Source organism: Dufourea novaeangliae, unplaced genomic scaffold, assembly GCF_001272555.1.
Source record: "Dufourea novaeangliae isolate 0120121106 unplaced genomic scaffold, ASM127255v1 scaffold177, whole genome shotgun sequence".
NCBI classification, from domain to species: domain Eukaryota; kingdom Metazoa; phylum Arthropoda; class Insecta; order Hymenoptera; family Halictidae; genus Dufourea; species Dufourea novaeangliae.
Window position 1 is genome coordinate 2,941,030 of NW_015374070.1, and position 72,089 is coordinate 3,013,118.

At 38.2% G+C, this 72,089-nt stretch overlaps 5 protein-coding genes across 5 annotated transcripts; all 5 read left to right on the forward strand.

The window, feature by feature from the left end:
* The first annotated feature begins 7,856 nt into the window (after positions 1-7,856).
* On the forward strand, positions 7,857-12,326 carry LOC107190399 (vitamin K-dependent gamma-carboxylase). The gene is made up of 9 exons (XM_015579194.1): positions 7,857-8,093; positions 8,238-8,559; positions 8,898-9,080; positions 9,177-9,340; positions 9,416-9,876; positions 10,161-10,361; positions 10,759-10,997; positions 11,224-11,538; positions 11,994-12,326. The coding sequence occupies exons 1-9, from the start codon at positions 7,880-7,882 to the stop codon at positions 12,151-12,153; spliced, it is 2,259 nt and encodes a 752-aa protein (XP_015434680.1). The 5' UTR covers positions 7,857-7,879; the 3' UTR covers positions 12,154-12,326.
* Positions 12,327-15,629: 3,303 nt separating this feature from the next.
* LOC107190400 (organic cation transporter protein) lies at positions 15,630-19,998 on the forward strand. Its single transcript, XM_015579195.1, has 7 exons — positions 15,630-15,872; positions 16,214-16,453; positions 17,192-17,450; positions 18,215-18,383; positions 18,678-18,979; positions 19,059-19,342; positions 19,690-19,998. The coding sequence occupies exons 1-7, from the start codon at positions 15,699-15,701 to the stop codon at positions 19,948-19,950; spliced, it is 1,689 nt and encodes a 562-aa protein (XP_015434681.1). The 5' UTR covers positions 15,630-15,698; the 3' UTR covers positions 19,951-19,998.
* Positions 19,999-22,207: 2,209 nt separating this feature from the next.
* LOC107190330 (leucine-rich repeat transmembrane protein FLRT1-like) lies at positions 22,208-24,452 on the forward strand. The gene is made up of 3 exons (XM_015579121.1): positions 22,208-22,232; positions 22,312-22,499; positions 22,635-24,452. Exons 1-3 carry the CDS (start codon positions 22,208-22,210, stop codon positions 24,450-24,452), a joined length of 2,031 nt encoding a protein of 676 aa, XP_015434607.1.
* Positions 24,453-26,976: 2,524 nt separating this feature from the next.
* On the forward strand, positions 26,977-29,389 carry LOC107190402. Its single transcript, XM_015579197.1, has 5 exons — positions 26,977-26,985; positions 27,370-27,403; positions 27,499-27,642; positions 28,292-28,546; positions 28,642-29,389. The coding sequence occupies exons 1-5, from the start codon at positions 26,983-26,985 to the stop codon at positions 28,665-28,667; spliced, it is 462 nt and encodes a 153-aa protein (XP_015434683.1). The 5' UTR covers positions 26,977-26,982; the 3' UTR covers positions 28,668-29,389.
* A 1,449-nt stretch (positions 29,390-30,838) lies between these two features.
* LOC107190401 lies at positions 30,839-33,105 on the forward strand. Its single transcript, XM_015579196.1, has 5 exons — positions 30,839-30,948; positions 31,164-31,191; positions 31,272-31,415; positions 31,926-32,177; positions 32,827-33,105. The coding sequence occupies exons 1-5, from the start codon at positions 30,946-30,948 to the stop codon at positions 32,859-32,861; spliced, it is 462 nt and encodes a 153-aa protein (XP_015434682.1). The 5' UTR covers positions 30,839-30,945; the 3' UTR covers positions 32,862-33,105.
* The last annotated feature ends 38,984 nt before the right edge of the window (positions 33,106-72,089 follow it).

The window sequence follows — 72,089 nt, forward strand, 5'->3', positions numbered from 1 at the left end:
GTGCTCCATTATCTCCGGGCTGTCACGGCTTTAGAGGATTACACGTCGATTACCAGGCTCAATTTTAAACTGTCCGTTCCCCCCCTCTCTTTTTCGGGGGCAGGCACAACCCTTTGCGGGTTACTCCATGGTTTTACAATCAGTCACCCGTGCTGTGACACGAACGACGGCTCGTCGAAGGGGTTGCCTCTTTCCAAAAAGCGGATTACGTTTCTCGTTTCTGCATCCTTTCACTTTTCTTTCGCACTCCAGATAACAAATCGACGTCCTGGGATCGTTTTCGATCGATGATTGATCGATGATTCTCGTTTTTGAATAGATCATCGCTGGGTTACCTACCATTCTTTCGAACCATCCTTATGCTACTGAGAATATTCGAGGGATGTTATTATTTATTAGAGTGGACATTCAGCTCCGAAAAATAAATAAAACGTAAAACAATGGATACACTCTAGTTCGTAAGTATTCGAACACATTGTAGGTGTGACGAAGATATAATATAAAATGATTGAATACTTTGCAATACTCAATTGTCTGATTCTGGTGCTAATATAATCTATAGACTGTCTACAGTCCATAGACAATATTCATGCAAAATGTTTAACAAGTGTGCAATATGTTCTATTGAAATATTTCTTAATATTCATGAATGGAAGAGAGTTTCATGCATTAGTAGATGAAAGGGGCTTCTGATAATTAATAAGTTATATAATGTACAAAGTCAAGAATAATATTTGCTATCAGGTTTTATCCTCTGTAAAACAACAAAGCTATTTTCCAGGTAGGAAAACGGAACCGCAAACAGCGAAACGGTTTTTACGCGTTTCTTCAACTCTTCGTTTTTTTTTCTCTTACCCTTCGCTGCAATTTCGCACGTCACTGTTTACTAACGGTACAACCCCTTTCGGGTTTTCGGGGCGTGGTGGTTTTTTAAAGGGTGCCAGCCTGTTTTTGAAAAAGGACGACCGCAGGAACTTCACGGTTTTATTCGGAAACCTATGTTAAACACACTTTTTTTCTTCTTCCCCTAAGTTTGTTCAATACGATATATTAAAATATTGCATCACAAAAAATGTCGATTACCCTAATTTAATATTAAACAGCAGGCTTTTCGAATTACAGGTCTTATACTTAAAATTTTTCTTGTCCTTACAGTTAAGCAATCATTTACTAATAAACTGTGTACACTAATCGCGTACATTTTTTTAGTACACCTAAAATATCAAAAGTCTATATAACATTATCGATGAAACTCTAAAAATATACTCCAACTTCTTCAGCAAAATGAAATATAATCTATTAATAACATAACTTACTAAGTTCTATAAAGTAATATTTTTGAATATACTTCCTATAAACCGATTTACGTTAAGAGGGGAGCCTGGTGTAACTACCTAAAAATGAATGAATATTTGGGAATTTCTTGCGAAGAAAATATTAAACCAATCTCTTCGAAACCTTGAGAATACTTTACTGTACAATTAAACTCAATACAAAAAATATTATTTTCACGACAAGTTCATAAATATTATTGTTATAAGGGCTTATGTGCAGCCCGTGAGAAAAAAAAGTATTTCACGCCGGGGTATGTAACTAAAAGAATATTTAACCAACTGTCCCAGCCTTGCATTTACATATTCTTTAACATTTTCTTCACAGCATGAACCTACTTTGAAGATAAAAGATTCAAAATTGAAAAAATGATCAATTTTAAGAAAAAAGGTTACTTTTTTTAAGTAATACTGAACACACTTTTTCAAATGCTAAAAAATATGATATATTGAAACAATAAAATTATGAATGTAGGTTCATGCTGTGAAGAAGATGTTAAAGAATATGTACACGCAATACCAGGTCAGTTGGTTGAATATTGTTTGAGTTACATTCCCCGGCGCCGACCACCTTTTTTGCACACGGGATGCACATAAATTCTTATAACTACAATATTTATGGATTTGTTGCGAAAATAAAACTTTTTGCATTGAGTTTAATTGTACAATACAGTATTGTCGAAGTTTCAAAGGGATTGGTTTTATAATTTCTTCTCAAGAAATTCCCAAAAGTTCATTCATTTTAGCCCGTTTACACCAGACTCGCCCCCCCCCCCAATTGACGGTACGTAGAACAATAATCCTATAACTTGCAAGTATCGGAGGTGGAAGGTTAGGACTTCGTGTATACCGAACGAACACGAGAATCCAGCGTGGCATTAGAAAGTACTTGATGCGTACTCGGTACTTTGAAATTTCGAAGACCCCTCCGGGCGACGTAGACTGCCATAGGTGCCCCCAGGTTTTTTTTCCCCGTATGAATGATGATGTATGGATGTTGGCTGGGCGCTAGGGGCTGGGTAAAGGGTTCCATTGTTGCACACCCCCCTTCGAGAACGGAACCCCTCTCTCTTCGGCCTTCGCGGGAGAGGCCATCGTGAAATATTGCCGGGCGAGCAACAAACTGCATTCTGCAAGCTGTATACTGTTAATTTTATGCCGGATTTTTTTCTCTCTCTCTTTCGGCCCACTCCATCGATCCCGCCACCCCTTTCACTATTTGGACTTGGTGGCGCGACGGTCGTTACTGGTGGAATGCTTTACGGGGTGGAAAAACGTCCACCTTTAAATCCCGTTCTGTGTACTTTACGACTCGACTTGAATTATCAGCAAATGTTTATAATATGAATATTGATGAGATACGGGGGAAGTGTTCAAAGTTACGGAAGAATATTTACTTTTAACCCTTAGGCTGTGGCCCATTTTTCGAATGTTGAAGCGTGACGCTGGAACCCGATTAGTTTTGAAATTCCTTTGCAGGGACACCCTGTATATTATGAATTGTATCAATATCGAGAAATAATAAATTTCTTATAGTTGAGAAAATTTATTAGGCGCGTGTATATGTATAAGCCTATTGTAACTACTGATTGACACACGACGGTGTATATTTACGTACATCTTCAATAACTGAAGGGGTAAATGTGTTGTGTTTAATATTGAAATGCGTACTGCAATGTTTATTGATTTATTGTTTAAGTAGCGAATAGTAACCATTTCTTTGACTTTATAATTTTAAGGATGTAAAGCAATTGTATTCTCTTGAGTATGGTAAATGTAGATTAGAATATATGAGGCACGTGTTATTTCTACCCCATTCTCTCATGTACACTATAGCATGCGCAGCTTTCCGCAACATCTTTTAATTCTTCTCCTTCTCAGATAAATATGCATCCGCCTAATGCAGCTTGGGTTACACATTTCCTCGTGATTTCCTGAATAATAAATTTCATCTTTTTCTCTTTGCTATATTGATTTCTGGACGATCATATATCCTACAAATGCATAAAATTCGAAGTTTAGATATAAGGTTAATGTTAAAAATGAAACTAGGAAATTGCATCAACCGTGAACTGGAGTTCACAAGTTTTGCGATCAGTAACGTCGCCAGAGCCACGGGTCCTTACCCTATTCAATCTACAACCCCGCAATTCGCAAGTGGAGCCTGGAAAAGTGAATCAACCCGAGCACAAGGAGAGGGAAAGCTAGAACTTAGTATCGTGCCCCCGTTATCGGGGAGAACAATGCGGAACCGCAATTAATAGGGCCTGTAATCGGACGCCCGACACGCGCGCGCGCGGTACAGGGATTGAAATATGCAAATTCGATCGGACACGGTTTTAGAAATTCGCCTCGGCCCTCCTCGTCCGCCAACAATGCGTGACTCCATCGACAATAGGAAATAATAAACCGTGATAAATAGCCGGGCAAATACATACGACAATCGCGGATCTCCTTTCGGTACGCGTCGCTCTCTTGTTTCCTTTCTCTCTTTTTCTCTCTTATTCGAACTCTCTCTCCTTGGTCGTTTCCAGGTGGACTGATTCATATTCCCGAACAAATACGCTGGGCAAATAGCGCGCGGGGGTTGATGGGGTTTCTATGCGCGCGTAGGCAAATATCGGCGTTAATTTCCGAGCTCACGTGTCCCCGTACGATTTTCCGATGGCGTACCGAAGAAAATTGTGGACGATGAAAAAATGTTTGTTATCGTAATGAATTTTTTGAAATCTTCCAATTTTTTCAGGGTAGATCGTTTTAATATTTGAACACTGCGATGTATCGGAGAATTTAATATTTGTATTAGAAATGATGCGCTGTTTCTCTCTGTTTAATTTCATTATTTTGTTCTGTCGATGAACTGTTCCTCTTCGACTTTTAAAGTTTTGATACCTCATGGTAATTCTGTAGTTTTTATATATTTTATGAATGGAAATTTCATATGTGCAAGCATTTACTTTGAGACAGTAAAGGTTTTATCATTATGAACAAAGAAGTATGTACAGTTATGTATTATTTAATATTCAAATGTTAATGTCTAGTATACTGTGTGGCATCACTATAAAAGCACCCTAAGAATCTTAATCCTATTGTATCATGGTTAAAATAAAAACAAATCACTTTTTTTCTAGAGAAAATAATCTACCCTTCTCTGGAGAAACATTATTTCTCAACACGATTTCAGACATGGCATACTTGATTCGTTTTTATTTTAATCACAATACATAAGAGTTGAAACTTTTAGGATGGTTTTATAGTTATGCCCGGCAATATATAATTTGTCATTGCTTCGAGAAGATGATAGAGGGACAAATAAAACAAAGTTCCATTGGGTGGTGGTAGTTCCATAGGTCTGAACCTTGAAGAGGCAGCACTAATCAAAAGTGGACCGCGGAGACAGATTGAGGGGCGTGCAGAAATAAATCAGCCCTTTGTTTTACGGCTCTAAAACGGCCGTTGGGGATTTAGAACGCAAAGTTATGTCCATTCATCCGAACACCCCAGCTGCGAGACAAAAAAGGCACGGTGCTTTGTTAAAAAACTACGTAATCGTTGTTCTCGAATACGCATTATACCGTTAAAGTAATATCCCTGTGCACGAAATGAAATCATCACTTACGTGTACCAGAAAGGGAGAGAAGTAATATGAACGTCTAAAATGGTAGTAGCTGAAAATAGGCAAATTAATAGACTATACATAATTGGAAGGTTGCGTAGAACCAATCAATAGTTACCAAGGACCAAGGAAGGAATTTAGAATTACCCTTTGAGTAAGTTCATTTTATAGAGCGTACAAGAGAAACAAGAACCTCATCACCCTAAGACATAGACACAGGAATCATATCAACTCTGGAACGACAGACTGAAGTATGCGTAACCAGGACTGAAAAACTTAGGTTGGAAAAATTCCAGATAGAGAAAGTCGACCTGGCACAACCCAGGGCTCAAAGGCCTGAAGTAGGTCAACCCAAGACGAGGAGATCCGAATAAGATGAACCCAAAATCTAGACAATTAAACCGGAAAACGTAGGAGACTCAAATTAGAATACAGTGGACTCTTACGATATTGCCATGGTCGGGGCTGTAGGGGAATAAAGTGGCAATGAGTCGAGAGCCCTCTCCATGCAAATTTTGTCACAGCCCCGGTCAGAATAGTCAAAGGCCAAAGGATCCAAGCCGAAGGACCTCCGAATTCTGGGACCAAAGCTTAAAACTCTTCGTTTGAAGGCCCCTGTTTGTGGCTCCTGAGTCCGACGATCGTCTGTCTTGAGTCCGTAGCTCCGGGACTTTTCTGGACTGGATCTTTAAGTCTGGAGCTCCTTTCACTTGAGTCTGTGGGTCCTGGGATCCTTTTGCTTGGGTTTCTTGGTCTAGGACTACTCTGTTTTGGATTCCAGGATCTGTGACTTATCATCTTGATTGGCTCCCCGGTCCTCTCAGATTGGTCTGATTCAATCAATTAAACACTAGTTATTTTTACACTAGTACATTAAACATGATCTATTCAATTCTTTAATAATAATAAATGAATGTTGCTTTGCTACTATTAGACTAATATCCGACTTTGTTTCTAGAAATTCCGCGAAAGTAGACAGAAGTAATGGCAAAAATAATCGTGCTGACGGTTCATCAGCTTGTTGATGAGAAGGGGTTAAGCTGTTCGCTCCAGTGGAATTGATTCGAATTAATGCCTTTACTCGTCGTGTTAAATCTCTCGGGACATTCTTGATGAAAATTTCCGATTTTCTCGGTGGTGGGTTGTTGTCCGAGACACTGATTATTATCCAATGCCCCTGTTGACTATAGATCATTATTTTATGTTACAAACATTCATGCCATAAGTTGTCATTCCTTTTAATTTAATTCAGAAATTAACTTTATACATCCACAATTATCGTGACTTACTGTACACGTTCTAAATTGAATACAATTCCAAAGGTGTGTCCATATTCTTTATTTTTCCATTGAAAGATACGCAATCGTATAAAGACTCTAGTCTGTCACCCCTCCGACAGAAATGTCAATAAACCACTTGGACACTGTTATATAATTATATATTGTACGGTTACTAACCGAGATAGCAGCACATCGATAACTTATTTTTAAACGGAATCGCACGACATGTAGCCGTTTAATTATTATTAATCAACGCTTCGTTCCGTCAAATACAAAGTATCTCCAATATTTCCAAATAGTTGAAGGTCAATCTATCAAATGACTTGACCAAAAACAATAAGACATTTAAACCTTGCAAAAATCTACTTAAAGATTTCTAAATTAATTGAAAACGACCTATCGAAGAATATTTATCTATTTATAAAACACATACATATATAGTTCTCTGTATAGGTGTCGGAAATAAAACTAACGCAAAATTTTGAGTATCAACTGATAAAGTGCATCGATGAACTTAAGCGCATCGCTGAAGAATGCTCGATAATATATTATTATTGCGCGGGCGCGGGTCAATAATCGAGCATGTTGCCTGGCGACGGTGCTCCTGCTCTCACTCAGCATCCGGAATTTCTTCGTCTGCGACTACTCCTGCAGCTGTAACGCGCAGAAGTCGAGCAACCTTCGATACATCCTCATCGGACCGGTTTCATCTCTTCTGGCTTTGGCACGCTCCATTCGGCCGCCTAGGTGAGAGCCTTACTGTATCCATTCGCTTCATTTACAATGCAATCATCCAGTCGAATCGACTCTGTCTGCGCTGGCCTCTTATCAGGTAGACGACCTGTGCTTGGACTCCGAGTTCGGTGTCAAAATTCAACGAACTTGTTCGTGTACCGGTTGGTGTCGATCGTTCCTTGAGCAGTCGATTAAACGATCTGAATGTTTCAGAGTGGTTTTCGTGCCCTTATTGTCATGTGTATAATCTTCAGGTAGCTCTTGCGTCTGATTTTTAATTATTTTGATTATTATTAATTATTGTTCTAGTGATATTTGGAATATTCGTTTAACAATAGCTAAAATTACAATACATAGTATTTTAACAGCTTTAGTTCCCACTTGTTATATCGGTCGATATCAATAATTTTTATAACTTCAATTGGAATTTAGAGTCTCGATCTAACCCAGTCAATATGCTGCAACGGAAACTTAACAGACGATCTGTTGCAAGCCCGACCTGAGGCAGACTTTACATTGTAACTAGGTATTTTCTATATTTCACGGATTACATATTCACGGATTTGATATATTTCTAGCATGAATTATTGCCTTAGAGTTAGTATAGCTAAAAAGTTCAATATAGTTTAACAAATTTTTCAATTTAGTTAGAACTCGATAAATCATTAATAGAATAAATCAATTTTTATCTGATCCTAATTTCTATACATTAGTGTACAAATATCTACGCTCGTATAAATATTAGTAGTATACTTATAATACGTGCTCTATTATATTCATCGCATTATCTATTTTAGTTACACTGTCGATACGATAATATATTGAATATAAATAATAAACTATATATCTATTACAAGTGCTATTATTATCCTTGTTTCCAGATTATTTTTAAAGTTCATCTGAATGGTTAACCAGTGATGAGAAAGGAAAGTATAAAGTCAGCCAGCACTCGAACCTGTGCGCCTGAAAGAGAAAACTGTGCCAAATACGATGAACAGAGTTCGATCACAAGGAAATTCGAACGTTTCTGCGGATTCCGACTGGATGATGTGTCGTCCTTCGACAAATTCACGAATCTTTTGTACCAACCAACTGACGCAGCCAGTTTAGGAGTTGTCAGAGCACTTTTCGGTAAGTGTTTCCTCGTAATTTCAGAAATAACAGACAACCACAAGTGGAATAATTCTGAAACAACGTAATACCGTTTCATTTATATAGTGAAACTTTTTGAACAGTGTAGTAGTTCATAATGTCGCTTCAGTAAACAATTTATAGGTCTCTGTATGGTGCTGGACGTCGTCGAAGAGAGAGGTCTAGCAGACGTCGATATAAAATGGGGAGATCCATCAGAGTGCCGTTTCCCATTGATCCACGGAATGAAACCACCGTCGTTACCATGGATCATAGTGATTTACGGGATAATGTGGATGAGCGCGTTTGGAATTATGCTCGGATGGCGCTTCAAGCTCGCTTGTTCCTGTTTCGTGGCCGCTTATTGGTATATATTCCTACTGGATAAAACCTACTGGAACAATCACACGTACCTGTACGGGATCGTTGGGACTCTCCTCTGGGGTACGGAGGCTAATAAGTACTTGTGAGTTTGAAAGGAAATGTCTCGTCTGAATGGGAAAACCGGTCCGTAATCGGAGACGTGAGTTAGGATCTTGTAAATATTAATTAAACGATTTCGAAAACCACGGACATGAGTTTAAAAAGTTCACGAACGTACTGAAAAAAGTTCTGTTCAAAGGTCGTTTTACTTTGACAATCATCTTGGAATTTTCGGAAATTTTAAGTCAGCTTCACTTTTATACGGTTGTAATCGTAATTTTATACGATAATTATCGTCGTTGTATCGACTTGGAAATGATGAGAAAGGTATTAATAGATTTGCTCATAAGTCAAATGCTAAAGACTGGTGACTTTTTACAGTGCTTTGGATGCGAACAAACAGAAGGGAACCACGAGTACAGTGCCGTTATGGAATTATTTTATCTTAAAATTCCAATTCTTCGTGCTGTACTTTCTAGCTGGTTTAAAAAAATCTGGTGCAGAATGGCTGTCTGGGTACGCCATGACGAATTTATCGGCACATTGGGTTTTCAGTCCATTCAAGTGAGTGTACGGAGCAACTATTTCATCTATTTGTTATAACTTAATTGTTTTCCTAAATAATATTAACGCAATCCTTTAATTATTCTGATGTTTCAGGTTGATCTTGACCACTGAGCAAACTGATTTCTTCATAGTTCACTGGTTCGGTTGTATCTTTGATTTGACGGTGGGATTTTGGATGTTATTCCAGAGAACCCGTGTTCCTGCCATGATCTTTTGTACTGTTTTCCATTTAATGAATTCTAGATTATTCAGCATAGGTAAGAATGAATTCTTCTGGTAATTTTGAGTTATCGTTAAAACAGTTAATTTAAATTAATCTTCTGTTTTCCCAGGAATGTTTCCGTACGTGTGTCTTGCGACCATGCCCCTCTTCTGCAACACGGACTGGCCACGAAAGTTCATTTCCTGTTGCAAACGCAATTGCATTTCAGCTTTTATACAAAATCAGAATTTTCAAGACAGCGAGGAATCTTCTTTAAATCAATTTACGAACATATACGATAAAAAATCTTCTAAGGAAACAATTAAAGATGCATCGAATCTACAGGGAATGCTCACTTCGCGAGATGAAGTCGAAACAGATACGAAATCATCGTGCGTAATTAAAAGTGAAGACTCTAAAATGGAAACTTCAGAACGTGAAGTCAGCGGGATCAAAACTGTTTGCAAACGTATAAAGGAAGGAAATCTCAAATCGAAAAGCGTGACAAGGAGGCAAAGATTTGTCGTTTCTCTTTTACTTCTTCATATTGGTCTACAATTCTTCCTTCCGTACTCTCATTTTATTACAAAGGTACAGTACATATATCGTGAATTTTTGCAAGATTTATAGTTCTTATGGAATAGAAATTAGACAGTTCTGAAAAATAACGAGAAAACCCAAAAATTTGTTGGCTTCTTTAAATTTACACAATTACATTGTGATGTATAAAATATTTTATTTAAGAAAAGTCAGTTGTTATTACTTAAAGTGTTTGTGTGGAAAAACTATCTTTATGAATATTCTCAAACTCGTTGATCTGTATATTCTAAAAAATATCGTCCAGTGTTCATTAAGATGAATATTGTTATCTTCAGGGTTACAATAATTGGGTACCAGGTTTGTACGGCTACTCCTGGGACATGATGGTCCACGTATGGGACACCATACTCGTCGTGATTAAAGTTCACGATAACGTGAGTAACGAGGATCGTTTCTTGGATCCGAAAGCCTGGGTGCAAACCGATCGATGGGAGAAACACGGCGACATGGCCAGACAATACGCCTTCTGTCTACGGGTACCTGTTATCTTGATCAATAAACTCCTATCACGAATTCATGTAATTGCTGTGTATGTTTGCACGAGAGTTTCGGGTAATTAGTCGCGCGGATGATATTAGCACGATAGCGCATATAATCTGGTGCACATTTAAGATCGTATACTTGGTAGTCGAAAAGTAAATTTAAAGTAAACGAAAGTTTTTAAGTAAACTAAAGTGAACCTGAATTTTTGGATAAACTTGAGTAACGTTTTCGATCACTCGTGCAGACATTTTAACTCTATTGCATGTATCATTTATATTTGTTATAAGTTAGTCGAATTTGAATCTATATTAATAATTCACTAATTTAGCAGATTAACTGAACTATTGATAGACTTAGATTGACTAAATATTGTTTGATAATTGATTGCAGGAAAATTTGATCGAGCAAAAGAAGTATATGTTGCAAAATGGTCATCAGTATAAAAGGAATCCAAAATGGACGAGTTTGTCTTCGAACTTGAGCATCTACATCGACGTGTGGTGTTCTCTGAACGGAAGATTCCAGCAAAGGATGTTTGATCCCAATGTTGACTTGCTAACGGTGGATTGGCATCCGTTCAGGCCTATTTCGTTTCTAATGCCACTTCTGTCGCAATATAGTTCGTACAGGTAGGTACGAATACTTTGCTAAACATAGTAAATCTTACTAACATTTAATTGGTCCATGTTAACTCTCTATATAAATATTTGCTAGTCATTTTTTATTCTGCTTTATTCGATTTTCCAGAAATTCACAATGAAAAACAATCTATTATATAACATAAGTTTGAATTAAGTGAAAGAACTCTGAATAATAATTTTCCATGGAAATTTGTAATTGTTATTTCATAATTAGATATAAGATAGAAGAAATTCAGCAACACGTCTACACATGGTCAAATGACACGGACGTTCTCTTTGTCGCTGACTTTCCTGGCATGCATCTGGACAATTATATCGCTAAAAATTTCACTAACGTCAGTTTGACGGTGCTCGAAGGTGAAGTAACGTACAGTGACGAGAACCAAACGGAAGGTGTCATTCTTTCGAAAGAATCGTCGATTCCAATAAAAACTGAACAATTTCATCGAGTCAAGACGACGAGCGCTTATCCGGCTTGCTACATGTACACTTACAACAACCGAAACAAACAACAATCGGATACAAATGGGTATATACAATAGATAACTGATTATTTTAAAATTCAATTTCAAATGTAGTTATAACTGTTTATATAGTTTTTATTAGTTTATTTCTGGTAGAAGTATTTACAAGTGAAGAATTCTTTAATAGTCGGCCTCGTTTCACTTTGCACGATCATATACATATACATATGTAGCTAATGTCAAATATTTGCTTGTTCCTGAAGCAACACAAAATATCTGTGACGGTAATTCAATAACGTATCATAATAATTGCATATTATCTAACAAATATCTACTTCTTATTTCTATATCTTCATTTTAAGTAACGAATAAATGATTATCTAACGAAGCAAGTATTATTTTTATGTGAATCTATTAAATCATGTGGACTTTAAAATACGAAATATAGAATTAATAACTGAAATATTTCTGTTATTAGCGAATTATACAGAGGAAATCACTTATGCTTGTTACTTTTCAGACCACTCGAACCGGAAACACAGAAGGAAGTATTCTCAATTTCAAAGGAACTTAATTACAAGATCGAAGCCTGGTCGCGAGCCTTGAATCACATAGTGAATGCGTTTTTTTATTTAGTTTACGATGTTCCTATGGTGCGACGAGTACATATCAATAAATAGTAGGAACTGTAATTCGTACACCGCAAACCGATCTCTTATTTTTAAGATTAGCCAAAGATTACAGACAATTTATTTTCATACCTAGCAATGTTAAATATACTAAGCTCAATGGAAAACTCGTTTCAATTGTCTCAATAAGATGAATAAACCAACAGAATTTAGCAAAACAAACTAGGAGCAAAACAGGAATCAGGAATAACAGATAATAATTGATAATGTTATATAATTGATAAATTAAATACTTTTTGATATATACATTTTTTTTTCAAGAAAATATAATATTGAAGTATGCAAGACTTTGAGACTGACTTTTGTCTAATGACGTATTGTTATAACTTACCAATGACTTTTAATAGCAAATACGGAACAAAACGACAATTTTACAAACGAAGTACCTCAAAGAAACTGTAGTTTCATTTTTGTGTCGCATGGAAAAGAACCAAAGATTGCAAATTAATCTCGAGGTGTCGAACATTCAAAAATATGACAATTAAATCGCTTCGAGTCGACAGGCTCTGTTTGGTTAAATCGTGAAGATAAATGGTCAACGACCTTCCTCGATCTCGCTCATTATTAATGTATAACATTTTGTAAAAATTAACGAAACCTTGATAAGGATGCATTTTCGTTAATTTAATGATATGGAATAATGTTTGTAAAAATAAAAAAGATCCCCTGTGTCACTTAGGGAAAAAATATATTGTAGTCGGAATTTTAAACAAAACACTGAATAAGAGTTGGATAGTGCATTTTCATTAACCTGTTAATCAAAGAAGATGATGACTCTGTCCAGCCATATTTTCCGTAAATTACTTGTTTCAACTATAACATAATTAATAATAATTTTATTAATGTAAGCGACTTCTTACCGTACGTTTTTTAAATCAAAATACCTCAGATGATTCGGTATCCATTTTTCGTATAAGAACTTCCAATATCAATGCTCAAATTTTCACAATTTTACTAAGGATAACACATCTTTTTCAAAAATAGAAGCTATGAGATCGATAACAGATCAATAGCAGTTTAAAGAAGCTAAAGTTATTATTGTTTCAGCCACAACTGAAAAATATAAAATGGTCCTTCAAATCCTTTCATAACGTCATGAAAATTGGATTGTAATTAACATTTTCATCTATACTTTCAACCGACCTACAAAGAGAATAATTAATTAGTTGATTTAAATATTGCAACAGATGTCACCCAAGATCTCAGAAAATGCACTGTCATTTTAAGTAATAATTATTTAAGGTTGTGAACATGTCATTGCAACTGTTCCGACAGTTCCAGTATGAAATGTACGAATCGTATCTGTATAGACCTTTCCCACAGGAAAATGACTTTGTTGACAGGTTAAAATTCAGAAAAAAATCAGTGTTCAGCTTGTTTAGATAACCGGTTGTTTCGCAATCGTCGTTTCTGCTGATCAGGTTTTTGGCACTCGAAGCATTTCGCAGTCGTCACTCTTTGGTGCGATATCGTATAGGTACACGTGCTTTCGACACGATAAAAGACACCGAATACAATCGGATTCGAATCTACTATGCATTTACAACTTTTAATGGGTTGCAATTAAACGTTTGTTTGCCTAGAACACAACTCATTAGACGGCAGAAAATAGTCGAGCGAATTTCAAAATAGTCGAGCGAATTTCATAACAGTCGTACCACGCCGGTAAGCCGTTTTCGTGTGATAAGCTGTAAGTAAATGTACTTAATGGACCTGATAATCGCGCCAGTAACGTACTAATGGCTCGAGTAACCTTGCGTATTTATGATCGCGTTGAAACAATCGCAATTAACGCGATTGTTGAACAATGAGTTGCCACCTGCGATCTAAGCAACTCTATTCTCGTGTCATATTTCATCGAACGCGTTCGATAGTTAGGAATTACATTTCTAATCGCACGTTGTTGCATTATCATAAGAATTATTTAAATCAATAATTCTAGAATTTCTTCAACGAGAATTTGGTTAAGATTAATACATGGAACGATTTATACAATTTAAATGCAAAAAAAATATGCTATTTACTTCTCCTTCACTTAACATTGATACGTCTTTAACGAGTCACGATAAATTTTGCAGTTCCACGTTTCTGACCGTAATGTTTATGAGCTGGCGAGGATAAACAGAACTCACTAGAACGTACGGAGTCGACAGTTGCTGAAACAGTGAAATTTTTCACGGAAAGAAATTAAGAACAAATTGAAAATTTTGTGAACTGTCATTTGTGGAAATATATGTTCGATTGGAAGGTAATAAATTGTACATATACATCGAGTCTAAGACTGGTTAGCGTCGTTCAATTTGTAGTTCGATAACCAGTAAAATTTCTCGCGGAAAGGAATTAAATTGAAACGAAAACTCGGTGAACTGTCACTTGTGTAAATGTATGTTCGAAGGCAAGTTAATGAACTGTATATGTAGTCTGGTCGGTGTTATTCAAGTGTCAGAATGCATCCTTATGGATAGACGTCGAGTATGCGAATCAATTGCGAATTATCACATGATGGCCATCGGATTCGTTTGATGTAACGTCGGTACAGTCGTACCTGATCAGAAACTTGCTTAATCGAGATACGTGGCAAAGGAAACGTGCGATCATCAGCCAGTCAGTTGTACACGATCGTGCGGAAGGTCTCGTCGAGGAAACGAACGGAAAATGTAGCGGAATCGCGTTCGTGTTACCGACCAATCGATCGAAAGATTGGTGAACGTGAAAGACCGATAAGAAGAGAAAGAATAAACCTTGAACAAGCGAAAGCTGTTTTGTTTTAAAGTGTCACGATGTGTTTACGAAATTGTGGGTACGTCTAGACGAAATATAATGTGACAACGTGTATAAGAGAATGTTGTTGAGAGAAAACGGATTCATGAAAATTTAGATCACTATGTACAAGAGTGCAGACACGTGAGACCACGAATGACTGTTGATTGTTTCAGAGACTTTGGAAATGATTGATTTCGACTGACCGTTTTTTTGTAATCGATTTTGGAGCTGATAATAGTAATCAGTTGGTAAGTACACGTGTTTCTCGGGTACTGTAACACTTTGTAGATGCTTCTCAAGGTGCTAGTAGAGTGTTCACGAAAGTTTTGAGATTGTGGAGTCGTTTCGGTAAAACATGTTTCGGTCGTGTTAATAGACCGATAAGTATTCAATTGCTTTTTAAAAATAATACTGATTGCAAAATTTTTAGTGTCGTATCTATCGTGTTACTAAAATGAATATACTTTTAAGGATATATTCCAGATGATTGTATTTATCGAAATTTAATTACTGGTGCTGAAATTAACTCTTTATGATCCTATGTCTCGAAGATTTTGACACAATTTTGGACCCCATTTCATTTTATATTACGTTTTTTTAAGCTGTAAAATGGAAGTAAACTAAATTTTTATTATTTTGTCGTTGATTTGGAAAAAGACTAGACATAATTTGCCCTGCAATGGCTCAAAGTATAAATATTTCTTTACAAAAAAAAATAATATTGTAAGAAGAAACATTATTACGTGAACGTTTTTCAATGCTCAGAAACAAATATGATCGACGATAAAGAAGACGACACAGTAAAGGCAAAAACCACAGATCCTCTATTAGAGGCGCTCGACAAACTCGGCTGTGGTTCCATTTTCCTGTGGATAATATTCATTTTCACGCTCACGCCGACGATATTCAATGGAATGCATTCGATGTCCTATATCTTTATTGCCGAGGTAAATGTAACATACTATTATTAGTTGATAAACTGCAAACTGCTTCTTACTCGAACAATTCTTTAATACCTAACACCAGTTCGAAAAAATCATTGAACAGTGATGTTTCATATATCAAGATAAAAGTATGATAAAAAAATTTATCTTCTAATCTATTACCAAAATTTGTTATGGTACTCCAAGTGTCAAACATTTCATTGGTTTTAATCTGTAAACAAACTGATATTGAAGTAAAATGTATATCTAACAGGAGAGACCATATTCCTCACATGTGACTCTAAACGGTGGTATGAAACGTGTAATAATTTGCAGTAATAATTAACAGATTTCATGTTATGTAGGTTCCCATTCACTGGTGCGCGGTACCGAGTTTAACCGCCGCGAACTGGACAGACGAGGAAATAAGAAATATTTCTTCAGCCACCTCGTGCACTATGTACAATTATGACTACGAACATTTCGTAAAAATTGGATACGATCGAGCTTTGGAGTACAAGAGTAACAATAGCTTGCCACAGGCAATACCTTGCGCAGTCAGGAGCTTCGCGCATGATTTCGATAGAACATCATTTGTCCAAGATGTAAGCAAAAAGTCATATATTGAGCCCTCTATTATCGGAATTAATAAAAGCAGCTTTTTTAATATATGAATAGCACAAGATTCAACTACTTCGAAGTGAGAATAAAAATATGAGATAAAATTAATAAAACGAAAAAGTTTTTTCGTTTATTTCGTTAAAAGTTTTTTTAATTAAACTATTTAAGTTCTTTTTTCTTATCATATGTTCAATCGATGTCTAAAAAAGACATTTCGAATATCTGTATCATAACTTTTAAGCATAAAATTGTATCTTGAATCGTCTATTATCTGAACAAATGAAAGCAGCTTTGTTACTACACGGATAGCAGAATATTCAGCAACTTATAAATGAGAATGAAAATTCGACGTGAAATTAGTAGAAGAAACAATAAAGATGTTTACTTCTCCCCATTAAACTGTATACTTGAGCCCTTTACCATTATCTCATGGCCATAAGATTCCCGATAAAGATATTTCCAATACCAATTTTTATATTTCGTTCGTTATTATTAGCTCAATATTGAAACTCAAAAAGTGTAAAGATTACGTGTGATTAATATATGAATATTTGTGCAAAATATAGACTGATTTAAAATTGTAATTATCACGTTAAGTGTACAGTAAATTGTAATAAAAACAAGAATGTTTGGTGATAATTATAATAAGATGGAGGTTCCACAATACTTATAAATTAAATTCAGAGCAATAGGGATAATTTAGTTTTCTTTTTAAATTTCAGTGGGACTTGGTGTGCGACAATACCGCGGCTCGTTCAAGTACTCACATGGCTCTGTCCCTCGGAAAATTATTGGGCAGCGCCTTCTTTGGGATTTTCGCTGATAAATACGGTCGCAAGATCAGTTACGTGATCGGTATAATATTGTTGATCACATCCGGTCCAGCCGGAGCCGTTCTACCATGGTATTGGGGTTTCATGATCTCACGGTTATTTAATGGCGTCAGCCACGCCGCGATACAGTATTCGTCGTTCACGACACGTAAGTTTATGATCTATGTTTACCTAGTAATACAAAAATTATTTTCTGTATAATAGTTTCCGTTCAATATAATGCACTGCAATGAGTATTAAACACTATATAGTAGTAGGTGCAGATTATGATACGGATTTATAATGTTAGAGGACTAAATAACGATTCCTTCGTTGCATCATAATGTCACTTGGTTATCGATAAAACGGTATTTTTACGCGTAATGCATTGAAAGTCTCCTTTCACGTCGTAATTACACGAATTTCTGCCCCCACTTCTTGCGTTCGTTGCGTAGTGAATGGTTACGCCTCTATTAAATAGTTAATATTCAGGTTGTTTAGAAATTCCAAGCAAGAATTCAACTTTCTGATACAGATTATAGCAAAGACTAAAGGAGTATTGTTAATATACGTACGTTTTGAAGAGATTTATATTTATTATTTTACAAATAAATGAAATCATTTTTGATCGATAAGGAGTATTGTTAATAGGTCGAGGATTATGTATATCGAAATAAACAGCGGACAATTCGGATGTATTTTTGCAATAACACTAGAATAAGTCTTACTTGCGGAAATTTTATTGAAAAAGAATGTAGTGTGTGTACATAGGTATAGTGAATTAGAAGTTCGCAGCGTTATTCATAGAATTACTTACACTTGTAGTTTCTTTAAAAGATTTTGGGCATACACCTGATATCAACAGTTCTCGAATTGACGTTTATCGACAGAGATTGTTTTTTTTTCGCGATCGTCAATATTTTTTTCGTACAGTTACAGAGGTTGCAAACGAGAAACACAGACAGTGGATGGGGATTGCTTATAACACAGGCTACGCCACTGGTACTGTAATCGTACCAGGCATAGCTTATTTGTTGCACGAATGGAGGCACGTTCAACTAGCAATATCATTACCGGCTCTGATTTTATTGATACACTTGTGGTAAGCGTTTAAATTATTCGAATGATGGCTAATATTCTCCGACTTCTCCTACTATTCAATTTACGTAAAACAACCAATTGAAGATACTAGAAGATATTAGAAGGAGATGATGTAAATTGGACAGAAACTTACAACTAGACAATTTTCTTTTCTATTATTAGGAGTCTGGGTTGGGTCTTAATATGTTAATAAAAAGACTTTCTTGACTCTATAAATGCATTAACATCCGTAGTCAACTTATAACACACTTGAATAACATATCTATACTTAAAGAAATTGCTCCAATTCGAACAGGTTCATGCCAGAATCACCAAGATGGCTGATAGCGCACAATCGTCGCAAAGAGGCGAAATATTTAATCGAGAAAGCGTGCAAAAAATCGTCCCATTTGACAGCGACGACAGAGTTGTCAGTGCAGTGTCAAGATTTTAAAGGTTCAGACGACTCGATTGCAAACATTCAGAATTCTATCGAAGCACGATTACGTAAAGACGTCAAAGGATTTCAGGTTCTTCTTACGAACAGTGAATTAAGAAACAGAATCCTTATCACGAATTTCAACTGGATGACCGCGTCACTCTCTTATTATGCATTGGGTAATGAATACTAAATTAAATATTTCTTACACGTTACTATTTACATTTATTCTCTTCTAATAAAATTCTATTGTTTCAGCGTTAAATGTGAACAATTTCTCGGCGAATCGATATATTTACGTTATGGTCATGGGACTGACTGAAATACCGGCATATTTGATACCGACGCCGATTCTGATGGTAATGGGACGACGGCATGGAAGCGGATCTCTGTACATTATAGCATCGATTTGTTTATTAAGTATTTTGACAATACCAGTAGCACAAAGTGACACGATTATGATTGTTTCCCTTATTGGGAGATTCAGCGCGTCAGCTGCCTATGGTATCGCCATTCTGTACAGTTCAGAGCTCTTTCCTACGGTGAGAATAAGTACAATCGTCATGAACATTTTTTTTCTTCGCCCAGACCTATCTAATTGTTTACCTTAATCGCTAAATAAAATCATTCCTGAAACGATTCCTCCAAAATATCGAATTCACAAATAAACTTATTCTGTAAGTAACCGAAAATTGATATGACTTTAGAATTTTTTTTTCTGTAAATTTTGAATTAAGCCAAAACTTTTGGACGTTCTATTGTGGAATTTTAATGTAAGGGGCTGAATATCACTCCCACAAGAATTGCTGGTGTTACACACACATCTTCACCATTCTAAACTCTATTTAACCAAGTTTCTAACGACTGTTTACAATTATCTTGGAAATAGGTGTGCAGAAATTCCGCGGTTGGGACAAATTCGGCGATGTCGCACGTGGGAAGTATAGCGGCGCCTTATGTGGTTGATCTATTGGGCGCCACGGTATGGTGGGGACCAACCACCCTCTGCGGTATTTTCACCCTAATGGCGGGTCTTTTATGCCTGATACTGCCGGAAACTCGTGGTCGACCTCTAGCAAACACGGTCGACGAGGAGGTCACTAAGGACCGAGAAAATGTCTCGTTATACAATTGCTGCAAATGTGCATGAAGAGCTCAGTATTTTCTATCGACGGGTTTTTCTATTATAAACATATCATTCGTAATATTTACACTGGTATCATAACTTTCGTACTACATTTCTGAAGGCATTTGATAAGACACTACGATGTTTTATACATAGAACTTGTTTTAATAGTAATTTATGTGCAGAATAGGTATTTAGAATATCAAATACTCAATGAATTAATTGTAAAGTCTATTAGAATTATAATAAATCTATCGATTTTTAGTTAGGAGACTAATTCTTTCAATTCCTTTGTCCTTTTAACTGTATGTATACAAGGTGCGCAATAAGGGGTGCTAGAAAATTTAAGGAATGATTCTACGTGCCAAAACAAGACGAAAATTAAGAATAATAGAGTTGCGATTGAGACTTCGTTTTTTAGTTATAAGCAGTAGGCTGCGAACTGCCTGAAAGTAGGCAAACGGCAGACAACCAGCGAGCACAGGTCAACTAAACAGAGGGGCCTGCAGTGCTGTGAAAATTCAATGGAGAGCAATAACTTACCTCGCAAAAACTGTAGTGCATTTGATGTTATTCGTCTGTGTTACAAGAATCACTGTCACTTTGAAAAATGAAAAAAATTACACGTACACAACGAGTGTTTACCGAAAAGTACACGAATACACAGCGAATATCAGAAAATTGTCAATAAGAAAGTTGAATAGGAAAGGTGTCCTCGAACCGTGCAGCTTTTCGTTATTGCTGTGTAACTGAAAAAATTACACATACACAACGAGTGTTTACCGAAAAGTACACGAATACACAGCGAGTATCCGTCGGAAAGTATGCACGTATAGAACAAATACCCACTAACAAATTTGCAAATAAACCGCGAATGTCTACTGTGTAATGTTTGCGAGAATATGACAGCAAGGCAAATTAAATGAATAACATAATATGATGGAGGACCTACCTTTAACACAAAGAATTTTCTTGTTAGTTTGTGTTACGTACGTTGTTATTCGGCATTTTTTTGTTTAATTTATGCTCGGATAACATTCTTTACAATCTCGATTACCTAAAACTCGTTCGGATAAATTGTATATTAAGTTTGGTTTTGAACAAAATGTTTGCGAGAATATAACAGCAAGGCAAATTAAATAAGTAACATAATATGATGGAGGACCTACCTTTAACACAAAGAATTTTCTTGTTAGTTTGTGTTACGTAAAGGCATTAATTATTATAATTACTTGACTACATTCACACAGCCCACGGGGTTAATATTTACTCCAAATACCTGCGTGAAATGAGACTCGACAATGCATTGTTAAACAATTTACGTGCAATTACATTTCTAATGCAAATCTGCAACAGCTGCTGCTGCCATTACTTCCTTACTCCATACTGTTAAGTTTAAATGATTCAAAATATGGCATAAATTGGATCATCAGGCACACTGTACAGACTTAGTTCTATTTTGCGGGAAGAACAGTATCCAAAAGTAGAAACATGAAGTATTTGTTACTTCTTATCTGTCTTGTCGTTTATCACGTCAGAAATTGTTAACATTATAGTAACTTACAACGAGTTGGATAAATAGAAGTAATAATAAGAGTAACAAAAAGTAACAGCAGAGTAATAATAAAGTAATAATAACAGTAACAAATGTCACACAATAATATCAACAATATTTCATAACTAAGCGCGATAAAATTAATCAGTGAGAAACGTAGATACGATAGGCAAGAGTTCCAGCACAATTAGTTTGTGTGTCCGTGTTCGCCAGATGGTTGTAACTATCCTTTCTCTGTGGAGTGGTAATAGAACGTGCAGATGTTTACTAGGAGAAGAAAAATTTTCATGACCTCCGATACAACGTCTGAGAAACTGCCAAGGTAATCCATACAATTTTATTGTTAATTTCAACATATCACTAGAGAAGGAATTCTTTAATACTATACCCAAGAATAAACAGAATGAACTTTTATTCTATTAGAATCCACTGCATGAAAATATAAATAATAAATGAACTGAATATAAAATGTTGATAAATATTTGTGTTGAAAAATTAAGAAATATTAGCAGTAACCTCTTACTTTTGAATATTACAAGTCTTCCCTCTGTTGATAAATTATAGACATCGATTTTGTATCTTAAAAATAATCAAAAATTAGCGTTTTACCATCCTTACTTGCATTCCAAAATAGTTTAACGAATTCGTAAACGTTTAACTTGGCACTTAAATACAAATCGGTTAAATTGACCGTGCTTAATGCATTAACGACTGCAGTTTTGTTGCATGGCAGAAGCTTCTGGTGGCAGCTGTAGCACTCGGTACGACAGGGTTGCTAATTTGGCCACGCTATGGACGATTGCAAATAACAAATGTAAAAAATGACACAGCGAATCATGTATCCACGATCTCAAATACTAATACAGAATTTGATCGAAATTTTGAATCTGTCCTCGATCAAAGGATAAACTCGAACTACTGTCGAATCAAGTCATGCTCTACCATAATCTGCTCGTCCAACCCAGAAAGTTCCGACGCAGGAGCTGTTGCATCAGACTACATAGAAACCATCTTCAAGGTACACAGATCAACAGTTAATTATTCATATTGTTCTATTACGAAAGTTTAAAACTTAGAAATAATAAAGATTATTTTTTTGGCAACTAACCGCAAACTGGTAGCACAATTTTCTACCAAGAAATATTTTCTGTAGGCTGAATGCAAGAATACCAAGTCCGTCAAACTGTCATTCGACAGTTGCACATTCACGGAGAACGCACTTCGAAAGAATTGGCTGCGCACCAACCTGTCGATCGAGGAGTTAACGCTCGACAGCTGTTCTCTCCGCGAAATAGAGGACGACGTTTTCGCCCTGTCCATTTTCGAGGCGACCAAGAGGATCGTACTGACGAACAATAAATTCACGTCTTTGCGTAAAGCCGTCTTTCGTCACCTGACAACGTTGGAGGAGCTAAGTATTCGCGACAATATCGTCAGTCAGGCTGAATTTAATTTACTGGAGACAGTGGCGAATTCTCTGGTCATCCTCGAGCTAAATCGAGCGATCAACGATACAGAGGTGCTTCGAAACATATTGGGTGGTGGAACGCTTTCAAAAGTTCAAATACTGTCACTAAGAAGGAACACCATACCTGTGATCAGTCATGAATTGTTTGTAGGAGTACCAGCTGTCGTGTCCCTCTATCTTGAAGATTCGAGAATCAAGACCGTGTCGCGTAGGGCATTTGACCCAATAGCTTATTCTATAGAACAATTATTTATAACAGGCAATATGATTACCTCGTTACCAACTGGATTGTTCGATTCAATTCTCCGGGCCAAGAGGAATTTCAGAATGGCGATACACAACAATCCCTGGAACTGCGAATGTAACCTGAAATGGTTGCAAGATCTTAAGACTAATAGTCCTAGTATATTTAACGAAGACCTATATTGTAGCACGCCGGAAATGAACGCTGGAAAGTCGTTCAATAGAGCAGAGTTCTGTCCATCAGATTCTACTATTCCCACCACTCTGGTGGAAAACAGTAGCACAGCATCCACGAATCACAATCCAGAACATCCGACTACGACTGAGATTTCAGCAACCACAGGAACAGTCGCATCACCTGTTATCGCTATAAACTGTAGCTTCGCCAAATCTTACATCCAAAAATCTTTATTATCCACAACGTCACGTAAACTTCTCTCTACCGATGTTCAACTTCCATCGCGTCTCACCGATTTCTTCGTCCTAAAGACCACGGACAGGTACATCCTGATCAATCTCCCGAACCTAGACAAAGCAGCGAAGTTGTTCTGGTTCAACAACGATGACGTCGAGGGCTCGGTCAGCTGCGCAAAAAACATCAGGCACGCTTATCTGGTGCAAAATATCGATCAGCAGACCACGTACACGATCTGTTTGCTCAGAGATAACGAGGACACCGTGTCCCCGCTGAATTGCTTGGCCGTGACTACGGGATCCGCATACGAGTCCAGGACTTGGCTGACGAACTCGGATAAGGCCGAGGCCATCTCCCTATTGGCTGTATCGTTCGCTCTATTGTTTCTCGTTGGTGTCGTTGTCACCTACCTGGTGATCATGAAATATCCGTCGTTGCTTCGATGCAGCAAACGTGTGATGCTCGTGAAGAAGAATAACGTGGACGCGATCGTCCTTCCAAAAGGGGTCCACGTTGACAGGAAGGAGCGGAGATTCGGAACTGTGACCCCGGCGAATAATAAATTCGAGGATGGATATATTACTCCCCTACCACCTGTGCCCGTGCCACTTCCTAGAGTATCGAGGATCTCGAGAGTAAGCCTCCAAAGCGATTTGAATAGTTACGTCTCGGAGCTCGAGGCGACGGAGACCCAGTTGGCTTCTTGGAGACTGACGAGGTTGAACAGCGAACTAGAGAAACAGAAGTCTGATGCTCCACCTTTACCACCGCACCCTTCGAATGAGATACAGTCCCTGTCTCTGGCGGTGGAGTCGAAAGACGAGAATTTAGAGTATGACATCTAACAGCTTGATCGTTATTATTTCGAACTTCAGAAATTTAATGGCAAAGAAATAATTCTTTAGTAAGATTGAAGTTAATAATCTTGAACTATTAAATGAACAATAGTTTTAGGCGTCTTTAGTATGACAATATCTGGATATTGAATATTGAGTAGATGATAAGTTGTAACGAATGATTTAAATATTATTCTTTCACTGTCACCACCTAACCGAGAATATTTGAAATTCTAGGTGTTAGAGTACCTTCAACTGACAGTGGCACAGTATTTTTGAAACGATAACGAGTAATAAATATTCAGTTGATTATTAAAAGTGTTAGAAAGTAGTTGTCGGATTATTCATCTCTGAAACGAGTTATCTGTAGTTAAGGGTTAACTAAAATATACTATGTACATCGTCCACATACGTGCTTGTAACAGCTGTTTTCAAAATGTGTTCAGAGTCACGAAAATGATCAATGTCGTCATGATCCAAATTAGCTTCCTACACAACCCCACTGAAAAAATTCTTACGTCGTACTGTTGCGACGCGAATAACAAAGGAAATCTAACCGATTTCGGAAGAGAAACAATTATATAGAATTTTTCGATACGACTTGTTTGACCTTAAGTCGCTGACTGAAAAGCAAATTCTTTTTAATAACGATGTCTAGCGCCGTCGAGAAGTTGACACCTCTGATCGAAACGTTTGATTACTATCAGCGGCTAGCCCTGCGGCTGGCGTTTATTTTTAACGATTAGGTCAGTAGGTTCGTCTCTAACGTCGAAGCTCGATCTGATTGGCTAAGGAGGTCACTCAGCGCGGCCGTCCCCGTCCTCCGTGGTGGCTGCCAGGTGAGCTTTTTTACGCGTTCCCGCTAGCCGTCTGGCAAACCACTGCAATTCTCTAAAAGGACGCAATGCCAATATCAAACCGCTGTACGTTCGAACCCCCGCCGGCGCAATCAGTATAACCGTTTTCACGCTCGACGGTGGTGGGCCGCGTGCTAGTGGAAATGACCGGCTATACGCGGAGACGCGTCACTGGCTTTCTACAGACACGCTGCCAATCGAAGTTCCGGATTTGCGTGAGCTTGACATTGCCTGGGATGATGTAACCGCGACGTAACGGGCGCTGCAGCACGCCTTTCCCACTTTGTAGCAGCTATCGCCACGCACGGTCGCGTTGCAACAGACGAACCGATTTGTAAACAATATGGAACGAAACGATTTTACAGGCGACCTTGGAGATTTTTGTTCGCACTATATTTTCATCGAAATTATTATAGAATTGGTATGATGGAACGGTATATGTAGAAATGAAAAATGGAATGACTTTAAAATAGTATGAGAATAATTTTTTTTTTAAGTTTGAATGTAATTAATGTAATGGAATATATAGTGTTGTATGAGAATGTGATGGTGTCAGCTGCCCATCTGACGGGGATAAGTCGTGAATCTTTGCAAACATGACACTGTACAGGGTGTCAATGAAAATGTGGGACATTCTCATACAGAGTGGATTTTACATGAAATACTGAGTCGAAAGTCACGAATTGCGAGCATTGCGTTTGAGGCTTCGTTTACTAAGTTATTAATTGCTGAAAATATAGGAAAAATGAACGTAAAATAAGGTTTGGCGTGGTTATACTATTTGAACTGTCGATTCTTAGCTGATACAGCGAAACGATCGATGACCTAGTTAAATTTAACGAAAGAAATAAAATAGAATGAATGATACCAACTCGTGAAACAGTTGAAGAACGCGCCTCTCAAGTAGAATAACCCGTCGCGTCAAACGTTTTTTTGCCAGTATTTCGCCCGTATATACAACAATTAATAACTCGGTAACGGAGTCTCGAACGCAAATTCATCATCCTTGATCAAGAATGAACGTCTTAGTTTCGTAAGTAGAATCCACCCTGTGAACGTATCCCACATTTAACACCCTGCAAATCTTCAAAACTGTTTTTCGGTAATTCTGAATCTTACTTTGCGTCGTAAAGATTATCATTGTTATTCTCTATTGAAACATAAAAGTGACATAGATTACAAATAAAATTTATTCTTTTGACGTAATATACAATACCTTACTATTTATTATCCTGACCAATGTAACGAATGATGCTATTATAGTAAAGAAAGTGCGTTATTAGGTTGATACTTTAGAGAAAAGTTTATCCGATCCCTGATTCGTGAACGCGTAAGGAGACGTATAATAAAAGACAATGGTCGATTGATACATCGACGCGGTATCAGTCATTCAGTTGTTGCGTCAACGGAATGTTTCGCAAAGTGTGTACCATGAAAGGATCCAGATTAAGAATCTTTTTATAGTGCCTTCAAGTCGAGAGATGATTGGTGATTACCTATCGACGCTAATAAGAATGCAGTGTTGCGTCTATGCAGCTCTACTAATTAGTTTACTAAGGCTCAGTGTGACATTTTCATCGGTACAGTAAGTTGTTCACACGCGATTGCTCCGAAGGGAACTGTTAATCATTTACTTCTGTGATACCGTGATTAATTCGAACGGAACCTTTCGTTAATACACCATGGTAATTATCACTTTCATTCGTTATTCGAAGTGCACAAAAGGTTTTACGTTCCACGCATCGAGAAGTTTCCAAATTAACGTTGAAACTTTACTCCGCGTTTATTGTAAATATGTGACCGATGTCACGTTGCTAACGTTGTACCCGTGTGCAATAATATTCGTGATTGTATACTGTTTCTTTTATATCGTAGAAACAAAATTCTTGCCATTTGTAACTCAAATGGCCCTAAATTTTATAACGTTTATGGCTTCAATGCCAAGCATTATTGGAACACAGCGTACTATATTCCTTCGGCGCCTCTATTCACTTTATTCTTTTTGTATTAGAAGTAGTGTAATTAAATTGTGAAAAAATGCTTAGACAATTCTTTATATTCATTCATAGGAGGATATTCAACTGAGCAAGGACCAAATTGCCCGTAAGTTCTTACGATACAGTAACTAATTTATTCAATAGGGAGTATGATGTGACAGTAACAATGTATCAACTTTTCAATCATCTATTCGATTACAGAATTGAAAATGGGTTTCGACGCTTTCGATCCTGACAAGAAGGAAATCATTAACACTGATATGGTCGGTACGATTCTAGCAATGATGGGTATGAAAATCCCAACGCAACAGATGCAGGCGGTCATCGCCGAATTTGATCCCTTCGGTATGTAAAACAGAATCTTATACAATCCATCCTATATCCTACGACTTATCCTAGGAATGTAAAAACCTAAGATCCATAACAACAACAATCGTCCCTATTGCAGAACACAAAATAAAAAAATTGACCAAACTTCCACTAAAGAAAGGAAGTGTAAAAGTGGTCATTGAACGAAAGCATTCTTTTCATATCCAAAATAACATGGACAAATGTGTCATATGCATCCTAGAATCTGGCGAGTTGAACTTCCAAGAATTCTCTAGTAGAATATATAATATAGAATCCTAAGGCCTATAACAATAACAGCCATTCTTATTACGGAAGACAGCATAACAAAGTACACATAATACTTATTAAAGGAAGGAAGTGTAAAAGTGATTATTCAACGGGAGCATTCTTTTCATATCCAAAATAACATGGACATATGTGTCATATAGATCCTAGGATCTGGCGAGTTGAACTTCCAAGAATTCTCTAGTAGAATATATAATATAGAATCCTAAGGCCTATAACAACAATAATTGTTCTTATTACTAAACACAACATAACAAGGTACACAGAATAGTCACTAAATGAAAGAAGTGAAAAAGTGATTATTCAACGGGAGCATTCATTTCATATCCAAAATAACATGGACATATATGCATCCTAGGATCTGGCGAGTTGAACTTCCAAGAATTCTGCAGCCTGGCTTCCCGATTCATGGAGGAGGACACAGACACCGAGGCGATGCAGCAAGAGCTCAGGGAAGCGTTCCGTCTCTACGACAAGGAAGGGAACGGTTACATCACCACCGATGTGTTCCGTGACATTCTTCACGAACTGGACGACGCGTTGTCCCCCGAGGAACTCGACATGATCATCGAGGAGGTGGACACTGATGGATCTGGCACACTTGATTTCGAAGGTACGCATGACACTGTACATATACTACGGTTTAGCCGTGATTTCCGCTCGGGCATCGATTATGTGTACCGTAACGGACGTTTCGCGGTTTTGCAGAATTCATGGAGGTCATGACAGGCTAAATTATCAGCTTTGGCACGGAGAACCGTGGTCCCCTCGTGTCGGCCACGTCCACGAGCAAAACGGAGCCGCCTGTTTTACACGTGGTGACTGCAATTTATTGGAGGCTGTGCACGTAGCCGTTGGCAAATGTACGAAGTTAAAGGTTCGTAGGTGATGCCTGCTACGGTGGCGTACACGCAACGTGAATATAGCTGGGAAAGTATTTCTGCCGGGGTACCCGTCGCTTTTGGAGTCACAATCGGCTAAAATGTATTTCTAACTAGGCCGGAATTAACCCGGGTGCGAGCCGACTCGGTGTCGGGAAACAGGTTTATATTGACGGATATAAATCGATGTTTCTTGTTGCGTTTACACGCTTCTCTCATCGGGGGGATAATAATACATTCATGTTCCACGTTGGACGGACACGGAAGCTCGTTTTGAATTCGACAACACGGCGAATCATAGCTGAGTTCAGAGGTTTGGATCGCTGTAGGAAGTGAATCTTGGCGGAATTGGCTTTATCAGACTGCGTAGACTTTGTACTTTGCCTGCGAAACGTGCGCTCGCTCAAAAGTGATAATATTTATAAGTAATTCTAATTCAACCGTGACTAAAATGAAATGAGAGTGAATTGTGATTAAGGAAAAATATAATAAAGCGATAAAAAAAATAGCAAAAGTTATGTGTGTATGTTACTTTCCCTTTTATTATCTTTTATCGATTAATCACTGTGGTAGTACGATCGATACGCGAATGAAGACGATTGTCATATAAATCTATTTTATATATTTGCAAGTATGAATTGTAACGCGAAAGAACATTATGAAAGAATAAAAGGCCTAAATTGAATGCAATGTCCTTTGTACTATTTATTTATATAATCGGAATCTCCTGTTCCCTAATCCTTAATGACTACAGTATATTAATTTTTTGAACATAATACTCAAGTCGAACAAGACCAATTAGTGTCTTATACACGCACTAATGTGAAATTGGCAATTACGTGTTGAACACACACTGGTACATAATTACAGGAATCATATGTAACGAGTTTAATGTTAACTGAAATACGATCGCTGTACTCCGAGCGTTATTGTCGTCTCAGCGGCAGCAGTTGTTTAGTATAAAGCTAGTAGTACGTTATTACAACTGGCAACGAGCAATATGCCGGAATCGGTGTTAATACCTCCTAAATATAACAGCTGATGCTAGGCATTATCAAGCTTATAATTAGCTACCCAAGAATACAACGAATGCGGTTATTACGCCGAATTGTCTCGAGACTCGGTTTTACGTCCGGCTGCCAGCCAATTTCACCCATTGTCGTGCCATTTTTCTCCGCCATATTGACTGCGAATCATTTCAATGCGTCGCGGCAACTTCAGCAGCCGTCAGGCTAGCGATCCTTAAGAAATGATGCTTTTGCACAATGGAATCTGAATGATAATTACATATACACAAACTTCAACGACGGTTTTCTGAAAAATTAAGAAATATTAGGAAACACAAAGAAAATTCCATTGATCGAAGAATATTGTTGGTTTCACTGAATAGAAACTGTTTATTATAATTATATAGGAGAAATTAATTATCTATTATCATAAGATTCGTATTTACTTTAGAAAAATATAAAACTTGTATCACTAAAATAATTTAATTCTGTGGTGGTTAGTTGTCACGAAACGTCTATTTCATTGCACTTTCTTTATTACGTGCTTGTCATTTCATTACCTTACGAAGAAACAAAAATTTCATTGGACGAAATATCAAGATACGCGTGAAGTAATGTAATACAGTAGAGTACACTGAAATAAATATATTACGAATTTAAGTGAAATAAATATATTGTTTTCTTTCTTTTCGGTGTTCGTTGAACGAATTTTGGCATGTGGTGTATTAACGATTACCAAACAAATGAAATCTAAACACCTAAAACGTGACTTCCAATTTGTAAACAGTTGGCTCGATCGGAATGAATTAACACGGGTGAGACTAGACAAGGATGCCAGCAGGAAGAGTTTCAAAATCGAGTACGTTGCCTCGGAATTCACACAATTGAAGCTCCCGTTTTACGGAAACAGAGTGGGGAGTGTCCTCGATGAATTTGAAAACCGCTAGAGATCCTACGTAGATACTACCCCGGTCAATCACGTGCCAGAAGATCATCGTTATGTCTACATAAAACCGAAGTTCACAGCCAGAATCTGGTGCATACCCGGATAAGACGTCGAAGTTGTCGTGTTGTTACACCTGAACATTCAGTGAACACCTAACCAACCTAGACACCTAACAACAATGGTGCGTTACCAATCAGATCTACCGTGAAACATCTTTATTCATCAGTTTCTACCAAAATATATTTGTGCTACCTGGAACTAGATTATTATTTAAAATTATTTTCAAATATTTTAAAATAAACAAGTCTTTGTTTTTGATTATTTGTTTCTTGAATTTTGTATGTGAAACAGGAGTTCCGTAGGAGAGTGTAATGCTTTTGTATTTCATTGTTCCAGGATGATCTGACCAAGGACCAAATTGCCCGTAAGTAATCGGTTTCTTCTATAGATGGAGGTGGTTTTCAATACTCGTCATCGGTCGCGATTAACCTTGTCATATTCCAGTTCTCAAGAAGGCGTTCGATGCCTTCGACCACGATAAGAAAGGCAGCATCGGCACAGACATGGTGGGCACGATATTGACCATGTTGGGTTACGAGCTTAGCGAGAAGACTCTGAAGGAAATCATTCAGGAAGTTGACGAAGATGGTGAGCCAACCGGTTTTAATCTAACATTAAACACGACTTACAATTCCAATGAAATGATCAAAATTATCTGCTAATTCTCAAATCAAATGAAAGGTGAATCTTAATTCATCGGAATATTAAACTTAGAAAACACTTCTTTCATATCCTAAGTAATTCAACTGCTTGTTAGAGTATAAAATTAAATTCTAGTGAGTGTTCAATTACTACTCATTTTCAAAACTATTCTCACAGTTTACCTTCACATCTGCTTCCCATATTTCGCGTATATTTCAGATTCTATTTCACGGTCTTAGATCTTTCGATCAGAACACATTAGATACAACTTTAACTCAAAGACTGTACTCAGATTCACTCTATCTACTTCCCAGCTAATCTTCACAGAAAATTCAGCAAACAGAATTTACGCGAATACCTGACAATTAGACAGGACGAATCAAAGCAACTACGAACAATACTATCTCGAATGCCTCTCGAAATTGAATTCCTGAACCGTTTCCGTGATCTCGACAGGCTCCGGTCTACTGGAGTTCGAGGAGTTCTGCACGCTGGCTGCCAGATTCTTGGTGGAGGAGGACGCGGAGGCGATGCAACAGGAGTTGCGCGAAGCATTCCGATTGTACGACAAAGAAGGAAACGGGTACATCACCACCGCCGTTTTCCGTGACATTCTTCACGAGTTGGACGATAAACTGACGCCCGCCGAGCTCGACATGATGATCGAGGAAATCGACGCGGACGGCTCCGGCACCCTCGACTTCGACGGTGAGCTGGAACCAAGAATTTTCCGTGGCACGGTGCACAAATTAATTGCAAGCGGGACGGAATTGTCGAACGCCAACAACAACTAACGCCAGATCCCGTGCGAGCATTCCACGTTCGAAAATCACAGGGAACACGTAAACGTCTGGTTTGCCAAGAATCTATCAGTTTCTTAATTAATTAACGCTTGTCGCGCACGCAGCTCGAGTCCACCATCTTCTGGTCACCTCGGGCTTCCGGCAGCCCGCGGCACAACCTTGTGGCCATTATTCATACCATAAGCTGACTATTTATAATCGACATCAATTCTTTATTCCTAATAACGATTTCATTTGTCTTGAGACTCAAGAGTCTTGTTTACCTTTGATGCTTATGAAAGTATTATTGCAATGAAATCTATTCTTGTATGGAAACTATGGAAACTGAAAGATATTATGGCAGATATAATTTTAATATTATCGAAGTTTGCTAAATTTTACCGATCCTGAGGGAAATGTATTACGTACAATAATTATACATATCATTTTTGAAAACCTAAAATTAAGTATGAAGACATTAAGAATTATAGTGGGAAGTAGTATACTTTTTTCGAATATTTTTAAATGTAGATTAATGCTTCTGTCGTATCATAGTTTTCATTTAATTGTTGCAGAGTTCATGGAAGTCATGACTGGCGGCGACGATTAGACTGCAAATGAGAGATCAAGATGGACAACGGCAACTATTAAGCTCGACAAAGTTTTCACGCGAGTGTTTTTCGCATCTTTCCTCGAGATGAAGGATAAATAATATTTGACTTTGGTTGATGTTCAACAATCGCGTACCCCTTACTGGGCACACAACGAGCGTTTCCGTTTTAATAAACGTCTCGTTGGAAAACTTATGCTACAGAAGACAAAAATTAAGTTCAATAAAGACTCTCAACACGAAAGAAACCTTTGCTTAATTGAATCAAGTTGTGCGCATGATTCTGCGCCGATTAAATGAAATGTTCTTTTCATTAACCCTAATATTGCTACTCTCACACGTGAATATCTTGAAAGTCTGAAGAAACCATGCTCTGTGAGCGCTGTTTGTCTGTATCGATCCGACCCCTGGGCGACTGCAATCACGTGTGCGACCAAGTAAGCAACGTTAAGTAACCACGGGGCAATGAAAAGAAACACGTGTACCTAAAATGACCAATTACTTTTTTTTTATTAACTCTAAAAAATTTAAAACTGTTAGACAATTCGAATCGTTTGGTTATTGTCAGAGATTGTGATATGAGTACAAATAACAATATAGGAAATTGATTTGTTGTCGATGATAGAATCGTTAAAGATTATCTGGATATAGAAATAATAAACTTATCTGATTTTTTAAATAAGAAGCTAGTTTTTAATGAAAATAGCTACATTATTTTTGTTATTCTGACCTGTGGCCATTTTAATGGATCGCTAAGATTTAATGGTCCGTTTACAAGCAAACTGAAAATAATAATAACTGTAGCAATAAATAATAATTAAGAAAATGTTTTCTGACCACGAGTAGAGATTAATGAATATCTACATTCTTGGCAGCCGGTCATTTACGTCTTGTATACAAGTGCAAGTATAATTTTCCGTTCACTCTTACGAAAAGTGCACCTGTATGCTAATTTGATAAATTCCCGTTCGTGTTCGCGTCAATCTGTGTTCTGTTGTTCGGTTTCGTTTATGTACTCCTTAGTTACATCGAATTTGAATAATTCATTCGACTGCTGTGACGACGAACATATATATTTAATTTCCATGTTACGTTTCTTTGAACTTTGATCCTTACAGTACGACGAAAAGCATACCGCGTTGCTCTGGTACTACCACAAACGATAACGACTAAATATCGATCGAAGAATTTCCAGTCCCATTAATACTATAAACTTTTTCAAATTTTTCACACAAATATCTATTGAAGCCCACATGCATAAAACAACTAATATTTATGATATCTTATGAACATCAATAGATTGTCGTTCTTTAATCATATAAATAAAGTAATTATTATTTAACATTTCCAATTAATATTAAGATACAGTTGACGTTTAATCACTTCTGATAAAGTAAATATGGTTCATTTGCAAAAATTCATGAAAATAAACACATCTTACATGTCACTCTGTACTTCGATTTCTGCTGGTTATAATTAATAACAATTTGCATTATAAAACAGATGACAGAATTTTTAACAGGTTACACACAGCAACACCTTGTCTGTTGTGCTACTACTGAGAAGGTAGAGACATAAGACAGGTGCAGAAGCGATATTCAATTGCAGCTCGATCTGTCATCGGACGATTCTAACCCAAAGTTAATGCTCTGTGTATCCGATACTCTAGCCAAATTTCTGAATTATAATGTGCCAAGCAGAAATAACCGTGTAAATCTTTGAGCTGCTATTTTATGCCTGATATTTCGGCTGGTGTGACAAGAGTGTCCAGCTTCAAAAAAAGATTCAAAGATTATATATAATTCTAGCTCACTTGGGCCAAAATTACTGATGCGTCTTCTTGCGACTCTTGAGCACCGAAGTTACGTTTTCAGGGATTCCAAATGGTCGTTCGAGCCTTTGGCTCGGAATTTCCTGTCGGAGATTGAAGGGAGCAATCACGAGCAGCACGGCGAACGGAATTGGGTCGACAGAAATCATACCAAAAGCGGGATATCTGAAATGTCCAGAGATGTCATTATCCCTGGTTACTCCCACGTTGTCAGGTAATCAACTTCCAGAGAAAATGGTTAGCCTGAGCCCAATAATGTTCGCTCTATATTCCGTGTACTTACTTAACCGAGCTACCGTTGAGCCACCTTTCGAGGGAGAATTATCATACCGACCAAACCTTGGAATTTCGAAACTGTAACGTTGCTCTAGGTGCCGTGGTCTGTCCTGGAATCAGGTTTTTCACATAAACCTGACATTTAAGTTTATATTCTGATCAATGTGTATCCGGTTTTCTATAATTCTCGGCTGGTCGAACCGCCCAACTTCGTTCGTGGATTTAATAAACCGCAATCTTACAACCAGTAAATTGAATTTAGCCATTTCGTATCGCGTGGCTCGCGATATTAAACGGTTAAACAGATAAAACACCTTGTTTTCGAAAACTCGTCCGATCGAAAACGGGCCAATATAAACGAGTGAAGAAATAATTTTAATTGATTCCCTGTTAATATCAATTTCCTCGTAGTAAAATCAGACACGCGATAGCTTTGCCGCAAATAACAGCCCGTGAATTTCACGGCAAGTGTAAATTGGATTAATCTAAAACAGGAATTTAACCGAAGAGTTCTTCGCACGAAAATCGCCACTCGCCGCGGTGTAGACCGTTGAAAGCAGCATTAACTCCCCTAGTTTACGGTCGTTCCTATCGGTGAACTCGTTTATCGGATAATTTCGATATCGTATATATACATATATGCGATTCGTGATATTTGCAACGAAAGAAATTCGCCTTTCACTGGTCAAGCTCCGACGGACTGGGCCGCGCGCGCTGGCTGGTCGCCGCTGCCGCTGGGCAACCCCGTTCGAAAATCTACATTGTAGAACGTGGCACGGCGGAGAACTAGTGACATTAATTACACGGCGAAATGTGGACTTCGTTAATATTTCGCGATGTAGATAAGCACCGGAAGCCGACCTTTTAAAAGTTGTCTCTGGCGAGGAATGCGAAGAACAAGGAAGAATGTTAAATTGTCTTTTTTTTTCTTTTTCGAGGAAAATAGAGAGAGTCGTGGTAATTTTTAATCGTCCAATTGGAATATTATGCCCGAAGCCACGCGGGATATCGAGAAAAGCGACGAATTAGATACATTTCAATTACATTTTCCAACCGCTTCGTTGCGTTTTATAGTTCAGGGAAGCGGTTGGAAAATCAAACGGTGTTCGTGCTGTTTAATTAAAAGCAAGCCGCTCGGAGAAGAAACGTGCGTTCGCGGTTAATTGTTAACCAGCACGCAATTGTTCCGCGGATTATTTTGTTGTCGTCGTGCAACGACGCGCGTACGTACGTATGGCATAGATGTATTCGAGATAGCGTTTCGAGATAGCCGCATCACCAGGTGAAACTCTAATTAAATGGAATTTACCATTTTAAATGAATTGGCGGTTCACCGTTTAAATCGAACACTCTGACGTAAATCAATTTCACCTGGATGGAGGTTGCTGCGTGGTGGTGTGTTGTTGAAATCGAGGATCACACAACTGGAAATGATCGAACAGTGTTAGGGGTTGGAAGGTGTCTGCAGAAATATCGATAGCTGAATTTAATGTCTGAAGATTCCCTGATCCTACCACGACGAATTTATTAGTTTAATTTTCGTTGTTCTTTAATGCTCGAATGGTAGTATCCATGTACTACCATCCGTATCTGCCATATCCAATACTCCTCATCCCTGAACATCTCAAGAATGAGTGGTATAACAAATTCCTGCAGCAGATCCAAGAAATAAAAAATTAGGGTTCGATTAAATCCCTTGCAAATAATTCATAGCATACTCTAACTTTTGGTTCATTAACTTTAACTGAGGTGCCCAGTAGCTGCAATTGTGGCGATCAATTCAGCCGTTTAACCTAAACTTATAAAACAGTGCGTCACGAATATTCAGTTTATTACCAGTTTTCGGATGATTTTTCTTACAAAAAATGAACCGGGAATCTCAAAATCCAATTACAGCCGATGTACGTGATAGAATACTAGATGAGATGGCAAAAATTATAGAATAACTGCTAATGAATTATGCGATCGGATGTTGTAATGGCGTTACCTAGAATACGCAAAAAAAAACTTTCCGTTCAACCCAATAATAAGGTAACACCGAACCTTTTGTATATTTATCTAAAATTTTGAACATTTGAATGCGCGTGACTGTGGCTGTAATTGTTGAAATCGTATTAGTCATCGATATTCCCGCTCGGTGAAAGTCCCACAATCGTTTCTGCGTAATCACATGCGACGGTATTCTTGTTTGTTCGTGTAAACCGCTTGTGTGAAACGCTCAATGTGCCGCATTAACTTCTTTGCGTGCATTAAACCTGCGGAACAGACGAGAAAGTCTTTGGCGAGGATAATGTTGCGTTTATGGGAAGCGTGAAAACCGTGGGTGCAATGATTCCGGTAAAAATCTTAATTACCATTCGCAATAAAAAAAGAAAAATAGAAAGAAAAAGTAAGTATAGAAATCACGCTGATTATCAGACTACCGATCAACTGATAAATCTATCAGATAATGCGAGATTCACAGCCGGTTAGAGACCGTCTACAGCAGATAAACGTTCTTTCACTCGAGATCCTGTTTCCGATAGATCATTACGAGGCATCCACATCGTACTGTAATTACACGTTCCGTGCGGACTGTTCAGAAGCCCGTAAACGAATTAAAATTCACGATTTCCGCTCCGAGCGATTTAATTCCGTGGTTATTCGGGATACAGCGTCGAGATTTCCACTTTTCCGCCAATCGATTAACTAATTTATTCGTTGCGAATCAATTCCGAATGTACTCGAGCCGTTATACCACGGCGCTACTGAACAGAATCCTCTTTCACATTCGTACAAACATTATTTGCTGAATTAGAAATCGTGTGATGTCACATAAATCGTTGGAATCGTTTGATGTCTATGTGGAAGTTGCCTGAAACGGTAAATGTTACAGCAACGCGAGAATTAACGTTACCGTCAATATTATCGTTTAATACGATATATTTATTTCTCCGTTTAATCGGCAACCAACGCAAAATGCTTAGACAGGATTAAACGTTCAATTAATTATAAACGCGTAATGCGTATGAACTTTCTCTATAGATTACGTACCGGGGTCGGAGCGTGGTAACTTTGAAAAAATGTCGAATTAACTACAGACAAGATATATGTCTATGGGTCACTGTTACTGTCAAATTCAGGGTTTCGTAAGCTCCAGTTACGCGAAGACGGCTTCCTGATCGTAACGGTGATGAATGGCGACGAACGAAGGCGAGACGCAATGGGACGTAAACGAGCATCTTGATTAAAATCGAGCAATAAATATTAAAGAGATCAGCCGTGTGTTTGCTTCGTGAGTAACATTTCCGCGAATCGTGTGTTATATAATCGAGACACGGTCCTTAACACTGAAGTATAGACTAGGTACTGCAATTATCTACGTTATAGTAGAAATTTACACTGATTTTATCGGTGCGTGTGGTATGAATTAAAAATTCCGAATAACTCGTAATATTCGTCATTAAAGGAATGATGAATTCTCCGAGAATCTATCTTCAAATATACGAAAGCTGGAAAGTTAATTTGTATTCTCTCTTTTTGGCATAAAAAGGATACAGGTCCAGATCCAGTCGAGTAAGTGGTTCAAACCTTTCCGAACGAAACTATAAGCGTCAGGTAACAATCTGGAGCACCCACATTAAATTTAATTGTGTCTCTGTTTCGGAGAGAAAAAAAAGGTACGTACATCTGTAACCGCACATGTTCATTTATCATCCAGTTAACGACCCAGAGTCACTCTATTTCAACGGGGCACACTCAGCGTATCAGGAGACTTTCACTGTCTATTATGAATTTACACAGAAACGTAACCGCTCGGGTAATTTACTTGGTCGTATCACACGCCCTTTCAGGGTGGTAGCCCGACTCAACGCTTTCTAACATTTCAATCTTGAAACAACGCTGTCTACCATAATCCACGAGACTTTTCGTCAATCTTTGTTAACGTCTTCACTCTGAAATGAATAATAACACAGGGGAACAGTCAATCTGTTGCCAGGGATTTAAAAGTTGATTTTGGGTAATTTAGTGCTCCTGATTCTGAATTAATTTTATTTATAAAATACTATAAGAAGAGACAGGATGTAAGATTTTTTTCCGTACAATTCACCCCTGAAACAAAATAAGATTGCTTATTTTATTCTTTACTTTGGAAATCACTAATCTGATAGTAAACAAATTTCACAAGACGGTCTGGAGAAGAGGATAGGTAACAAAAAAGCAAAAGTAGTAAGTAGGTACTTCAAATCGACACTAATGTTAAATTTCAACAGTTACGATCATTTTGAAAATCGCAGCCAATTCAGTTAAAACGAAGATGTAATGCGAAATCAGGATCCTCTAGTACTCTGACACAGTCTTTAAATACTTGTCAACACAAGAAAATTGTTTTGTTCCCCCGTGCAATTAGTGTATAGACCCCAATTTTTCACAATGTCTTAGGATCGATATCTTCTTTCTTTACGCACTTCAATTCTTTCAAGTCTCAGATCATGTGGAGGATTCAATACGGATCTCTAGATTCTAGGAACATATGCGATTTTTGTCAAGTACAAGGATTGAAAATTTGCTCGCCTTAAAACTATTTAGCCACCTTTTTAAGAAAACAGTCAATTACTCATTGATACACGTAACATTCGGGTAATTTCCTATGAAATTAATTCTACTTATTTAGTCTCAATAAATGTTTTTAAATTAGGTATTCAAGCAGAGAGGCTGGCATGAGTCGTACCAGTTCTTTAAAATTTTGTTACACGCTTGAACATTATTAGGTATAATACGTTGCAGAACATTAAGTTTCCGCACGCGTAATCCTGATACAATGAACTGAACCCAAGACACGGTTCTGCAGTATCGTGTTATTAACCTGCTGGTATATAGGTGCACGGTTAACGACGGTTTTGTCTGTTACTAGAATTCGTTCGTTCGACACATCTACGGCCGATTGTTGACTTAAACACGCTCTATGAAGGAGAAAGTGGGTGAAGGCTAGAACGAACGATTTGCTACAATTACTCGCAATCTTCCGAGTGTTACACTTTAACTAACGAAGCAAGTCCCGCACCGAGAAAGCGCCGACGTCCGAGCTGCTGGCTCGGTCGATTTGGAATTAGGGATATTGATGTTAACTCAGCAATCATAGTCACTTCCTCGGTTGCGAAGTCGAATGAGAAATATAACTTCTCTTTTACGGCTAAAGTTCTCTGAAGGAATTTCCTTTGCAATTTAACATCAAAATAGATTCTTTCATAAACTTACGAAATTTTTGGTACCTGGTGTTTTAAATATGCTATTTAAATAATAATAAATAAATCTTGATTGCTACTACATACTTTTCATTATTAATACTGTTATTTATTTCCAGTAGCAATTACGATGCTGACGATTATGAAAATAAATATGCAAATATGTCTTATACAATTCGCAGTAAGTTCCATCGTTATTTATATTGGATTTTACTGTCTGTCTCTTAAAATAGGGTTTCACAAGGATCCACCGTTTTTCACTAAATTCACTATCTCGTTCCAAGAAAATAAGAGAAGCATGGTGCTCCTGTTATGCTACTCGTCATTGCTCCCTAACATACTAGGTCAATTATATCAAGCCGAATGTTTGAATGATGTTATGACATTAAACTTTATCGCTCAACTTAATCGCTCTTCACCTTGATCCTAGATTAGTGTGCACAGGTAATCATATTTCATCCAAAAATCAGGGGTAAAATTCGTCAATTATTGAACAAACGCCAATATTAAACGCTTTGTATGTGATCGCTATAGCTGCGTGACGGCATCCACACACGCCTGTCACACATTAGCCCTGTACAGCGAAAATCAGACAACCTGCTGGAATGCAGTCGACGTCGATGGGTAAATATGTACACGCTTAAGATATGGTTTCGTGACATCATACGGCACGTATTTGCATAGTGTTGCATCCACTCGCGGGAACAGGTAGTTACTATTGAATTACACAATATACATATCGATAATAGATGTGCCTGCTATAAACTTGGCTGCATTCCGGTCGTGTATGTAACGGCCTTGATCGCATTTCATTCTCGAATCGAATTTGTTCGAAACGCGGACGGATCTCGTGGTTGTGATCCGATGGAATATAGACTGTCTAACAACCTTCAATCAGAAATACGCTAATTACGTCTTATCCACCAACAAGACGGTTTTTCCGTTCTTTGAACGTGTACCACGGTACGACGGGGGAATTATCCGATGTCGAACAGTGATTAATCGGTAATAAACTATACTGTCGTTAAGATCTAGACCGTGATTAATATTATGGTTATCCTGGAAAAATCGAGTGTTACACAGCACACTTCCTCGAGCAGTGAAAAATTGTACAAGGTAAGTGAATGAAAGTCTGTAATTTTGGAATTACATGGCGAACACGAATGAATGATGAACAATTTAAGGTAAAATAATTTAGTGATTACTATTACGCGATCATTTACCATATTTTTGTACACGGGAATGAAGTGACTGCCGTTTCTTAGGTGTAATGACTACATAATTAAGAATTAGCGAAATCGTTACATCGATAAATGGTCTAAATAGACCTTCATTTCTTCGTCTTCGTTTTTGGAGTTAAGATAACGATACGATTCGTGTGTTCTTCTACGATTGTCTAAGGAGAGCAAGCCAGATTACTTTTTAGGAGAACCTTGAGTTAAGGGCGAAATGGATGGCAATTAAAGCTGTTACTTCAATCACGTTTCTATGAGTGCTTATTGAACCAATTAAACGGTACGTGGCTGACAGTGATTGGCACATGTAATTGCTACTTGTAATCGAAGAAACGAACGACTTGGAACTTGGAGGTGTAATGAGATTACTGTACGCCTCGTGTTTCTCTCCTTAATTGCAGTGTTAAAATGAAATTTAATGAAATTCCACAAAACAAATCTGTTTACTCAATTCCTTACACTTTTAGATGAACTTTTGTTACGAGGAGGTCTATCGTGTACAATTATAACAAGTTTCCTATTAGACGAAAATTTCAGATAAGAATTAATCCATCCTGCAACGTATCCAATGTATTTAATGGCTTTCGCCTTGAGTGTTAATCAGTTTTTTCCATTCATTTGATCGTGCAACTGAAATATTTAAATCTACCTCATTTGCTTCTCTCAACTGACATTTGGCAAGCGAGCTAATTACATGGAAATCACCGACACGAGAACGCTCGATATTTCGATAAAGAACCACGCGAGCATTTTTCATGGATTACGAAACCGCGAACGATCTATCTTTTTCCGTCGTACTTCCACCATTTCCAGCGGGATAAGATCGAAACGGCGCATGATTACGACGGCACATTTATATACTCTTGTTCTTTTTATTTAAGGTCGTTGAATGACGTGAGAATTAGCGTGCAACGACAAACGTTCGCCGTTCGCGAAAGTAAAAGTAATCGCCGATTGGATCTCGTTATACATAAGCAAGCGGAGCATAAATAATTCCGAACTTGGCTCCGATCGAGCTAGAAGAACTTTAAGGTAGAAACACATTAAGATGGAAACACATCAATATCATATCACGTGCTATCAGGTTGCATACATATTTACATATACAGCGAAAGTCAAAAGTGAGTATACACTTTGAAAGTATAGAATTCATTCATATTTATTTCTTACAATTTAGAGTCTAACATTTCGCATAAATGCTCTATTACATTGAGATCGGGTGACTATGCAGGACTTAACTGATTGAAAATGTTTCCCAGCTAATAATTTTTAACCATCTGTGCTGTATATTCTGGGTCACGATCTCACTAAAATGCTTATACATCCAGTTGCAACTGAATGTGATTTTAAAATATTTAAACATCCAAATTTGTCCGCAGTACTATGATCAAAAACAAATTGCCATACACCAGAGGTTGCCTTGCAGCCCTAAACCATAAAAGAAGATTCACCATGTTTAACGATATTTACTAAATTTTTGGTTATAGTTTCGAATTTCTGATACTCGAATTTTTTAGCAGCCTATTCGTCCCGTAACTTTTAAGAAAATCATATCCAACTGTATTACTCATAATATTGCAATAGTAGGATGCTACTAAATATTGACAACTATTTAACAATGTGTACATCGTTGCTAATAATGGGTCGTGAAACCACAAGCAGTACTTATTCCGATTTGGGGGAGGATATTGAAAATCTTACAATATTTCTGATTCAGAATGAAGTGCGTAAATCAGCTTGGATCTAATCAACATTTTCTTAAGAATATTTTTCGTAGTACATTTTCTCTAGAACATTTAGGAAAAAATAGTCATTTAGTAAAAGAATCACAAGAACATCCTACAAGATACTTTATTTTATATACGAATCGATAATACCAAGGATCGATGGAAGACGGAGATTCCCCGTCGTGTCAGAGATCCCCAGACTGACCACGTGAAACACGCCACGAAGGTTTATCTGCGATTTTTCTTTCTCGATCGTCTCGCTTAACAGCCGTAAAATTTGCCGGAGTAAATTACCGTACCCGTGAGCATTTCTTAATCGAGCCGAACTATCCCCGATCGGATCGATCATTTCGATTGCGGGAAGAAGAGATTCAGCCCGCTGAAATGGACGGTTCGGTAATTCTTTCTCCGACCAAAAAACGAAAGAAAAAAAAGAAACTGCCCGCAGAGTGAGGGAGAAAGAAACGGAAATCACGAACGGATGATCATGTTCGACGTTACCGGTCGATTTGCCTTTCTACATAATCGTCGATACGGCTGTTTTTTTCTCTCCCTCGAAACAAAAACGAACAGTTCGACGCGTGGAAGGCTTGAGGAATCATTAGCGGACCTGTTGTAATTGATTAACTAGCAAACTAGCTCGCTCCAAAAAACTCCGTAATTTCTCTTTCTCGCTTCGTAATTATGTACATCAGTGGGGGGGGGGGGTTACAGTATAATTCCGGCGTAATTATATAGCTGTCGCGAAAATTCGTGGGCACGCACAGGATCGACCGCGGCGTGTGATTTGAAACCGAGCGTTCGCCAGAAAGGTTGGTTTCGAGAAACGTGAAACCTCATTATAGGTGGCTCGTGCACCGACGCACGGATTCAATTTCATACTAATTCATAAGGCACAGCAACGACGGCTGGTCGATCTGGTTCGACTCGTGAATCACATTTGTGAACGGTCGGTACGACCGGTTAGATGCATCGATCTCGGTTCGCTTGTAGCATGCTCCGTTCTTCGACCACACGGTGAAAGGTGCCGCGCCGGGTTTCAGCTTTTTAAACGCCCTCGCCGCCGCGTGTGCACCGCGCGCGCAGCTCTGGCATTCGCGAATAACATTCGAAACGAATGTTTGTCACTCGGTTTCGACTGAACGCTCGCTGGTAAACGCGCCGTGACATTTATCGGATAGAATTTTCTGGGCTGCTTGGCTCAATTGTCGTAATTAATATTGGGTGTACAAATTAATTCGTGGCCTCCGTAACACGGACCTGTTGTTTATTTATAAAAGAAAACAAAATACAGGGTAGTCTTGAGAATGGTTGTTATCGCTTTCTGCAGATTTATACCATTTTTCGGGCAGTTGGCGAATCTCTTCTTGAACATATGATGACGGTTTTGAGTCAATAATTAATTATAGGGGATACAAATTAAGTTGTACATCTAATAATTGCAAGCATCCGAGAAATGTGAAGTTTTAGAATTTTCTTTCTAGCGTCCTTGTTCTTCATCATAGGACATTTTGATATAGAAAACGATTTGAATTTTTTACACTTGCAAATACCTTATAAGGTTTTTTTTTCAAGTTACATTGATCAATTGTGGAAAAGAACGTTCTTATTTTCTTAATAATAGTGAAACTGGTATGTGACTTCAAAGTTAAAAGGTTTAATTGTGGATGTAATATTATGGTATTTGAATTAATAATCTTTTCATTTCGAATCATGCGTGTACTGTGGATTACGAAGAATAATGAGTCCTATTGAAAATGCTGAAAATGACGGACCTAGACGCGTTCAATTCTTAGCGCATCGGCCAATAGACTAGCTTGTGTAATACTGAAGGCCGTCGACCTTTTAATTGAAACTATTAAGAATGTTTCAATTTGAGACACATTAGTTTATAATTCGAGTTCATAAAACCACAGATAACTGTTGTGTATAGACTTCATCTGATTCGTATCTTTATGGGCATTAATGATAGTATTATCGTTTTTGTAAATCAGAAATTGCAAAATATTAATCTCTTTTCGTGATAAAACACGAACAATTTTATATGGATTACTGTACATGCTCTTAAGAAAGTTCTTCCGCTCTTGTTTATATCATTTTACCTCCTCTGCGGTGTGGTTGCTCATTAAAAACTATCGAAGGTTTTGAAAGCTATGATCACGTATCAATGATTCATTAGCAAATAGCAGCGATTTGGTGAAACTCTTTTAAGATCCTAGATAATTTGCCTCCAAGTGATTTCTAGGAAATTCTGTTGTATCTTTTGTACATCCTGGATAATATTGGTTACAGTTCGTGTGCCACCTTATTTTTCTGTGTCATAATATAAACTGTTTTCAATTACATTTACCCATGTAAGTTTCGCATTAGGTTCGCAATGAATTATACATGACTTCCATTCATTTTAATTGTATATTCGTTTAATAATCTATTTCTTGATTTCCATGATTCACACATTTAACAATTATCATTCATTTTACATAACAACATACAATCCCAACAATTTCCATATCATCGTATCATCATATCACCTAACGTTTACCTACTCCTATTGATTTGGAAGAAGTCTACGAAAGCTAACAACCATTCCCAAACATTCTCCTAAAATTCCATGTATTAAATCTACATATTCCATGTACTACAAAAGACTCATATAATATAGATATCAAGAAGCCTTAATAAAACACACATTATATTTCTTCATCACCTAAAGCCCTTGACAAAGCCAAGTAAGTTCCTATTTAAACTCCAATCGTATAATTTGTAAAACGGTAAATATGCGCAACCATTGACGGTTTATGAATACCTTGCTATACAAACCACCTTAGAACAACGTCTTTTCAAGCGTCGAAGCCTTCTGTGCCAGGCGTTACGGTTACCAGAGAGACATGAAAGGGTTGAGCGGTGCCCCGTTGGTATCCACCTTCGTCGGCGATAGGCGAGCGGCGTTCCCTCCGAAGGACACTCGCCAGTGTATCCGCGGCACTTCGCGCCAAGAAGCCTACGGTTTGTCCGTTATCCCTAAACGTCACGGTTTGACGAGTCATCGAGCTCGAAAGTATTCCGTGAGCGCTTGGTGATCGCTCCCTGTGATTCCTTGACGGAATCGTGCGAACAAGGCTACGCCAAGCGGCTCCCCCTTGTCTGTCTGCACTTTCACGTGGACGTTAGCCGTCTGGCCGGCTGCCGGATGAATACGCGAATTTCCTTTCTAATTCGGCACCTTGAGAGCTGCGTGTGGCGGGGAACTAGGTTCCCAACGAAAGAAAAAGAGAAAGAACCCGTGGAATCGTTCGACTCCTTTCCGGAGGGAGGATCCAAACCAGTGGACGGGCAGATCGTAGTCGATGATACAACGAACGTTCCGATCGAGGATAATTTGTGGTTCCGTTATAGAAACGTTACCTGATAGAAAAACGCGCGATTCGCCTGTGAGACGATTTTATTAGCTACGCCCATACATCGTCGAGTGTTCGAAATGAACCAGCCAGGATTCTGCTGTCATTCATACGCGAAGGGTGGAGAAAAGCTTTAATTGGCACATGTTCGACTTGATTAATTAATAATAATTGGCTGCTCTTTTGCGATCTACTAACGGCCTTTCACCCTCCTTGGCGATTCAACCTCTGGATTATCTTAACATTGTGATGTCGGATGACGGAGTATGTCTTCTCAGAAACTAAGGCGTACTGTCCACTAAGGGCGTTTCGTCATAGACACGTCAGCGTAACGTACAACATGACGATTACGCTACGCTTGAGTTTCTGTCCACTTGAGCGTACAGAAAGCTTTATTTTACTTATTTGTAAAGATGTCGAACGACGAAGAGGACGTTATCGCCTTATATAATTATATTCGACGGCGTAAAAGTCGGAAAAGATATTAGTTACATCCTTAGATAGAATAGAACATAAATGATCATGTATTTCATTATTTCTATAGAATGAATAAAAATATGTGCAAGAATTTAGTGCGTCTGGTAGCTTCGCGAATCAAAAAACAAGACACAAAAATGCGATGTTGTGTTAGCCATGTACAAACATAGGTATTTTTTCTATTTTATTTTATATTTCACGGGTAACTTTTCAATAATCTGTACGAATTTCACAGCCAACGTATTTCACTCTCAAAGACAAATGAAAATTTTACGTCCTTCTATACACCCAGCTGCAGACATCGTTGATGACCCGTTTCATGCCGAACGCATGCAGCGACGAAAACGCAACACTGAAGGATATCTGGACACACGTCCATTGTTTTACATTGGTCGCTACATGGAAGCGTCCTGCAAGCGTCAAATGTCTATGAAGCGTCAATGACGAGACGCCATTTATTCTATTTCTATTATTTCTATTTCTCAAATTTTTTTTTTTTATTTCATTCTTAGACATGAACTAAAATAGTAAAATCGTAGGGAACAATCGCTTTTCCTATATGCAGACTTAATGACGAGACGCCTTAGTGGACAGTAGGCCTAAAGTTGATAGCGGTTGACATAGTAGTACGTATTTCTTAGACATGAACTAAAATAGTAAAATCGTAGGGAACAATCGCTTTTCCTATATGCAGACTTTGACAAATAAAAGTTAAGTAGTAGGTTCTAAATATTTTTTGTTTTGTGAATGCTCTAAATACAGCCCGCTCTAAGCGTACTCATCCGCCAGCGAAGTTTTAAGGCTATTCTTTGGTTTACGGTCGCGACGCAATGCAACGGATATTACGAAACGGTCTTTACCAGCTTGCGCTCTGATGCAGGAAACTGACAAAAGCGGGAGTGTCAGTTTTGTGAAGAATTTTCGTAGGCTTCCTGTTTTTCCTGTTCGTTCGCCACGTTTTTCCGGGGCAGTCGAACGAAGAAAAGTTTTCGTCGGGCTATGGGGGGCGCTACGTCGAAACGCAACGTGCTTGCGATTGCGACCGGATCGTTTCACAATCGAAACTGGACCCGTTTCTTAAAACGTGTACTTAGAGCCTGTCTTTAGGCGTCGCTGCCCCACCTCGATTAGCTCGTTGATTGGAAGCGCGATATCGCTTCGTGACAAGGTTTGCCCAACTGAACGATTAGCTGAAATGCACTTTCGTGCCGAATGGTTAAATGCCTTCTGTGAACGTTTTTTCTGTTTTCCATTCAGATTTCATCGGAGCATTGAGCACCTTTTAAAATGGTATGGAGTAAATGTGCGACATTTACTCTGAATTTCATTATAGTGGTTGGAAATTTGCTACGATGGAGGGGAAATAGAGAAAAGGTTAGAAATGTTTTCCTCTTGATAAAATACGTCTCGAGGGAGAATTGCAGATATCAGTTCCATATGGCACTTCTACGGGGATCATGTTAAAAATTGTTAATTTTTATTTTATTGCGTGAAATAACTTCCAATTTGTAGATCCATCACCCAGGAAAATGTTACAAGTTGAAGGCCAATACTTCGAATTTTCTTTTGTCTCCGAAAAATGAAATGTTTTCGACCTGTGATTTGTTTGCAACGATGTGATATGGAGTGTGATTGAAACAGACTAAATTTGAATAGAAAAGTACACAATTTGACAACAAATGACAATAAATTAATTTATGAAATGTGTGGTTAGAATTACAGTTATGAGAAAAATTGGATTTAACAACGACTTAGGCATTTATTGCTAGACTGAATATCTCGTAACTTTTCACTCAGTATTATTTGAATTGTGATGCTGTGATTTGTTCTTAAACCTAATCGGAATTTACAAATTATTTCGTTTTTGTACAATCTATATGAAACCGGTATCTCGTAAAATAAGAACTTCTAGATCTTAACACGATGGTTAATGTATCGATAGATTATTGAAATGAATATACGCTACGCAAGGACGATCGTAAAGACGTCGGTATCCTATATTACCGTTCCCAGCGATTAAAAATATTCCAATCGATTAAAGTAAATAACCAGGTCTTCTGTTAGGTAGATACCATTTATCCTTCCATGACATTGCTTGTAAATGGTGAGTTGTAGGTTACGGAGTGAAACCTTGATCCGAGCGATTTTCTTGAGTTTCATCTATTTGTAAATCGAAGGGAAATGAGTTTAGCGAACGGATCGGTATTTATGGCTTCGTGGGACGTGGGTATAAACGAAAAAGATTTTATCGCCACATCGATCTACGATAGTCGAATACGTTATGCTTCGTCGGTTATTCGCTTTCAAGGCAATATTCTTCTCTGTTTTTTCTTTTAATACTCACGCAAATATTTGTTGCTCTTTTCGAATCAATACCTTGACCACGGGGTACATGTTTGCGTCTTAATAAAGCGTTTGACAGTCGAGCTTTATCGACGATGCAATTTCCAATTTCCGACAACGTAATTTATTCCTGATGTTACATCATGCAATCAGTATGCTAGTGATTTCCATTAGGTATTTATGAATAGTTATTGATACATTGCCCCATTTTAAGCTTTGAAATTTCTAATTTCAAGTTTGAATTTTTCACACTGTTTCTTATTCCTTTTGTAAATACTGGGTTGAATAACTTACAAAAGAATCGTTAAATATAGGTACCTATAAACATTTCATACTATTATTATATACTTCTTCACCATAACTGCATTCCTAACGTTCTCCAGAAATTGTTCTCGACAATTTAAGGGGAGTATTAATCAATAAAAAAGACATCCTTACTTCCTTTAAATCGTCGTAATTATTTTTACACTTCGACGGATCTCTGCTGTGCCATTGATTATATCGTCAAGATAGGAAGATAGGAAATACTCTTCAAGTTAATCCACTATTAGTCTGCCAGAGAGCCGCAATATCTTTATAAAAAAATTTCGCGATTCCGACGTGGATTTATGGCGCGATCGTCATCACGAGCACGCGATACTTGCTCGGTTCGCGTTTGTATCATCGAAAATGTTTACAACTTTCCAAATACACAGCCGTGGTTTAGATGACTCCCTCGGTTCAACGGCTACTTTCTTCGTTGGGTAACCCATCGAAAGCTTCTGTTCGATCAACAAGAAAAAAATCTAGCCGGAAATCGGTTTTAGGAGCCAGACGACTCGATTTGTTCAAGACGTGTTTCGCTGCCGTGCGACAGACTTGATTATTTCCTCCTGACTCAACGTTTGCACACGATTAATCGATGCGACACATTGAGTTGCATGGCGGCGCGACGCTTATCTCGTTGTTAGACCTCCCTATTACGAACGAGCATCTTTCAAGAACGGTATTAATGTAATCTCGATATTAAGATTGCTGTATCAAGGCTGTCGTTCATTTAATTTGAATCTTATAAGATCGTGCGATCAATCAGTACTGTGATTTAGATACTTGTTCACACATATAATTCAAAGTGGTTTATAATGCATATTGCATTTGTTATCTTCAATGTTGAATATCAGGAATTATTTTGTTCTCACTAAGTTGTAGATTATTTGAGGCTGGTTTACATGGTAGATCAATGCAAAGAAGCACAGAATGCAAAAGGAATTTAATTAGACACTGGTTCCACAGTAGATTTGCTACATTTGCTATCAAACCTTACTTCCTTTTACGATGACTTGATATAATCGTATATGTATATTTTCAATAATTGAATTTACTGTATGGATTATAGAAATTATGTGACACAATATTACTGTGTACGAACAATGAATCTCAATATTGGATAAGAGGATAATGCTTAAGGATCCTTTGAGATTTCCTGTAATGACTCTAAAACTAGATTGACAGTCTCCAAAGGGACCTCAGGTACTCTGTGAAGGACCTCAAAGTAGCCTCTGAAAATTAGACTGAAAATTTTCAATAATTTGAGAAGCTTTTGAACCTATTCTGGAGATTCTATAAATTTCTCTCGAAGGAATTCAATTCTACAGAAATTTTTAGACGGACCTCAAAGTTCTCTGATCCTTATCTGCACTTAAGAATCCTTTATGTCTTCACACCTATGTATACCCTAACGATCTAATATACTCCGATCCCTGCTCCATAAAGAGGAATTTGTATAGTGTCGTGTACAGAATCCACCTTATCTCTACCATCTCCAAGTAACCAACTCCACTTCTAACCACCTCTGTTTGTCCTAACTAATGCCACAGTTCGAAAATTTAATAAGCAGTCCACGATTCCCCGTGAAATAGTACGTTCCGTAGCGCCGACAGCATCGTTAATGTTATCGATAACACGATCATCGGTTCCCCGCGCATTAAACCAAGGAAAGCCGTGCAGCTTAAAAAAATCACTGTGTGTGTCGGTCCACGCTGCGTGCCACTCCTTCGATTTCTAAGATCACCGTAGGTAACCACCTGTCAGGATCCTGCAGATCGTGCAGATCGATAGATCGACCAAGAGATCGACGTTCGGACGCCAAATGGATCATTAGTCCCCTCTCCCCTCCTGTCCGTGGATAATTAACCGTGGTCCGGGGGTAAGCAAAAGTGAAAGCGTCTGTAATTTCTTTTTTCCGTGGCTGTACACCACGATCGAAATGAAAAGAGAGCGAAATTCGAAATAATTAAAGGGAAACGAAACTCCCCGTTCAGACAACGCGTAGCGATCCGATGTCCAGGAAGGGAACGATACGCCGTTCGTAGAACGAGTAGCGAGTAACGGCCAGTTAATTGATGGACGAGCTAAAGCGCCTGTAACCGATACACACGCCACGGTCTGCTTAATACTCACGAGGGAGCCGTTACCCACGAGGATAGAACCGAATGGTTTCACGAAGACATTCCAGACCCGCGACTTCTCCCTCCGGCAAGAAAGTCTAATTAATTGTGCAATTAGGAGTCACGTTAATTGGGAAAAATTTACGGACAATGGGTGTTACGACCCCTATAAACTTCGCGTTACCAGGATACTGATTTTTAAATTATGATGGAGAGCCTTCACGCGTTGCGTTAACGTACAGGATGTATCGCATTATATGATTGTGAATTCAGACAGAGGTGAAAGGTAAAAAAAGTTCTTGTCAGAGTTACAGACGTTTCTGTTTTATAAATTCTTGTAACTGTTATACAATTACAACCGTATAGAAACTTTTACTCAAATAAAGTGTTGATGAAATAATGAAATAGTTATAGTAATCGTAACATAAATCGTTGATAATCAAATGAAATAATATTAGCTAAATTACCACCTCAAATGACTGAAATAGAAAAACCTTTATATTTGAGTGATTTTGTATGGTTAAATCAATCATCTGCTCTTTTTTTATTCTTCTCTAATTCAGCCGTGTCCAAGCTTTCTCCTCTTTCGGAAGGTCCTCTATGAATTACGACTGTATCGCCGAGCTATTTTTCACCGTTGCTTCCCTGAATCGCTTCCTCAATCCTCCACCGTCACGATTTATAGACTCCTCTCTAAAATTGTATCATTCGACACTATGTTCGATCTGGACCCCCGCCAACTGTCAGCATCCGCTATTCCAACGGGTGCGCGTCGAAACTAAATCAAACGCGACGCCTCGACGAAGTCCGATTTCTATCATGAAATAAATTAGGGAACGCCTTCTGGTGATTTCACCTACATTCGAACAGTTGCCGATGTTATCTTCGGCTCGATAAATAGGCGAATAGGAGAAAAAAAGAGGCACTCTCGCTCCCATAGTTAGATCAGTGAAATTCTCTCTCGATATCTTTCTCCTTCCTCTACCAGCGACACGCTCGCTTCTAGTCTGGTGAGTCTGGTAATCGCTACCGATTTAGGTACCCAGAAGATTGAAATGTATACGAGGTGAACACTTCTATGAGTGACAGTGGTGATCTTGGATTTTAAATGAGAAGAGTTAGACGAAGTTTGATGGAGTTAAACGATGATTGAAATGTCATATTTACACACAGAGTAGAAACCTATTACTGAAGAAAGTATTGGAATGACGTGATCTGTGAGTAATTATTTTCAAAATAACTGTTGGTAACGAAAGTGTCGAATCATTAGCGATACATCTGTCTAATTTGGTCGAAATATTTGGGACATGTTTTGAGACCAAGAGAAACGTCTGTTCTACTTGTCAGAATATGTCAATACTTTTTTTAACTCGTTCGTTAAGTATTAATCATTACTTGTAGGTGCAATATAAGTAGTATGTCATCCCCATAGCGATACAATTCGGGGTTCGGAACGTAATTAGAGAAGAATCGTATCGTTTAGTATACTGTCGTCGTTATGTCTGTTCCGTACTCCCTGCAAGACAGAAGTAGGTTCCCTCTAACATCCAACCCCACAATATAATGGCGATAGTGACGCGATCAAAACGAGCTCGACGAAATGGTCTGACAGGCCGTGAACACCGTCTCATAACATTACACCAAAGAACGAATACAGGACGCTAAATCACATTAACCCAGTTTCGAAAGATGAATTCACTGGTATTCTACAGGACACGCGAGAACGTAGAAACGCAGTGACAATATGAAAAGTCTCGGTGGCGTGTAAAACAGGGTTGACTTTTACAGAAACTAACGGTACACAGCGACAACGACCTTTTTTTTATTAAAATTTAAGTCGTATCCACTGCTCTGGTTATTAGCTACTATCGACAGTTTTACACAATTTTAGTAAATAGTTTGGTTATTGGGGAGAACATGATGAGGTTTTTGATTCTCTCTTTGCTCACGTTGCCTATCAGCGGTGTTGATATAATAACATTCGCGATGTGTTCTAAATTTTGTTCAGTGATATAACAGATCGTCCATTGCAATTGTCGCGTTGCACTCGGAGGAGATTGATGCCGAGGTTTTGGCTACTATATGGGAGTGAATAATTTTTATGTGGCCGATTTTAATTCAAGATATTGCAACTCGTTGAATCCTTGGTAGTTTATACTACTTATTTGATGGTGAGTATGAGCTGTCCGATGAGTTTTTGTGATGATTTTTCCCTTTGTTTCCTATTTTGATAACAGTTCCTTGTTGATACGGTTTCGTAAGTCTGCAAAGTGAAGGTTTGTAACTGTAATAGGCGTTGGTTCGAGGATAGCCTCCTTTGCTGCCATATTTTCTTTTTCATTTGGTTTCCAATGTGTGATGGGATCTTGTTACCATTTCCACAGCCTACAGACGGCACCGATCGACGCTCGTACGATTGCGTTTCTTGCCTGGTAAGTTCGACGAATCGGCCAGCATGAATGGTACGCGAACACCACACAAAGATCGAGGCCAGGTGCTTTACGATGACTTAATACAAGAACAACGCGATTACACCGTTCGATTACCGTTTTAATGGAACACCCTATCGTGTACGCGTTTATTACGCAAAATGTGCGACAGAGACTGACGTAATGGGCAGAACCCCGGCGCTCTATCACCCTTCATTACCAACCGTATGTAATATAGTACCTGTTTGCTAGCTAGCGTATAGGTACGTACGTATGGTCTGCGTTGCGTGCGCCGCTGGTGCCATTACCATATTCCGTGACACACGAAGCTCAAGGAAATAAGACTTCGGAACGGCGCGCGGCGGCCCTGCGCGCGGAACGCTTGCATAAGCGAGCGGGGTAAATCAGATAGCACGTAACGGGAAAGCAAACCGATTTATTACTATGGTAAAACGTTCAATAATCGCTAGGATTTTGTTTCTTCTTGTGGGAATCGACGCCTACCGGGGATAAATCTTCGTCGTACTCCGCAATAATCGGGATTCCTGCTACTTGTCTTTCATGCCAATTTGTTTCACGATTTCGAGGTCGAACGGCGCAGCTCGGAATCGACCGACGAGGGCGTTCTGGTGCCGGTTTTGCGGTGATTTAATACGCACGAGGGAAGTGCGCTTGTGGTTGTATCGATTCGAACAATCCTGGAGAATAGTTCGAGTTGCGAGGGACGTGGATCGTTGCTTCATCTATGTATAGCTTGTTCTAGACCCTAGACATCCCTACGTATCCGTAGGGATATGGATTACTTAGCAATTGCTGCAATCTTCACTGTTACATAATTAGCGATAGGGTTATTGTACTGATTAGTTATGTTTGTGACCACTGAATTATGAATAGATATGAACTAAACTAGGTGTTTCGCAAAAAAATGCATATTTTTTACCTTGACGTAGTGTTTGTGACAAATCCTGTGCTCTAATTATTGATGTATTACTATTTTCATTGTTACTTAAAACATAGTAAGGATTATTTGATTAATTGTATTCATTGTTAACAATCGAATATCTCATAAACATATGTTAAACTAGGTAGTCCACGAAAAGTGCACTTTTTGACCTCAATTTGCAGGAGAACTTGGTTACCCCGAAAATTTGAATTTTTTAAAAACTCTAGAGATTTGTAGAAGACCTGATTAAAAGCTTCGAGTAATTTTTCGTTTCTGCTGATATTCGGTTCTTCAGCGTGAAATCACACCTTCGAAGTTAACGTGTGTCTTACTATTTTCTTGTATATCTTGAAAATCATACTAGATATCAAAAAACTGTAATCTAAGTAATGTTACTTTTTAAAATTTGTTAATTTATTTATTTATTTAAGCAACAAGTGTTTAACAATCTTATGGCGCAGATTTATGAAGTATAAGAAGTCATTGAATTTTTATTGTATCACTTTTTCGATATCTGCTACAGCTTTCACAATATACAGAAAAATAGGAAAACACACAATAACCTTTAAGGGGTAATTTCATTCTAAATAACTGATTTTCAGCAAAAACGATAAATTGCCGTTGTTTCTATTGAAGTTCCCTACAAACTTGTGGAGTTTAAAATATGTCGGCATTTTCGAGGTACCGATGTTCCCTTGTTAGAAGCTATGAGCGATCCTGTGCTCTAATTATATTTATAAATTTCATTAGTGGAAACATACATACTTTCGTGAGATTTAACTTACAGGTGAAAATCTGATTTCTCCTAATTAAATGTCTACCGATATTAAACATTGTGTCACGTTTCATTTTTACGTGTGTTCATAAAAATTCATAGAAGAACGCTCCGTAATCAACCGGACATCTTCATCAGGACTTTTATCCGCGAAGTATTTGCTTAGAACAATGATATCATTGTTCATTGTACGAAGCCCGGGAGTAACAAGTGCTTTGACACGGGTAATGAGGAACACGTTACCCCTCCCTAGCCGGTCTTCCATATATGTATCGCATTCGAATCTCGTATTCCGTCCAATTATTGTGGAACGCAGCCATTGTTACACCATTCGAGCTTTCAACGATATAATGATGCTCGTAAATCGTCCCCCGTTGCGTCTTGCTGATAGTTAAAAGGCGGAACGCCGAAGAAATGCTCGATTGAACGAATGTGACAAATCAAGGCAAGACCTGTTATTTTTCTTGACGCGAACTTCGCGTGTCCCGATGACTGAAGCAACGTCTGGAATAAAATACAGATCAACCAATTAAGAAAAACTTGAATGCAAGATGAATATACGATTCAACTGCACTGTGTGCAATGACCACCCCAGTCTAACGTTTTCATACTTGGAAGGAAATTAATTTCGTTTGTATAATTCATTACCACATATACAATGAGTAATCTACTATTTTTCTACATTTAATAATTATTGTCAGGAAAGTAAAAAGTAACATGATCCCTTAAGGATATTTGTCACCGGTCTGCATCATTCTACGCCATTTTTATCAAGTACAAGGACGGGTTAGTAGGTTTCGTATTGAATTTCAACTACATTGGAATCTCATTAGTCCTTAATTGATCATTTGGATTCAGAGGAACCTCATGAATATTCTTAAAATGTTTCAGTTTGGTTCAATGGTTACTGCAAGAGATGCTTGTTTATTTCCATGTTTCCTTATATGATAATGCAAAAAATTTGTCCAACTAGGAAACCAGCCGTGTACAAATCACCTACCTAATAAGATTTATCTACAGTCAAATGTGGATGATAATTAATAAATAATATGATTTAAACCTGTTCAGTTAACGGGTTAAAAAACTATTGGATCATTAGTTGATATACTTAATACTTTTTCATTATTATATTCAGTTTTAAATATTTCAAAAAATTCGTGGGATATCCGAAGGGGCCAGCGAGACGGAATAGATCGTTTACATATGAATGAGACCACTGCCTCGGCGTTCGAACAGGTGAGAAAATGAATGAATCACGAACGTCTGTTGAATCACTCGGATTGATAGAACGACACGAGACCGAAGAGATATATCGCAGTTTGGACAGTGCGTTGACACGGTCGCGGTTAGCGCACGTGGTATACACGCGTTCGAAAAACCAGTCGACACAGTTTTTTTCTCCATCGAACGGATTCCTCGAATGAAACGTGCCATTGTTTCGGATTGCCGCCGGTATTAAAGTGACCGTCCGAACACGTCGTTACTTTTCCGACACGATCCAATTTCGTCGGCTCAATTACCGTGCCCCTTTACTTTTAGCTACCGCGAAGAAAGCGGCCCTTACATTGATCGAAGTCGCCATAATTTTTGATACCGCAACAGGGAATGGAATAAATGAATCCTTCATTATCGTAAATTACTTTTCCCCTGTATTACAAGGCAGACAACTTATTCGTAAGAGTATGTTGTTGCACTGCTTGTAATCAGTGAATAGCCATCATTTCAGAATTCAACGGTCAGTTCAAAGCAATCATCAGATACGTGAAATTTTATTTTCGACTGATGCTTAAATGCAATTCTTCCTATTCCTATCGTTAAATCTTACAATCTCACGAACAACATCTCGAAACACCTATAACACGTTTTGCTATTTATGTGTTATTATTGACGTAGTAAAGGCTTTAGTGCACAATTCAATATTCTGCTCAATTGTAATTTGTGGAAGTTACTATCTGAAATTGTGAATTTTCATAAACTTCCGCAGTTTACATATTAACGTGAAAATAACTACATTACTACAAAATGGAACGTATTGCTCTTTACATCGATTCAGGAAACTTTATTTTTGACTAATTACTTAAATGCAAGTCTTCCTATATCAATCGTAAAATTTTACAATCTCACAAACAACATCTCGAAACACCTATAACAAGTTTCCTATTTATGTGTTATTATTGACGCAGTAAAGCCTTTAGTGCACAATTCAATATTTTGCTCAATTTTAATTTGTGGAAATTACTATCTGAAATTGTGAATTTTCATAAACTTCCGCAGTTTACATATTAACGTGAAGGTAACTGCATTACTACAAAATGGAACGTATTGCTCTTTACATCGATTCAGGAAACTTTATTTTTGACTAATTACTTAAATGCAATTCTTCCTATTCCAATCGTAAAATCCCATAAACCTCTCGGGCAACGTCCTGTCACGCCTTTAACAAGTTTCCTTTACGCTCATACGCATATCCACCGATAAATATTACATTAACGTCATGATAACTACATTGTTATAAAATGAATCCCCTTTACGGCGAATACGTTACGTTCCAGCATAACATATAGTTCTAATCCGATTCGAGATCGTATAGCTGCGAGCGTGTGTTAATTAGTCCTGCTAGGATATCCGTGTTCGTGCAAAAACCAGAAAAACGCGTGAGCGCGCGCGGTTCGCGTGGTTCTGGCGCGAAATATTTTACAAAATCGCCTTTCGCCGAATAATTAAAGGCGTTCCCGTCGTCGTAGTGACGAAAGCAAAGCGCGATAAATACCTTTAAACCTGGCAACAGGTGGAGTCGCCGGCTAAGCGTTTTCGTGCGGCTAGCAATTACCCGCGCGCGCTCGCGCTCGTCTGGACGTAATTTACAACGATTCCGAGGCTACAGACGAGAACACGCGAATTTCCATGCTTATCCGTTTACATCCGATCTCGTTGCCGTGAAAGTAACGCATTATCAGATCGGGTCCACTAGGCTCCGTCGAGCAAATTTTCACCGTTAATTCCAAAAGTCTCGGAGCATGTGATGATGACCGCGGTGCAGAACGCCGTAAAGATGACGGACCAGACCAGACGCTTGGAGATGCGTATGGAACTAGCTCCTGGTTTTAATATTGCCTACGATTAAAACCTCGCTGATTGTTATCGGAATGTTCCTTTAAACGTTATATGCTCGATGAATATTCAATGAGTTTCTTAATACGCAACGGACACGCGAAAGAATGTTTTCTCCGGAGGAAAAGAACAATTGGTGTTGGTGATGGGCGATACATGTCAATTGTATCGATATTTCGTACCGGTACATATCGGTGGTTAAAATATCAACACGACTATAATATTAGGAGTGAAGTATCGATACCGTCAGTATTGATTATCGATACTTTTAACTCCTTACCTGTAATCTATACTAAAAAAAAGGCTTAAATGAATGGCTATAAAATGGTGTCGAATGTCGATGGCCTCAGTGGGGCGTCAATTGTTATTTGCCATTATCGCAACCTGATATAGAATTGTTTTAACTTGAGAAAATGTTGTACACTCAAATGAATGAAAACAATTTTGTACAGTTGTTACGAAATTCCGATATTCATGGGTCAAGTACCCTTGCAACGATACATCTGGATTCAAAAGTACCGATATTTCGATATATCAATACTGTATCGCCCATCACTAGTTGGTATACCGGATGCAAGTTCGAGAAAGAAAATTGGAAAATGATTAGACTGCGAATTTTATGCATTTATAGCTCACATGGATCTGTAAAATACAATAAAAGATAAAGCTTTAAGATAACCCAATAAGATACTTAAGAGAAGAAAGAAATTTCTATTTTTGTTCTTGTCTTTGTCATTTAATTTATAAAACATTTAAAAATAATTCCGTCAGTGCAGTGAATTCTGGATTATTAAACAAGGACAGTAGATAATATTTAAAATAAAAGGTTTAATATTCTATTCAATCGTAATGCCGGTATTAGTTAGTGCAGTAACACGTCTGTTTAACACGTTGATTTTCATTCGTTGGAACAAGAAATTCGCCAACACCCATTATTAAAACTGCCATTGTTTTCCATTCATTGTACGCTCCTTCTGTGGTAACCACAGTTGTTACATTTTAAAAAAATACATACAAACAACTGAATATGTTTTAAATTACTAACAAAGAACATCGTACGCAGTCAGCGTCCTGTTCCGAGTGGTTCGCAGAGGAGGGGTTAAACTTTAATTTACTTGGACGAAATTACAGCGATATGTGATCTCAGCTGTCATTTTCTTTCAGGCTCCGTCATTAATGTCATCTCGTGTCACGCCAATTTATGTTGAAACAGAATCCACAAAGAACAGGGTAATATTTTCATTCAGTCTTGAAGTACATGAACAAAGTTAACACAGTGGAAATGCGTTTGACATGAACCGGTTGCACGCAATTATCAGCACGAACCACGAACAACAGTCGTTACGCACACGTCGCGGCGCATAAGAGTCGGATCAGATTTCTTGCGCGGATCATAGAAGCACCAATTCACCCGAGGACCAATTTCTGTCAGCCGGACTCATTCGTCTGGAATTATACAACAGCCCGCTCGCAAATTTCGCGTCAACTGCTCCTAACGTGTTCAATTTATTTTTATGGGGTGTTAAAGCAACCGACATCACGGTTCGACGGTCACACGACCACTTTCCCCCCTGTGATTCCAGCGTGCGCGTTCGTGGCAGAACGAGACTCATGTGTGTCGCCTATCGTGACATATCAACGAGTTCGTACGCAATTCAGCTACCGTGGAATTCCAATGACACAATGGTTATGCTTCTTCGATCACAGAATGAACGGACGGAAATATGAAATGGTATCCTGAAAAATATTCTCCTTAGAAGGTGAATGGTCTGGGACGAACGCAGGAGACGAATGCAGGGTCATTTTGACACGTAGTAAAATATCTCTTGTACGCAGGTTAAGAAGAAATTATGCATGACATTTTATATATATTTTCAAATTGACATATTACATTTACATATAACTACACAGAATACCTAAAAATGACCCTGCATTCGCTGTACGAAAGTTAAAATGAAGGTGGTTGGAGTAGAAACAGAAAAAGGTCTGTATTCGTGTTAGAATTTATGTTAGATTGCTAGAATTTAGTAGAATTCAGATATTGTATTCTAGATCATCTGAAATCTTTCGGTGGTATAGTGCAATAATAATTTCCTAGTGTACAGATGTCGCACCCTTGTTACAGAACTGACAAAATACAAATGTCTGTCATAAATTATAGTCTCACTCCGAACAGTAAGAATCATATTTTTACACTTCTGAGGGTTGGTCCAGCAGTGTTTCTGTAACTTTCTCATAGTGGAGTTCTGTCATTTTTGTACGGTAAGGGTGCGATAGTAACCTTAAAATACGAAATGCTGCAGTTTCAACAAGGATTAGTACAATCTTTATTTTACACTTAACCTAACAATAAACCCCGTAATAACTAAAATTACGTTTTTTGTTAGGATTTTCGTTAACTAGTCTCGTAAACTGGAAATTTGCATAACACCACAAAATCCATTTGTTGTTTCCTAGAATTCACGAGTATCATAAACAATACCAAACTTTTGAAGGAAGCTGTACATTTCACGATGTCAATGTCCTCGAACAATTTTAAAATAACGTTTAATGATTTTCTTGGCATGGAACAACAGTGTAAGTCCATTCAAAATTTCTTCCAAAAAAGTAAAACACGCTGCACTCAGTCGAAGACTCTACATTGCGGTCGGTCTGTCTGGTCTTGGTTTTGCTTGGAAGGGAAAGTTTAAATCTGCCTTTGCAAGAAATAATTTACAATTCTTCGAAATTAGTCTGCGGTCAGGTCCTTCCGCTCAGAAATCCCAGCATTTGACGTTACCACATAATGAATAAAAGCATTGTTAATCCTTTTATATTCATTTTGGACCGCAAGGAGACATCAAATATGGTAATGAGAAAACCGAAACGATGCAATCCGAAACCATTCAAGAATCATCGAAAGGAATTCGAACAAAAATTATGCACTGTTCGCGCATGATCTATCCACATGCAGTTGTAAAACGCGTAAGAGAATGGTCATTCGGTCTGAAAAATAATTTTGCATAGAATAGCGGGCATAAACAGCTACGAAATTGCGACACCTGCGAGTAACAGAAAATCCACCGTTTTACGATGGTTTCGCGTAAGCATTCGCGGTCTTACAATGGGCGATAAAACCTAGAAAATTCGAGTTTATCCACTAACCACGGCCCCGTAGAAGTAATAATGGTTTCACGGAACGCAGTTCGTTTAGCATAGCGTCCCTTATAGATGTAATTACTCTAGCTACGAATTCTGTGCCCAGTACATATACTAAAACGCTTGTGTAATACACGATAGATTTTATACTAATGACAAGATAATAGTCGAGGTCTTGATTTAAATGGAAATTTAATTTCTTTTCAAAACGATATTTTAATGTGTGATGTATAGAGAGTGTCACTGATCTAGTAGTGCGTATTAAAATGAGATCATGTAACCGATGAAAATGTGGCTGCCTTTTGCTCACTATATCTACTTGTAAGAAACTTCAACCACGTCACAGCTATTATATGTTCGCTTTCCATCGATTTTAATATCTTCTAACTGTGTACAGGTTTCTATGAAAACATTGTTGCAACAAATATTAAGTAGTCTAGTATTATATAGTATTAAAATTCTAATATAATTTCAATTCAGAATATGTTTTTTCAAAGCATCACTGTAGTAACACAGCCATTTAATTTCCTGAAAAATGGATACCAGAGTTGACAATGTTAACATTCCTTAACGCAATAGAATCACGAGGAATGCGTAATGTAGAGACCAGTGTTACACGTTTCCGCGGCACAATGATTTACGATTGACTACCATTACCGCGATCACAGACGTTTGCCTATCGCTGTCGCAGATTCGCAACGGAGCAAGGATAATCCCGGTAATTCCTACGTGCCAGTGTTAAGTCTACCTTGTAAACAGAATTGCGTAACCCTGCGGATCGTGTTACACTTACAGCGGATCATTAGCGCAGGTACGTAGTTCCCGCGTGTTATCGACGCAGCGCCATTAACTTTCACAATTCAATGCGTAACATTCCGCCATTACGTTTGATGATTCGTTCACGAAATTTCCATTTCACAACCATCCGACCTTACGATCACTCATCGTAAAATGGCGAATTATCTTTAAAAATCGTAGACAAAAGGTAATAAAAACGCCCATATTTTTAAACTCTGTATTGTCCAAACACCTGTTCCGGAGGAAAAAATTATTTCTCGCGATTAGTCAACTCAAAAAGAGCCCGAACACGTGACCTCATCTGTATTTTCACGACAAAACTCCTAGAAATATGATTTTGTAGATGCGTATATGTCACACTGGGTGTTAAAGGGCAAGTCACTTTGTTATACGGATATTCCAACAATTTAGCTTTACATTTGTAAATATTAACCTTCAGAGGACGGACAAATTTCTTCATGACTTTTTCTATTTTCCCGGTAGAACTTTGATATGTGCGTCACAGTGTTATACTACGAAGAGATAAGCGACCCCTCTGGAGCTTAAATATAAATTTCCCGTCATGAACAGGTTATTTTTGTACACGATTCCGGAAGAATTCGCTATTCTGCGTTCCTCCAATAAAAAGATAAATCTGAAACGACGCAGCCGGATGTTGTGTTGCCCGGTCCCTGGAAAAATCTCTCGACGTTGTCGTTAAGTTTCTCCCTTTGCGTCACGCGCGATTCGTCCCACGCGACGATACGTAATTGAAACGCAACCGGGGGATTCCCCGTTCTCCTTACAGATTGCGCGCTACTCGGGTTCGGTTAATTGGAATCGCATTAACCCGTGGGAATCCGTGGTTTTATCGGGTAATTCACACCTTTATCGCGGGAGAGCGCGATTTAACCGATTGTGTTTCCTTCACGCGGCCGCTTGTCGTTCGCGCCTTAACAACTGATGCTAAATGGATTTCGCACGGATTACAAAAAGGACCGGCAAGCTCGAGATCTAACCGTAATATGATGACGACAGTGGTGTTGTTTTTAATGCTGCTAATTGAGCAAGGGAATTGTTCGGAACGGCGTACAGTGATCCAAAATCAAAGTTATCAGCTGATACACTTATTTAGTTTAACATATTGGAGGCGTGGCACAATCGTTTTTTTGACCCCATGACCTGGAGAAAATAGTTTTTCTGTTTTTGTTTTCTTAGTGTCAACATGTCGTTATAAGTATTCTGAATGACATTTGATAATAGAAAATCTTTCTTTATCACATTTTTTAATGGAAGCTATAGCTCCCATCCAGTCGTGTCTTTATCAAATCTTTAAAGGTGCATATCCATTTGTTACGTATCCTCGTATCGTATCACCATACGATCCATTTCCACTATACAAAAGTAGAGCGCGTTAATTTTCTAATGGAACTCGAATGTGTTAATCCATTTTGTTTATGTATACTCCGTATATTATACCAGTACTTCTTTTTATTGCATGTTGTTTGCAGCATTTACGCAATACACGTTGCCTTTTCATCACTTCACTTAACGTGTAAATGTGGGTTAAAAGTGACCCGTCATCGGCCGGGCGATGATTGAATGTCTGCTTCGTGTATATTTCGGATTTAAGTATGTATAATATCTTGACAAGTAATAAACTCGATTCACAAGGAACCGAAGCAGGAATCTATGCTGTCTGAGAAATCTGGTTTACAACATCGATCGATATTAATCAATCCACAGTATATTCACCTTGCGACGATGAATTACTACATCCGCTATTTACTATTCGGTTGGTCAACAATCTATTTAAGAGCACCAAGTATCAATAAGCTACATTTCACAAACAATCACCTGTGCCACGCTGACACGACATCGCGGCGGTTAAGATTGGCGACGATAGTTTTGTGAATCGATCACCGGCTGTCCAGTTATCCCAGCTATGTCGATTAATCGGAATCACCTGCGGCGAAGTCATTCGAACGAGAGGTGTTAGAATGAGATGTCGCAAGTGGCTCATTAAAAACGCGAGCCGTTCTGCGTCCTGCAACGCGTCGACGATGTTTCGTCGTCCGGCTTGACGCGAACCAGGTCGCTTGCCATTGATCGTTGGAAAATTTCATAATCCGTTGCTTCGACTGTGAACGGAAAGCTATTATTTTCTTCTTTCGTTCTAATTAGATCCTGTTGCGGTGCTGTTTCTTCGAGCCCCATTTGTTACGGCGAAACGGGAGTAATATTGTTGGTGGCCGATCGTTTTTCGGTCAACTCCGTGCAACTATGCGGGTTTCTTCTACGGTTTTCCCGTCGATAGGCCTATCAATGCTTCGATGAGGACTGTGTCTGGCAGTGTGATAACGGAAATATTTGCACAACGCAGAGGCAAGGCCTCGAGTGTTGTAAGATATCACCTGACACTGAGCAGTGAAAGAAAGAAGTAGAGTTAAAAGTTTTATTTCGAATGATAATTGACGAGCTAATAAACTTATTTGACTATATTGCTAACTAAATTACTAAGTTCAGGATCTTAGAATGCAGAATTTACGTAGGTACTTATAGAATACAATAGAAAAGAAAAATTCTTGAAGTATAATGTGTATCTAATCTTTGCCTGAATAAAATTCTTCATAGATATATAGAAACATAAATTTCTTGAATAAAATTCTTCATAGATATATAGAATCATACATTCAGTTCATGGTTGTTTGTTTCAAACAGTTGTAATCTAGTAATAAATTGTGCGTACACTATTTCATTTATGCTCTGAAAACATTCCTACGCCGTTCATTCAGACATAAATGAAAATTATACTGGAACGTTCAAAATGTAAATGCGACCCAGAAGTATTGAATAATTACGTAGTCGGGTACTCTCATAGTAAGAAAATTAATTCATTGATTCACAACTTGCTACGTATTCATTCCATACATACTGTAATAAATTGTTACTGTTGTATATACTTTAAATGTTCCAAAGGAAACAAAGCCTTGTAAGGAAAGAACTTTATAATTTACGATGTTTTATAATGTAATTATATTTTTAATTATAATTCCTTACATGAATCAGAAATATTGCAGCAATATCGTGATATTAACGTCTTTGTCCACAACGGGAGAGGAAGCCAAGGTAAGTAATGTCTTCCCGTCGACCGCTAATTGCCACTTAATATAACTCGATAATTAAAACAGTTCCGCCATAAAACGGATCACATAATACTTCTCGAACGCTAAAAAACTTCATGCAATCTCTCTTCCTCGCGCGCTCGAATAAATTTCTCAAAATCTCCCACAATGTTGCACTCCCGTGAATTGAAACTTCCCACTACAACTGCATACTTGAAAAACAAAAATAAAAATCAATAAAAATTAATTCATTTCGTGTAGTAAACATGGTCGGCAACAACGAGTCCATTAAATTTTACAACCCGACAGGGTGATTAAATATCAACTTTCTAAACGTGGAATACTTTTCCAATTCGAGTCAATATGAAATTCACTGGAGAACTTTAACACAATCCAGTGAAAACATCAGAATAGGGCATCGTTCGAGTAAAATTTTATTTCAATAAAAGTTCAAATGAATTTATCGAATAAAATTATCTGTTCTAACTGAATATAAGTATTACTGTAAGTAGAATTAATCTCTAAAAGACCGATACACGATCCGAGTGGTACTCAACATGTGCGGCGAATCTTTTTCGAACATCGATTTACGAAAATAAATAAGATTTACAGAATAAAATTTATATTCGAAACGAGATTTATAATAATACTAAATCCCGGGATATTATTAGTTATTCGAAATAAAATTTGCCCTTCCCACATCCGTGTCCCAAATCCTCGGCGATTTACCGGCAGATCCGTTCGGCGACTGACTAATCGGGAAACGATTTATTCCGTCTGGATGGTATATCGTGCGTCTGTCGTAAGCATTACGCGAGCTGGGATGACTCAGGGGGAATATTGAACGGACGCGACACGGCAGACGAACGGAGGCTGATCTCTCCTCTCGAGGACGATCCCGTGATCTTGCCCGATCGAGGACGAGCAACGCCAAGGTGCAATGATCTTCAGTGACGTAATCGGCGGCTGAACGATCCACGGCCGCCACAACGGAACTGGCTCGTCTGAACCGATGATGCAAGTTTTATTAACCTAGGCCACGGGATAGACGCCACCGTGAACTTGGACGGTCAAGGGAGTCCTCTTTTCTGCCTCGTTTGCTTCGTTATCGACTTGTCGCCGGGAGCCCGCGTGATTCAATTAAACGCTTCCTTAGATGGTTTCCATGCCTGTCCCGCATACTGGCTATTTTATAGCGTTTCCAGGTGCGTGCCGCTCGTTAAGGTCTAATGAGGAAGATGAGCGATGCCGTTGCAACGTGAATCCTCGCCGGCCATTAGAATGTCTACTTTGTAACAGCTTGATCTACGATGTAGAAACTTACCTATACGGTGCTCCATACGTGGTAGTTATCTAGCCAGGACACTTCGTTAGATTCTGAAGTCTTCTTGATCGCGCGAAAGTGGCGGAAAAGCGATAAAAACGGGAATTTGAATTTTTTGTGACGAATGGGTTATGTGGCAGGCTGCATTCATCGAACAGAATTTCGTGATGTGATGATTTTGTATTATACAATATTTCGTATGGTCGGTTTGTGAAAGAGTACGAGAATACTGGAACATCCTCTATAAATGGAAGGGTCATATTAGAAAACGCTTAATAGAGTATGCGCTCGTTAGAAAGTCCGTAATAAATCAGCGGGTTAAGTTTCGTCAAGATGACAAGCTATGAATTGATATTGGAACGGTAACGTTTCTATTTCCATTTCATGGAACAAAAGTGTCGTTTACAGAGAGACATTTCTAATTTATCAATGATAATTGGGTACGTTCTTTCTGGTGAGTAATTACGTGATATCCTCTGTCGTAAATGATTTTGTGATTGGTGGTTACTTTCATATTTATCAGAAACAGCAATGCTCTAATGCTTAGAGCCATTAGCTTCTTTTAACGTCTATAGTAGGAACCGAATCAACTATTCATTCGAAATCAATTTATTCGCTCTGAAACCCCTCGACTTTATATTATGACCGTTTAGCTACCGCTATTCACTTAATGTAATAATTAATTGATTTTCTTTGCTTTCATCGTTAGGTAGTAGCTGGATGCATGAGCAAGAAGAAATAATCTGTTAATTTTTTAATGTTTCCTCAGAAGTTGATTAGAAACAACTGAAACAGATTTTATAACGTCAGTTTTTCTTTGCACTTTATAAAGATTGTACATCAAGTAATCTCAAGGTCACAACAATGCATAGGAAAGAGTTTAACCATTCCGAGAAAGGCAATTACACCGATTGACCACGCCGTTCTGCAAAGAAACAAACGATTTGTTGTTGGGTGAAACTCTTAGTAGCCTTAACCTATCAACTAGATACTTTAAGTCCATTGATCATTCAATAAACTTTTGCCACAACATAATAATAAATAATGATCGTCCAATTCTTTCAATGCCGTCTAAGAATATGTTATATAACTTCGTAGATGAACTAACTTCATAAAAATAATAAAAACAGTAAGATGAATATTTTTCTGAATGCCTGAGTTAGATTAGCATGTAAATAAACTATAACTGGAAATACTGTCAAGCACCAGGTACACGAGTATGCTGATGCTTGCTCTTCAGGACATATGCTTGACTATGAACTACCAGAAACTGTATGAATCTACATGAACGTCTGCAATTACTTAAACCTTAGGGTAAAACAGACAGCGTCGTCAAGAAATCGATAAGGAGCCGAGGCGTTCGTGTCTCAAGCACGAAGATGAAAGATTAACGGAAGTGATGGGTGTAAGAAATCTCATGACTGCCTCAAAGGAAAATATCTAAACACTCACTGTTTCAGTTCCACGATTTTTTTCCTTCAATTTAACTTCAACAACTATTTAAACGAAAAAAGAAATGTCTGCCTTAAAAGTGACAACTAAAATTTCTAATCTAACAAAGTAACTGTCATTCCTTAATAGTGTTATCTTTTTGAGGTGTTAAACCAGAATAATGTTAACACGTCTACATCCTGCACTATCAATACAACCACATTATACAATTCCCACTGAGAACACCTGGTACTGAAATCCTACATCTGCCTCTAAAGCGTTCAGATAAATTGAATTTTATTACATCTCTCGATCAAATCGAAAGAATGCAATAAAACCCTCTTCTTTATCGTCCACAAAAACACACCTCCTCTACATACCCAGATCTAACCTATCGAATGAACGAAATTCCATTTCTCACTTGTGAACAGGGCACGTACACGTGTAGGTGACCACCTACTTATTGTTCTTACTGCACGTCATAAAACGCTTGCTCCTGTCCATTCTCCCCCGCCGGGTGAGCCGACTTTTAGTTCTCGCGTGAGGGATCAGGAAAAGGGCAGCAAACGGGACAGCGGCACACACGATCGCGGATATTATCTAACCTTTTATACCAGTTTGTATTCGACCAATCGCGGGGTAAACTGGAGTGGAGGGGGAGGGGGAGACAGTTGTGTGGTCAACGGCGATGGCGAGCGCGTGTCGAGCGGCCACGTTCGAAAACCTCCGGCTCGATCGGAACGAAACGGAACCACTTTTACGCTGCATTCTTGGCATTGAAGTGTCTTAGCTCTCCCGTACCACGCCTGGCCTGTGGTGGGTGTGGCACCCGTACTGAACTCGTGACGTATCGGCCGCGAACCACCCGGGTCTCGTTACGACACTCGCGAACGTATCTCGGGACAATGCGTGCCGAGGATACGCGGACATTTAATTGTAATTCAAAGGGCAATAAAATAAATGAAAGTCTGGTTACGTGGAGGTTTTTGCAATCCCTCCGCGCCTGTCTTCGTGGAAACGAGGATCGAACATGGTGACTCTTACAACGCGTCCCGGAATGGTCCGATCCAACAGACTCTTTGGAGCAGGAAACACCTGGCGAAGTTCTAGTCATTAACATACTGTAAAGCAGAAAAAAATGAAACTTTCAGTATAGTGGAACTCCATATAAAATTTTGTCATTAACGGTTTAATTTTTAAGACAATCGACTTTAAATATCTGCTGGGTAGGTGTGCAATTAAATAGGACTTGGCTACCGTGTCTAGTCATTGTCTACTGTTTCTACTTACTGCCATGACTAATACACACGTTTCAGATTAATTGTCAGATTCGATTTTCTCGTAAACTAAGCCGGTAATGGCAAGCAATCTATGTATATATTTTTCTTATTTTGTCATAAGGACTCACATTGTTGCCCGTTTTTACATATTATTTTGTCGGATCCTGCATGAACGATCCAGTTACGTGGGCTACTTTGTCTCCCGACGGGTCCAGGTAAATGAAGCTCGACTGTATAATGCAACAACGTTCCTATTTTATTTCAAACCTAATGGAATCCTCGATAAGGGTAGAATGTTCCTATTTAATTCACAGTTTCCTACAAATATGCATAAAACCGTGAATCTGCATGAAAGTCTGCAATCTAAATGACAACTTTTCTAGTCAAGTGTATTAGTACTCTTTACAGGAAATCCTCAATGTCACAGGTATGAACGTAGGAACATTCTAACATTTCTACCTTAAATTTTATATCATTAGTCCAGTCGTGTGACATTAAGGATTCTAATACACTTGACTAGAAAAAAGTCTGCAGTCTAAATGACTCTTTTCTAGACAAATGTATTAGAACCCTTTACAGGGAATCCTCAATGTCACAGTTATGGACGAAGGAACATTGTAACATTTCTACCCTAAATTTTCTGTCATTAGTCCAGTCGTGTGACACTGAGGATCGTCTATAATAGCGTCAAACTCCTCTTATTTGTCTTCAATCCATTCTGGACTTTGTTATTTAATTTTACCATTTACTCAAACAATATACAGACCCAAAATTAAAATTAAACAATATACAGACCTAAAATTTAAATTAAACAGATGAAATTTATTGATAAATATTGATTGTGTTGAGACCTCAAGCAGCACAATCTAAATTCTCTATTCGCACCAAGACCGTGCAGAAACATGCACCAGTTAGATAATCGGTTTCGAACAAGCAACGACTTTTTTCTCCCCTCGCGAACGAACACGGTACCGTGAATGCAAAATATCGTTCGCTTTCCACCGTTCCCGGTAACCGCAACGCGATATGTAACCGAATACCGCCGAATGTTGCATTGAAACGGCCTGGAACCAACGATCTCTACGCTTTACCTCCGTAACGTTTCCGATCTTGTAAATGTTTACAGCATGGCTCGTTAAGATTTATAATCATTTGGCGCACGCGTCTACGTGGCTAAACGATATTTCCACGATTATTGGACACGCTTATCTGCGATTGCCAGTTGGCACCCGCCGCCATATAAAGTGACCAACGAAGCCAAAGATAGAACGCTCACTTTTGCCAGGCGATCGACGGCGCCCCGCCGATTTCCAAAGTGTTACGGTGGGCACACGCGACTGATTTTCACGAACTCCATTTCCCCCCTTCCATCTGGAGGACGTGACAAGTCACCGAATAACGCGAGCAGAATCAACGGTTGAAATTGAAAATTCGATGATTTATTGTAGTGCTGATTATGTAGAAGGTATTAGAAATGTTCGACAAGATTTTCCGACCAGTTCTTGATATTATGAAAGTTTGACTGCTTATCGAGAAACCGTCTAATGAACCGTTTAATTCAACATTCTTCCCCCTGCATGTTATCCGGCTAATTATACCGACTGGGCTCGCACTTCCAGCACAACATTTTGTGCAGAGTGCCGTGAAGGAATTTATATTATGCGTTTTGGAACAAAAAAAAGAACGTACTCCGAGGAACTTTTGAACGGTGTTAATTGTTTGGTGTAAAATTTATCCGAGGATTGACAGTCGGCGATGTTGTATTGGTTGATCGAGTGTGGTGAATTATGTAGTAAGCGATTTGACATTAGTATGTGATAACAAATCATGGTCCTCGGACATTAGAAGAAATTTGTGAATAGAATATAGAGTTTATCTCGAGGTAGAGGGAAGCATTTGCTCCTTTAAAGTTTGTGCCTAAGTTTTGTGCAAAATTTAATTTCTATTAAGTGTACCA

Coding starts and splice junctions, on each gene's coding strand:
- LOC107190399 (XM_015579194.1), top strand. CDS start 7,880: ATGAGAAAGGAAAGTATAAAGTCAGCCAGCACTCGAACCTGTGCGCCT. Junction 9,081..9,176: donor TGGGTTTTCAGTCCATTCAA/GTGAGTGTACGG, acceptor CTGATGTTTCAG/GTTGATCTTGACCACTGAGC. Junction 11,539..11,993: donor CAACAATCGGATACAAATGG/GTATATACAATA, acceptor GTTACTTTTCAG/ACCACTCGAACCGGAAACAC.
- LOC107190400 (XM_015579195.1), top strand. CDS start 15,699: ATGATCGACGATAAAGAAGACGACACAGTAAAGGCAAAAACCACAGAT. Junction 16,454..17,191: donor GAACATCATTTGTCCAAGAT/GTAAGCAAAAAG, acceptor TTTAAATTTCAG/TGGGACTTGGTGTGCGACAA. Junction 17,451..18,214: donor GTATTCGTCGTTCACGACAC/GTAAGTTTATGA, acceptor TTTTTCGTACAG/TTACAGAGGTTGCAAACGAG.
- LOC107190330 (XM_015579121.1), top strand. CDS start 22,208: ATGGCAGAAGCTTCTGGTGGCAGCT. Junction 22,233..22,311: donor AGAAGCTTCTGGTGGCAGCT/GTAGCACTCGGT, acceptor AAAATGACACAG/CGAATCATGTATCCACGATC. Junction 22,500..22,634: donor ACATAGAAACCATCTTCAAG/GTACACAGATCA, acceptor TATTTTCTGTAG/GCTGAATGCAAGAATACCAA.
- LOC107190402 (XM_015579197.1), top strand. Junction 27,404..27,498: donor GAGCAAGGACCAAATTGCCC/GTAAGTTCTTAC, acceptor ATTCGATTACAG/AATTGAAAATGGGTTTCGAC. Junction 27,643..28,291: donor CGCCGAATTTGATCCCTTCG/GTATGTAAAACA, acceptor TATGCATCCTAG/GATCTGGCGAGTTGAACTTC.
- LOC107190401 (XM_015579196.1), top strand. Junction 31,416..31,925: donor TCAGGAAGTTGACGAAGATG/GTGAGCCAACCG, acceptor TGATCTCGACAG/GCTCCGGTCTACTGGAGTTC. Junction 32,178..32,826: donor CGGCACCCTCGACTTCGACG/GTGAGCTGGAAC, acceptor TAATTGTTGCAG/AGTTCATGGAAGTCATGACT.